Genomic DNA, 72,089 nt, shown 5'->3' with positions numbered 1-72,089 from the left:
GTTATTTTTTCATTTTTACAAACATTACAATTGCTAATATGGTCCGATACCGATGTTTTGCCCTTTTAATGTTCTTTAATTCTTTCTACTAATGGTCGTGAAGTGAATCCAATATATTGGATACTCTTATCATAAGAGCATTTGTACTCATAGACCACGTTTGATTTTAATTCATGGGGTGTCTTATCTTAATTACTAAAGTAATTGCTTACTTTTGTTGTGGTAAAATTTACTTTGAATTCTTCGATGTAGTTGTTTAGAAGCTTTTCTAGTTTCTTTTTATACTCGATACTAGGTTTTCCAATATAAGGTACCTTTACAACATTTTTGAAGTCTGAGTTACTTAGTTTTTGTTTAGTGCAGTCTTTATTAATATCAAGAGATCTTTCAATTATGTCATCAACAAATTTCTTTGGATATCCATTCTTAAAGAACTTTTCTTTTAAGCTTGTGATTTCTTGTTTGTAAATGTTATGCGTAGAAGCTATAACTCTCGCTCTGTTTACAAACCACAGTATTAGAGCTCTTTTCCATTTAATTGGTGCCACTGCACTAAAATTTAAAATGACATCTGTATCAATTTCTTTTTTATGTACCTTTGTTGTTATTTCCTCTCTCTTTAGTTTGATATTAATGTCCAAAAATGGGAGTTCGTTTCCACCTAATTCATATGTGAAGCTGATAGACTTGTGTAGTTTATTTAACTTTTTGTGGAATTTTTCGAATGAGACATCTTTTCGGAAGATACAGAATATGTCGTCGACATATCGAAGGTATAAAACTGGATGTCTTTAAGAATGGATATCCAAAGAAATTTGTTGATGACATAATTGAAAGATCTCTTGATATTAATAAAGACTGCACTAAACAAAAACTAAGTAACTCAGACTTCAAAAATGTTGTAAAGGTACCTTATATTGGAAAACCTAGTATCGAGTATAAAAAGAAACTAGAAAAGCTTCTAAACAACTACATCGAAGAATTCAAAGTAATTTTTACCACAACAAAAGTAAGCAATTACTTTAGTAATAAAGATAAGACACCCCATGAATTAAAATCAAACGTGGTCTATGAGTACAAATGCTCTTATGATAAGAGTATCCAATATATTGGATTCACTTCACGACCATTAGTAGAAAGAATTAAAGAACATTTAAAGGGCAAAACATCGGTATCGGACCATATTAGCAATTGTAATGTTTGTAAAAATGAAAAAATAACTGCTAATAATTTTGGAATTTTGAAAGAATGTAGAAATAAATTTGAGACCCTAATAAGTGAAGCTCTACTAATTAAACGCTATAATCCAATTTTAAATAAACAATTAATTAAACCGGGTATTACCCATACATTAAGAATTTTTGATTAGTTTGATATATATTAGTGTAACAATTTGTTAGTACTTATGTAAAATGTTTTTTTTTTTATTAGAGTTTATAATCTTAATTTAAAAAATTTTTATATAATGTATCACTTAGAAATTTTTTTTGTATACTTAGTTGTTTATCACTAATTTTATTTATTTTTGCACAGTAATTTGTTGATAATGACTTATTGAAAGTCGAAACGTCGTCATGCGAATAAATTTAAAACGTAGAATGTGTTTCTTACTGAATTGGTATTTAAAAACTCCAGTATCCCAACCTGTTTTTTATTATTTGATTTATTATGAATTTTGGTAATAATGTCTTCTAATATTTCGTAGAGGTAATTTAATAAACGACTTCGGGTAAAAATATTAGTTTTAATGTATTAAAAGTCCTTTTAAGTTCAAAATCGACTGTTTAAGACTAAATACTTGCAATAAACATTGTTTATTGTACATTAATTGAGTTATTTCAATTTTTGGTTATAGTTTTCTTTTAATTTTTGTAAAGGTATTTTAATAAACGTCTTTAGTTAAAATATTATTTTTAAAGTATTAAAACTCCTTTCGACGTCAAAATCGAGTTTTAAGAAGAAATGCTTGCAATAAGCATTGTTTTTTGTTTATTATTTGAGTTATTTCGATTTTTAGTCATAATATTCATGTCATACTTCGTACATGTAATATTATAAATATCTTCGGTTAAAAATACTAATATTAAAACTCCTTTTGACGTTTAAATCGGCTGTTTAAGACAAAATACTCGCAATAAACATTGTTTATCTTTTATTATTTGAGTTATTTCGATTTTTGGTAATAATATTATTGTAAAATTTCATAAAAATACGTAAAATAATTCCTTCGGTTAGGAATATTAGTTTTTAAGTAGTGAAACTCTTTTTGACGGCTGTTTAAGACGAAATACTTGCAATAAACATTTTCATCGTACATAATATGAGTTATATCAATTTTTGGTTATAATATTTTTGTAATATTCCGTAGAGCTAATTTAATAAAGGATTTCGGTTAAATATATTAGTTTTAAAGTACTAAAACTCATTCTGACGTCAAAATCGGCTGTTTAATACGAAATACTTGTAGTATACATAGTTTATCGTACATTATTTTAGTTATTTCGATTTTTGTTAATAATATTCCTGTAATTTTTCGTAAAGCTATGTTTATAAACATTTTAGGTTAGTAATCTAACTTTAAACATATTAAAAGTAGCATAGACGTTATAAAATGCTGTTTCTTTTAAATTACTTGTATTAAACCCTTTTTAACGTACACTATTTGAACTATTTTGGTTATTGGTATTAATATTCTTATAATATATCATACAGCTAATTAAATGAACCTATTCGGTTAGCAATATTCGTTTTAAAGTATCAAAACTCCTTTTGACGTCCAAATCGGCTGTTTAAGACTAAATACTTGTAGTAAACTTTGTTTAATGTACATTATTTAAGTTATTTCGATTTTTGGTTATAATTTTCTTGTAATTTTTGTAAAGGTATTATTATAACTTCTATGGTTAGTAATCCAACTTTAAACATATTAAAATTACTATAGTCATCATAAAAGGCTGTATCAAACAAAACACTTGTATTAAACTTATTTTAATGTACATTATTTAAATTATTTTGTGTATTAGTATTAATATTCTTAAAATATATCATACAGCTAATTAAATAAACGTTTTCGTATAAAAATATTAGTTTTAAAGTATTAAAACTACTTTTGACCTCAAAATCAGCTGTTTTATACGAAATACTTAGAATAAAAATTGTGTGTCATACATTATTTGACTTATTATGGTTTTTGGTAATAATGTTCTGGTAATAAATCGTAAAAGCAATTTAATAATCGACTTCGGTTAAAAATATTAGTTTTAAAGTATGAAAACTCCTTTTGACGTCTGAATCGGCTGTTATATACGAAATACTTGCAATAAACATTGTTTATTGTACATTATTAAAGTTATTATAATTTTTGGTACTCATATTCTTGTAATGTATTAAACAACTTATTAAATTAACCTATTCGATTTGGAATATCAGTTTTAAAGTATTAAAATACGTTTTAACGTCAAAATCGGCTGTTGAAGACGAAATACTTACAGTAAACATTTTTATCGTACATTAATTGAGTTATTTCGATTTTTGGTTATAATATTTTTGTAATATTTTGTACAGCTATGTTTATAAACTTCTTTGGTTAGTAATCTAATATCAAACATATTGAAACTACTATAGACGTTATAAAAGGCTGTTTCAAACAAAATACTTGTGTTTCACCCTTTTTAACGTACATCATTTGAATTATTTTGATAATTGGTATTTATATTCTTATAATATATCATACAGCTAATTAAATAAATCTATTCGCTTAGGAATATTAGTTTTAAGTATTAAAACTCCGTTTGACGTCAAAATCGGCTGTTTAAGACGAAATACTTGCAATAAACATTGTCTATCGTACATTATTTGAGTTATTTCGAATTTTGGTTATAATATTCTTCTAATATTTTGTACAGGTAATTTAGTAAATATCTTAGGTTAAAAATACTAGTTTTAAATTTAAAAACTCCTTTTGACGTCAAAATCGGCTTTTTAAGACGAAATATATGCATAAACATTGTTTATCGTACAATACTACAATTATTAAGATTTTTGGTATTAATATTTTGTAATTAATCATACAGCTAAAAAAATAAAATTATTCGGTTGGGAATATTAGTTTTAACGTATTAAAACTCCTTTTGAGTTTAAAATTGGCTGTTTTAGACGAAATACTTGCAATAAACATTATTTATCGTACATTGTTTGAGTTAAATAGATTTTTGGTTATAATATTCTTGTAATTTTTCGTAAAGCTATGTTTATAAACATATTTGGTTAGTAATCTAATTTTAAACTTATTAAAAGTAGCATAGACGTTATAAAATGCTATTTTAATTAAAATACTTGAATTAACCCTTTTTAACGTACACTATTTGAATTATTTTGGTTATTGGTTACAATATTTTTATAATATATCATACAGCTAATTAAATGAACCTATACAGTTAGCAATATTCGTTTTAAAGTATTAAAACACCTTGTGACGTCCAAATCGGCTGTTTAAGACTAATTACCTGCAGTAAACTTTGTTTTTGTACATTATTTGAGTTATTTCGATTTTTGGTTATAATATTCTTGTAATTTTTGTAAAGGTATTTTTATAACTTCTTTGGTTAGTAATCAAATTTTAAACATATTAAAAGTACTATAGTCGTCATAAAAGGCTGTTTCAAACAAAACACTTGTATTAAACTTGTTTTAATGTACATAATTTAATTATTTTTATTATTGGTATTAATATTCTTAAAATATATCATACAGCTAATTAAATAAACGTTTTCGGGTAAAAATATTAGTTTTAAAGTATTAAAACTACTTTTGACCTCAAAATCGGCTGTTTTATACGAAATACTTAGAATAAACATTGTTTATCATTAATTATTTTATTTATTATGATTTTTGGTAACAATATTCTTGTAAATTATCGTTAAAGTAATTTAACAAATGACTTCTTTTAAATATATTAGTTTTAAAATATTAAAACTCCTTTTGACGTCTAAATTAACTGTTAAAGACGAAATACTTGCTATAAACATTGTATATCGTACTTTATTTGACTTATTTCGATATTTGGTATTAATATTATTATAATATTTTGTAAAAGTAATTTAATAATCGACTTCGGTTAAAAATATTAGTTTTAAAGTATGAAAACTCTTTTTGACGTTTAAATCGGCTGTTTAAGACAAAATACTTGCAAAAAACATTGTTTATTGTACATTATTTAAGTTATTTCGAACTTGGTTATAATATTCTTGTAATATTTTGTAAAGGTAATTTAATAAAAATCTTCAGTTAAAAATACTAGTTTTAAAGTATTGAAATTCCTTTTGATGTAAAAATCGGCTTATTAAGACGAAAATCTTGCATTAACATTGTTTATCGTACATTATTACAGTTATTATGATTTTTGTTAATATTATTCTTGTAATATATCACACAGCTAAATGAATAAACTTGTTCGGTTAGGAATATTATTTTAACGTAATAAAACTCCTTTTGGCGTCAAAAACGGCTGTTTAAGACAAAATACTTGCAATAAACATCGTTTATCGTACATTATTAGATTTATTATGATTTTTAGTAATAATATTCATGTAATATTTCGTAAAGCCATTTTAATAAACGTCTTCGCAGAAAAATATTTGTTTTAATGTACATAAAAATTCCACAAAAAGTTAAATAAACTACACAAGTCTATCAGCTTCACATATGAATTAGGTGGAAACGAACTCCCATTTTTGGACATTAATATCAAACTAAAGAGAGAGGAAATAACAACAAAGGTACATAAAAAAGAAATTGATACAGATGTCATTTTAAATTTTAGTGCAGTGGCACCAATTAAATGGAAAAGAGCTCTAATACTGTGGTAAAACTAATATATTTAAAAGAAGTCATTTATTAAATTACATGTACGAAGTATAACAAGAATATTATAACAAATAATCGAAATAACTCAAATAATAAACTTAAAACAATGCTTATTGCAAGTATTTCTTCTTTAACAGTCGATTTTGACGTCGAAAGTAGTTTTAATACTTTAAAACTAATATTTTCAACTGAAAACGTTTATTTAAATTTTTTTACAAAAATTACAAGATTATTATAACCAAAAATTGAAATATATAAAATAATGTACGATAAAATAATGTTTATGCAAATATTTCGTCTTAAACAGTCGATTTTGACGTCAAAAGCAGTTTTTATACTTTTTAACTAGTATTTTTAACCAAAGTTATTTATTAAATTACCTGTACAAAGTCTTAGAAGAATATTATAACCAAAATTCAAAATAACTCAAATAATGTACAATAAACAATGTTTACTGTGAGTATTTCGTCTTAAACAGCCGATTTGACGTCTAAAGATGTTTTAATACTTTAAAACTAATATTCCTAAGCGAATAGCTTATTAAATTAGCTGTACGAAATATCACAATGTTTATGCAAGTATTTCGTCTTAAACAGCCGATTTTGACGTCAAAAGGAGTTTTTATACTTTTTAACTAGTATTTTTAACCAAAGTTATTTATTAAATTACCTGTACAAAATTTTAGAAGAATATTATAACCAAAATTCAAAATAACTCAAATAATGTACAATAAACAATGTTTACTGTGAGTATTTCTTCTTAAACAGCCGATTTGACGTCTAAAGGAGTTTTAATACTTTAAAACTAATATTCCTAAGCGAATAGGTTTATTGAATTAGCTGTACGAAATATCACAATGTTTATGCAAGTATTTCGTCTTAAACAGCCGATTTTGACGTTAAAAGGAGTTTTTATACTTTATAACTAGTATTTTTAACCAAAGTTATTTATTAAATTACCTGTACAAAATTTTAGAAGAATATTATAACCAAAATTCGAAAAAACTTAAATAATGTACAATAAACAATGTTTACTGTGAGTATTTCGTCTTAAACAGCCGATTTGACGTCAAACGGAGTTTTAATACTTTAAAACTAATATTCCTTGCCTAATAGGTTTATTTAATTAGCTGTATGATATATTAGTTGAATAATAATACCGATAATCAAAATAATTTATGTAGTGTACGTTAAAAAAGGTTTAAAACAAGTATTTTGGTTGAAACAGCCTTTTATAAGGTCTATTGTACTTTCAATATGTTAAAAGTTAGATTACTAACTAAAGAAGTTTGTTAACATAGCTGTACAAAAAATTACATGAATATTATAAACTAAAATTGCAATAACTCAAATAACATACGATAAACAATGTTTATTGCAAGTATTTAGTCTTTAACAGCCAATTTAGACGCAAAAATGAGTTTTAATACTTTAAAACTAATATTTTAAGCGAAGTCGTTTATTAAAATACTTTTACGAAATATTACAAGAATATTAATACCAAAAATCATAATATATCAAATTATGTATGATAAACAATGTTTATTCCAAATATTTTGTATTAAACAGCAGATTTTGACGTCAAAAGTAGTTTAAATATTTTAAAACTAATATATTTAGCCGAAAACGTTTATTAAATAAGCTGTACGATAAATTTCAAGAATATATAACTAAAAATCGAAATAACTCAAATAATGTTAGATAAACAATGTTTACTGCAAGTAACTAGTCTTAATCAGCCGATTTTGACGTCAAAAGGGGTTTTAATACTTCAAAACTAATATTTTTAACCAAAGTTGTTTATTAAAATACCTTTTTAATAACCCTTTTGACGATTTTGACGTCAAAAGGAGTTTTAATATTTTAAAACTACTATTCCTAACCGAATGTTTTTTTAATTAGCTGTATGATAAATTAACAGAATATTAATACCAAAAATCAAAATGTTTCAAATAATGTACGTTAAAAAGGGTTAAATACAAGTATTTAATATGAAACAGCCTTTTATTACGAATATAGTACTTTTAATATGTTAAAAGTTAGATTACTAACCAAAGAAATATATAAACATAGCTGTACGAAAAGTTACAAGAATATTATAACCAAAAATCGAAATAACTCAAATAATGTACGATAAACAATGTATGCTGCAAGTAATTAGTCTTAAACAGCCGATTTCGACGTAAAAAGAAGTTTTACTACTTAATAACTAATATTCATAACCAAATAAGTTCTTTTAATTAGCTGTATGATTAATTATAAAAATATTAATACCAATAATCAAACCAATTTCAATAGTGTACGTTAAAAAGGGTTTATTACAAGTATTTTGTTTGAAACAGCCTTTTATAACGTCTAAAGTACTTTTAATATGTTTAAAGTTAGATTACTAAACAAAAAAGTTTATAAACAGCTGTACAAAAAAATACAAGAATATTGTAACCGAAAATCGAAATAACTCAAAAAATGTACGATAAACAATGTTTACTGCAAGTATTTAGTCTTAAACAGCCTATTTTGACGTCAGAAGGAGTTTTAGTGCTTTAAAACTAATATAGTTAACCGAAAACATTTATTACATTAGCTGTACGAAATATCACAAGAATTATTAAAATTGAAGTAACTCAAATTATGTATGATAAACAATGTTTATTACAAATATTTCGTCTTAAACAGCCGTTTTTGACCAGTTTAAAGTCAGATTACTAACCAAAGAAGTTTATTAACATAGCTGTACAAAAAATAACAAGAATATTATATCCAAAAATCTAAATAACTCAAATAATGTCCGATTAACAAAGTTTATTGCAAGTATTTCGTCTTAATTAGCAGTTTTTGACGTCAAAAAAAATTTTATACTTTAAAACTAATATTTCAAAACGAAGAGGTTTATTTATTTATTTTTATGAAATATTACATTAATATAATTACCAAAATCGAAATAACTCAATTAATGAAAGATAAACAATGTTTATTGCAAGTATTTCGTCTTAAACAGCTGGCTTTGAACTCAAAAGTATTAATTATAATATTTTGTAAAAGTAATTTAATAATCGACTTCGGTTAAAAATATTAGTTTTAAAGTATGAAAACTCCTTTTGAGTTCAAAGCCAGCTGTTTAAGACGAAATACTTGCAATAAACATTGTTTATCTTTCATTAATTGAGTTATTTCGATTTTGGTAATTATATTAATGTAATATTTCATAAAAATAAATAAATAAACCTCTTCGTTTTGAAATATTAGTTTTAAAGTATAAAATTTTTTTTGACGTCAAAAACTGCTAATTAAGACGAAATACTTGCAATAAACTTTGTTAATCGGACATTATTTGAGTTATTTAGATTTTTGGATATAATATTCTTGTTATTTTTTGTACAGCTATGTTAATAAACTTCTTTGGTTAGTAATCTGACTTTAAACTGGTCAAAAACGGCTGTTTAAGACGAAATATTTGTAATAAACATTGTTTATCATACATAATTTGAGTTACTTCAATTTTAATAATTCTTGTGATATTTCGTACAGCTAATGTAATAAATGTTTTCGGTTAACTATATTAGTTTTAAAGCACTAAAACTCCTTCTGACGTCAAAATAGGCTGTTTAAGACTAAATACTTGCAGTAAACATTGTTTATCGTACATTTTTTGAGTTATTTCGATTTTCGGTTACAATATTCTTGTATTTTTTTGTACAGCTGTTTATAAACTTTTTTGTTTAGTAATCTAACTTTAAACATATTAAAAGTACTTTAGACGTTATAAAAGGCTGTTTCAAACAAAATACTTGTAATAAACCCTTTTTAACGTACACTATTGAAATTGGTTTGATTATTGGTATTAATATTTTTATAATTAATCATACAGCTAATTAAAAGAACTTATTTGGTTATGAATATTAGTTATTAAGTAGTAAAACTTCTTTTTACGTCGAAATCGGCTGTTTAAGACTAATTACTTGCAGCATACATTGTTTATCGTACATTATTTGAGTTATTTCGATTTTTGGTTATAATATTCTTGTAACTTTTCGTACAGCTATGTTTATATATTTCTTTGGTTAGTAATCTAACTTTTAACATATTAAAAGTACTATATTCGTAATAAAAGGCTGTTTCATATTAAATACTTGTATTTAACCCTTTTTAACGTACATTATTTGAAACATTTTGATTTTTGGTATTAATATTCTGTTAATTTATCATACAGCTAATTAAAAAAACATTCGGTTAGGAATAGTAGTTTTAAAATATTAAAACTCCTTTTGACGTCAAAATCGTCAAAAGGGTTATTAAAAAGGTATTTTAATAAACAACTTTGGTTAAAAATATTAGTTTTGAAGTATTAAAACCCCTTTTGACGTCAAAATCGGCTGATTAAGACTAGTTACTTGCAGTAAACATTGTTTATCTAACATTATTTGAGTTATTTCGATTTTTAGTTATATATTCTTGAAATTTATCGTACAGCTTATTTAATAAACGTTTTCGGCTAAATATATTAGTTTTAAAATATTTAAACTACTTTTGACGTCAAAATCTGCTGTTTAATACAAAATATTTGGAATAAACATTGTTTATCATACATAATTTGATATATTATGATTTTTGGTATTAATATTCTTGTAATATTTCGTAAAAGTATTTTAATAAACGACTTCGCTTAAAATATTAGTTTTAAAGTATTAAAACTCATTTTTGCGTCTAAATTGGCTGTTAAAGACTAAATACTTGCAATAAACATTGTTTATCGTATGTTATTTGAGTTATTGCAATTTTAGTTTATAATATTCATGTAATTTTTTGTACAGCTATGTTAACAAACTTCTTTAGTTAGTAATCTAACTTTTAACATATTGAAAGTACAATAGACCTTATAAAAGGCTGTTTCAACCAAAATACTTGTTTTAAACCTTTTTTAACGTACACTACATAAATTATTTTGATTATCGGTATTATTATTCAACTAATATATCATACAGCTAATTAAATAAACCTATTAGGCAAGGAATATTAGTTTTAAAGTATTAAAACTCCGTTTGACGTCAAATCGGCTGTTTAAGACGAAATACTCACAGTAAACATTGTTTATTGTACATTATTTAAGTTTTTTCGAATTTTGGTTATAATATTCTTCTAAAATTTTGTACAGGTAATTTAATAAATAACTTTGGTTAAAAATACTAGTTATAAAGTATAAAAACTCCTTTTAACGTCAAAATCGGCTGTTTAAGACGAAATACTTGCATAAACATTGTGATATTTCGTACAGCTAATTCAATAAACCTATTCGCTTAGGAATATTAGTTTTAAAGTATTAAAACTCCTTTAGACGTCAAATCGGCTGTTTAAGAAGAAATACTCACAGTAAACATTGTTTATTGTACATTATTTGAGTTATTTTGAATTTTGGTTATAATATTCTTCTAAAATTTTGTACAGGTAATTTAATAAATAACTTTGGTTAAAAATACTAGTTAAAAAGTATAAAAACTCCTTTTGACGTCAAAATCGGCTGTTTAAGACGAAATACTTGCATAAACATTGTGATATTTCGTACAGCTAATTTAATAAGCTATTCGCTTAGGAATATTAGTTTTAAAGTATTAAAACATCTTTAGACGTCAAATCGGCTGTTTAAGACGAAATACTCACAGTAAACATTGTTTATTGTACATTATTTGAGTTATTTTGAATTTTGGTTATAATATTCTTCTAAGACTTTGTACAGGTAATTTAATAAATAACTTTGGTTAAAAATACTAGTTAAAAAGTATAAAAACTGCTTTTGACGTCAAAATCGACTGTTTAAGACGAAATATTTGCATAAACATTATTTTATCGTACATTATTTTATATATTTCAATTTTTGGTTATAATAATCTTGTAATTTTTGTAAAAAAATTTAAATAAACGTTTTCAGTTGAAAATATTAGTTTTAAAGTATTAAAACTACTTTCGACGTCAAAATCGACTGTTAAAGAAGAAATACTTGCAATAAGCATTGTTTTAAGTTTATTATTTGAGTTATTTCGATTATTTGTTATAATATTCTTGTTATACTTCGTACATGTAATTTAATAAATGACTTCTTTTAAATATATTAGTTTTAAAGTATTAAAACTCCTTTTGACGTCTAAATTAACTGTTAAAGACGAAATACTTGCAAAAAACATTGTATATCGTACATTATTTGAGTTTTTTCGATATTTAGTATTAATATTATTGTAATATTTCGTAAAAGTATTTTAATAATCGACTTCGGTTAAAAATATTAGTTTTAAAGTATGAAAACTCTTTTTGACATTTAAATCGGCTGTTTAAGACGAAATACTTGCAATAAACATTGTTTATTGTACATTATTAGAGTTATTTCGAACTTAGTTATAATATTCTTGTAATATTTTCTACAGGTAATTTAATAAACATCTACAGTTAAAAATACTAGTTTTAAAGTTTTTCCTTTTGATGTGAAAATCGGCTGATTAAGACGAAAAACTTGCATTAACATTGTTTATCGTACATTATTTCAGTTATTATGATTTTTGTTATTAATATTATTGTAATATATCATACAGCTAAATGAATAAACTTATTCGGTTAGGAATATTATTTTAACGTAATAAAACTCCTTTTGGCGTCAAAAACGGCTGTTTAAGACAAAATACTTGCAATAAACATCGTTTATCGTATATTATTAGATTTATTATGATTTTTAGTAATAAAAATCATGTAATATTTCATAAAGCCATGTTAATAAACGTCTTCGCATAAAAATATTTGTTTTAATGTACTAAAACTCCTTTTGAGTTCAAAGCCTGCTGTTTAATACGAAATACTTGCAATAAACATTGTTTATCGGACATTATTTGAGTTATTTCGATTTTTGTATATAATAAACTTGTTATTTTTTGTACAGCTATGTTAATAAACTTCTTTGGTTAGTAATCTGACTTTAAACTGGTCAAAAACGGCTGTTTAAGACGAAATACTTGCAAAAAACATTGTTTATCCTACATAATTTGAGTTACTTTAATTTTTGGTTATAATATTCTTGTGATATTTCGTACAGCTAATGTAATAAACGTTTTCGGTTAAATATATTAGTTTTAAAGCACTAAAACTCCTTCTGACGTCAAAATAGGCTGTTTAATACGAAATAATTGCAGTAAACATTGTTTATCGTACTTTATTTGAGTTATTTCGATTTTTCGTTACAATATTCTTGCATTTTTTTGTACAGCTGTTTATCAACTTTTTTGTTTAGTAATCTTACTTTAAACATACCAAAAGTACCATAGACGTTATAGAAGGCTGTTTCATTCAAAATACTTGTTTTAAACCCTTTTTAACGTACACTATTTGAATTATTTTGATTATTGGTATTAATATTCTTATATTATATCATACAGCTAGTTAAATGAACATATTCGGTTAGGAAAATTCGTTATAAAGTGTTAAAACACCTTTTTAAAGTACTATAGACGTAATAATTAGCTGTTTTCAACAAAATAATTGTAATAAACGATTTTTTATTGTACACTATATGAATTTATTTTATTATTGGTATTAATATTCTTGAAATATATCATACAGCTAATAAAATAAACATTTTTGGTTAGGAATATTAGTTTTAAAGTATTAAAACTCCTTTTGACGTCAAAATCAGTTGTTTATGACGTAATTGTTGTAATAAACATTGTTTATCGTACATTATTTGAGTTATTATGATTTTTGGAAATAATATTCTTGTAAAATTTCGTAAAAGTAATTTAATAAACGTCTTCGGGTAAATATATTAGTTTTAAAATATTAAAACTTCTTTTGACTTTAAAATCGGCTGTTTAAGACGAAATACTAGCAGTAAACATTGTTTATCGTACATTATTTAGTTACTTAGATTTTTAGTTATAATATTTAAGTTATTTTTCGTAAATGTAATTAAATAAAACTGTTAATTCAAAAATATAAGTTTTAAAGTATTAAAACTCCTTTCAACGTCAAAATCGGCTGTTAAAGAAGAAATACTTGCAATAAACATTGTATATCGTACATTATTTGAGATCTTTCATTTTTGGTATTAATATTATTGTAATATTTCGTAAAAGTAATTCAATAATCTACTTCGGTTAAAAATATTAGTTTTAAAGTATTACAACTCCTTTTGACGTCTTAATCTGCTGTTAGAGACGAAATATTTGCATTACATATTGTTTATTGTACATTTTTCTAAGTTCTTTTGATTTTTGGTTATTATATTTTTTTTAATTTTTTTTCACAGCTTTATTTATAAACTTTTTTGTTTAGTAATCTAACTTTAAACATATTTAAAGTTCTATAGACGTTATAAAAACCTGTTTCAAACAAAATACTTGTAATAAAACCCTTTCAACAAACATTATTTGAATTATTTTGATTAAAGATATTAATATTCTTATAATATATCTTACAGCTAATTAAATGAACCTACTCGGTTAGAAATATTAGTTTTAAAGTATTAAAACTCCTTTTGACGTCAAAATCGACTGTTTAAGACTAAATACTTGAAGTAAACATTGTTTATCTTACATTATTTGAGTTATTTCGATTTTTGGTTATAATATTCTTGTGATTTTTCGTACAGCTATGTATATAAACTTCTTTTGTTAGTAATCCAACATTAAACATATTAAATGTACTATAGACGTCATAAAAGGCTGTTTCAAATAAAACGCTTGTATTAAACCCTTTTTAACGTACATTATTTAAATTATTTTGATTATTGGTATTAATATTCTTATATCCAAATATTATATTAGAATATTATACAGCTACATAAATAAACGTTTTCGGGTAAAAATAATAGTTTTAAAGAAATAAAACTACTTTTGACGTCAAAATCGGCTGTTTAAGACGAAATACTTGCAGTAAACATTGTTTATCGTACATTATTTGAGTTATTTCTATTTTTAGTTTCAGTATTCTTGTAATCTTCGTACAGCTTATTTAATAAACATTTTCGGTTAAATATATTAGTTTTATAGTACTTCAACTACTTTTGACGTCAAAATCGGCTGTTTTATACGAAATCATTGGAATAAACATTGTTTATCATACATTATTTGATTTATTATGATTTTTTGTGTTAATATTATTGTAATATTTCGTAAAAGTAATATAATTCTCGACTTCGGTTAAAAATATTAGTTTTAAAGTATGAAAACTAATTTGACGTCTAAATCGGCTGTTATAGACGAAATACTTGCAATAAACATTGTTTATATTACATTATTAAACTTATTATAATTTTTTGTACTCATATTATTGTATTTTTTCGTTAAGCTATGTTTATAAACTTCTTAGGTTAGTAATCTTACTTTATCATACTAAAAGTACCATAGACGTTATAAAAGGCTGTTTCATTCAAAATACTTGTTTTAAACCCTTTTTAACGTACACTATTTGCATATGAAAACTCCTTTTGACGTCTAGATCGGCTGTTAAAGACGAAATATTTGCATTACATATTGTTTATTGTACATTTTTTTAAGTTCTTTCGATTTTGGTTATTATATATTTGTAAATTTTTTTCACAGCTATGTTTATAAACTTCTTTAGTTAGTAATCAAACTTTAAACATATTAAAAGTACTATAGACGTTATAAAAGGCTGTTTCAAACAAAATACTTGTATTAAACCCTTTTTAACGTACACTATTTGAATTTTTTTGATTATTAGTATTAATATTCTTATAATATATGATAAAGCTAATTAAATGAATCTATTCGGTTAGGAATATTAGTTTTAAAGTATTAAAACTCGTTTTGACGTCAAAATCGGCTGTTTAACTCGTATAGTTGTAATAAACATTGTTTATCGTACATTATTTGAGTTATTATGATTTTTGGTATTAATATTCATGTAATTTTTCGTAAAGGTAATTTGTTAACGTCTTCGGGTAAAAATATTAGTTTTAAAAAATTGAAACTTCTTTTAAGTTTAAAATCGGCTGTTTAAGAAGAAATACTTGCAATAAACATTGTATATCATACATTATTTGAGTTCTTTCATTTTTGGTATTAATATTATTGTAATATTTCGTAAAAGTAATTTAATAAACTACTTCGGTTAAAAATATTGGTTTTAAAGTATTAAAACTCCTTTTGACGTCTAAATCAGCTGTTTAAGACGAAATGTTTGCAATAAACATTGTTTATATTTTATTTTTTGAGTTTTTTTGATTTTTGGTAATAATATTATTGTAATATTTCATAAAATTAATTGAAATAATTCCTTCAGTTTGGAATATAAGTTTTAAAGTATTAAAACCCTTTATGACGTCAAAAACGGCTGTTTAAGACGAAATACTACAATAAACATTGTTTATTGTACATGATTTGAGTTCTTTCATTTTTGGTATTAATATTATTGTAATATTTCGTAAAAGTAATTTAATAAACTACTTCGGTTAAAAATATTAGTTTTAAAGTATGAAAACTCCTTTTGACGTCTAAATCGGCTGTTAAAGACGAAATATTTGCATTACATATTGTTTATTGTACATTTTTTTAAGTTCTTTCGATTTTTGGTTATTATATTTTTGTAACATTTTCACAGCTAAGTTTATAAACTTCTTTAGTTAGTTATTAAACTTTAAACATATTAAAAGTACTATAGACGTTATAAAAGGCTGTTTCAAACATAATACTTCTATTAAACCCTTTTTAAAGTACATTATTTCAATTATTTTGATTATTTGTATTAATATTTTATAATATATGATAAAGCTAATAATATAAACCTATTCGGTTAGGAATATTAGTTTTAAAGTATTAAAACTCCTTTTGAAGTCAAAATCGGCTGTTTAAGACGAAATACTTGCAGTAAATATTGTTTATTGTACATTTTTTGAGTTATTTTGATTTTTAATTATTACATTCTTGTAATTTTTCGTATAGCTATGTTTATAAACTTCTTTGTTAGTAATCTAACTTAAAACATATTTAAAGTTCTTTAGACGTTTTAAAAACCTGTTTCAAACAAAATACTTGTATTAAACCCTTTTTAACGTACATTATTTCAATTATTTTGATTATTGGTGTTAATATTCTTATAATATATCATACAGCTTTATAAATAAATGTTTTTGGGTAAAAATTATAGTTTTAAAGTAATAAAACTACTTTTGACGTCAAATTCGGCTGTTTAAAACGAAATACTTGCAGTAAACATTGTTTATTGTACATTATTTGAATTATTTCTATTTTTAGTTATAATATTATTGTAATCTTCGTACAGCTTATTTAATAAACGTTTTCGGTTAAATATGTTAGTATTAAAGTACTTCAAATACTTTTGACGTTAAAATCGGCTGTTTTATACGAAATACTTCCAATAAACATTGTTTATTGTACATTATTAAACTTATTATAATTTTTTGTACTCATATTCTTGTAATTTTTCGTAAAGCTATGTTTATAAACTTCTTAGGTTAGTAATCTTACTTTAAACATACTAAAAGTACCATAGACGTTATAAAAGGCTGTTTCATTCAAAATACTTGTTTTAAACACTTTTTAACGTACACTATTTGAATTATTTTGATTATTGGTATTAATATTCTTATATTCTATCATACAGCTAGTTAAATGAACCTATTCGGTTAGGAAAATTTGTTTTAAAGTATTAAAACACATTTTTAAAGTACTATAGACGTAATAATATGCTGTTTTCAACAAAATAATTGAATGATTCCTTTTTCATCGTACACTAATTGAATTATTTTAATTATTGGTATTAATATTCTCGTAATATATCATACAGCTAAGAAAATAAACATATTTAGTTAGGAATATTAGTTTTAAAGTATTAAAATTCCTTTTGACGTCAAAATCGGCTGTTTAAGACGTATAGTTGTAATAAACATTGTTTATCGTACATTATTTGAGTTATTATGATTTTTGGTATTAATATTCATGTAATTTTTCGTAAAGGTAATTTAATAAACGTCTTCGGGTAAAAATATTAGTTTTAAAAAATTGAAACTTCTTTTAAGTTTAAAATCGGCTGTTTAAGAAGAAATACTTGCAATAAACATTGTATATCATACATTATTTGAGTTCTTTCATTTTTGGTATTAATATTATTGTAATATTTCGTAAAAGTAATTTAATAAACTACTTCGGTTAAAAATATTGGTTTTAAAGTATTAAAACTCCTTTTGACGTCTAAATCAGCTGTTTAAGACGAAATGTTTGCAATAAACATTGTTTATATTTTATTTTTTGAGTTTTTTTGATTTTTGGTAATAATATTATTGTAATATTTCATAAAATTAATTGAAATAATTCCTTCAGTTTGGAATATAAGTTTTAAAGTATTAAAACCCTTTATGACGTCAAAAACGGCTGTTTAAGACGAAATACTACAATAAACATTGTTTATTGTACATGATTTGAGTTCTTTCATTTTTGGTATTAATATTATTGTAATATTTCGTAAAAGTAATTTAATAAACTACTTCGGTTAAAAATATTAGTTTTAAAGTATGAAAACTCCTTTTGACGTCTAAATCGGCTGTTAAAGACGAAATATTTGCATTACATATTGTTTATTGTACATTTTTTTAAGTTCTTTCGATTTTTGGTTATTATATTTTTGTAACATTTTCACAGCTAAGTTTATAAACTTCTTTAGTTAGTTATCAAACTTTAAACATATTAAAAGTACTATAGACGTTATAAAAGGCTGTTTCAAACAAAATACTTCTATTAAACCCTTTTTAAAGTACATTATTTCAATTATTTTGATTATTTGTATTAATATTTTATAATATATGATAAAGCTAATTAAATAAACCTATTCGGTTAGGAATATTAGTTTTAAAGTATTAAAACTCCTTTTGAAGTCAAAATCGGCTGTTTAAGACGAAATACTTGCAGTAAATATTGTTTATTGTACATTTTTTGAGTTATTTTGATTTTTAATTATTACATTCTTGTAATTTTTCGTATAGCTATGTTTATAAACTTCTTTGTTAGTAATCTAACTTAAAACATATTTAAAGTTCTTTAGACGTTTTAAAAACCTGTTTCAAACAAAATACTTGTATTAAACCCTTTTTAACGTACATTATTTCAATTATTTTGATTATTGGTGTTAATATTCTTATAATATATCATACAGCTATATAAATAAATGTTTTTGGGTAAAAATTATAGTTTTAAAGTAATAAAACTACTTTTGACGTCAAATTCGGCTGTTTAAAACGAAATACTTGCAGTAAACATTGTTTATTGTACATTATTTGAATTATTTCTATTTTTAGTTATAATATTATTGTAATCTTCGTACAGCTTATTAAATAAACGTTTTCGGTTAAATATGTTAGTATTAAAGTACTTCAAATACTTTTGACGTCAAAATCGGCTGTTTTATACGAAATACTTCCAATAAACATTGTTTATTGTACATTATTAAACTTATTATAAATTTTTGTACTCATATTCTTGTAATTTTTCGTAAAGCGATGTTTATAAACTTCTTAGGTTAGTAATCTTACTTTAAACATACTAAAAGTACCATAGACGTTATAAAAGGCTGTTTCATTCAAAATACTTGTTTTAAACACTTTTTAACGTACACTATTTGAATTATTTTGATTATTGGTATTAATATTCTTATATTCTATCATACAGCTAGTTAAATGAACCTATTCGGTTAGGAAAATTTGTTTTAAAGTATTAAAACACATTTTTAAAGTACTATAGACGTAATAATATGCTGATTTCAACAAAATAATTGAATGATTCCTTTTTCATCGTACACTAATTGAATTATTTTAATTATTGGTATTAATATTCTCGTAATATATCATACAGCTAAGAAAATAAACATATTTAGTTAGGAATATTAGTTTTAAAGTATAAAAATTCCTTTTGACGTCAAAATCGGCTGTTTAAGACGTATGGTTGTAATAAACATAGTTTATCGTACATTATTGAGTTATTATAATTTTTGGTAATAATATTCATGTAATTTTTCGTAAAGGTAATTTAATAAACGTCTTCGGGTAAAAATATTAGTTTAAAAAAATTAAAACTCCTTTTAAGTTTAAAATAGGCTGTTTAAGAAGAAATATTTGTAATAAACATTGTATATCGTACATTATTTGTTTTCTTTCATTTTTGGTATTAATATTATTGTAATATTTCGTAAAAGTAATTCAATAAACTACTTCGGTTAAAAATATTAGTTTTAAAGTATTAAAACTCCTTTTGACGTCTAAATCGGCTGTTTAAGACAAAATGTTTGCAATAAACATTGTTTATATTTTATTTTTTGAGTTTTTCCATTTTTTGTAATAATATAATTGTAATATTTCATAAAATTAATTCAAATAATTCCTTCAGTTTGGAATATAAGTTTTAAAGTATTAAAACTCTATTTGACGTCAAAAACGGCTGTTTAAGAAGAAATACTACAATAAACATTGTTTATCGTACATGATTTGAGTTCTTTTATTTTTGGTATTAATATTATTGTAATATTTCGTAAAAGTAATTTAATAAACTACTTCAGTTAAAAATATTAGTTTTAAAGTATGAAAACTCCTTTTGACGTCTAAATCGGCTGTTAAAGACGAAATATTTGCATTAAATATTGTTTATTGTACATTTTTTAAGTTCTTTCGATTTTTGGTTATTATATTTTTGTAATTTTTTTTCACAGCTATGTTTATAAACTTCTTTAGTTAGTAATCAAACTTTAAACATATTAAAAGTACTATAGACGTTATAAAAGGCTGTTTCAAACAAAATATTTCTATTAAAGCCTTTTTAACGTACATTATTTCAATTTATTTGATTATTTGTTTTAATATTCTTATAATATATGATAAAGCTAATTTAATGAACCTATTCGATTAGGAATATTAGTTTTAAAGTATTAAAACTCCTTTTGACGTCAAAATCGGCTGTTTAAGACGAAAAACTTGCAGTAAATATTGTTTATTGTACATTTTTTAAGTTATTTTGATTTTTGATTATTACATTCTTGTAATTTTTCGTACAGCTATGTTTATAAACTTCTTTGTTAGTAATCTAACTTTAAACATATTTAAAGTTCTATAGACGTTTTAAAATGCTGTTTCATACAAAGTACTTGTGTAAAACCCTTTTAAACGTACACTATTTGATTTATTTTGATTATTCGTATAACTACTCTTATAATATATCATACAGCTAATAAAATGAACCTATTCGGTTAGGAATATTAGTTTTAAGGTATTAAAACTCCTTTTGAGGTCAAAATCGGCTATATAAGACTATAAACATGCAGTAAACATTCTTGATCGTACATTATTTAAGTTATTTCGATTTTTGGTTATAATTTTTATGTAATTTTTCGTACAGCTATGTTTATAAATTTCTTTGGTTAGTAATCCAACTTTAAACATATTAAAAGTACTCTAGACGTCATAAAAGGCTGTTTCAAACAAAACCCTTGTATTAAACCCTTTTTAACGTACATTAATTGAATTATTTTGATTAAAGGTATTAATAGTCTTTTAATCTATCATACAGCTAATTAATTAAACGTGTTCGGGTAAAAATATTAGTTGTAAAACTCCTTTTGACGTCAAAAACGGCTGTTTAAGAACGTATATTACTTGCAATAAATATTGTTTATCGTACATTATTTGATTTATTTCAATTTTCGGTTAAAATATTATCGTAATTTTTTTAAAGGTGTTTCAATAAATTTATTAGGTTGAAAATATTAGTTTTCAAATATTAAAACTCCCTTTGACGCCTTAATCGGCTGTTTAAGACGAAATACTTGCAATAAATATTGTTTATCTTTCATCATGTGAGTTATTTCGATTTTTGGTAATAATATTATTGTAATATTTCATAAAATAAAAGAAAATAAACCTCTTCGATTAGGTATATTAGTTTTAAAGTATTAAAATTCTTTTTGACGTCAAAAACGGCTGTTTAAGACGAAATACTTGCAATGAACATTGTATATCGTACATTTTATGATTTATTATGATTTTTGGTTATAATATTCTCGTGATATTTCGTCAGCTATGTTAATAAACGTATTTGGTTAAATACATTAGTTTTAAAGTACTAAAACTCCTTTTGACGTCAAAATAGGCTGTTTAATACGAAATAATTTGAATAAACATTGTTCATCGTACATTATTTGATTTATTATGATTTTTGGTAGTAATATTCTTGTAATATTTCAATAAATTAAATAAAATAAACCTCTTCGGTTAGGAATATTTGTTTTAAAGTATTAAAACTCTATTTAACGTCAAAATCGGTTGTTTAAGACTAAATATTTGCAATAAACAGTGTTTATAGTACATAATTTGAGTTATTTTCAATTTTGGTTATAATATTTTGTACAAGTACTTTAATATAAACATTATAAAGATAATATTGCAATAAATATTGTTTACGTACATTTTTTGAATTATTTTGATTATTGGTATAAATATTCTTGTAATATTTCATACAGCTAATTAAATAAACCTATTCGGTTATGAATATTAGTTTTAAAGTATTTAAACTCTTTTTGACGTCAAAATTAGCTGTTTAAGACGAAATACTTGTAATAAATAATGTTTATCGTATATTACTTGAGTTATTTTGATTTTTGGTTATAATATTCTTGAAATTTTTCGTAAAGCTATGTTAAGAAAATTTTTTCGTTTAACAATCTAACATTAAACATATTAAAAGTACTATAGACGTTATAAAAGTCTGTTTTAAACAAAATAATTGTATTAAACCCTTTTTTAACGTACACTATTTGAATTATTTTGATTATTGATATTAATATTCTTGTAATATATCATACATCTAATTAGATAAACCTATTCGGTTAGGATTAATAATTTTAAAGTATTAAAACTCTTTTGAGGTCAAAATTGGCTATTTACGATGAAATACTTGCAATAAACATTGTTTATCGTACATTATTTGATTTTGTTTATTTTTTGGTAATAATATTTTTGTAATATTTCATAAAATTAATTAAATAAACGTCTTCGGGTAAAAATATTAGTTTTAAAGTATTAAAACTCCTTTTGACGTCAAAATCGGCTAATTAAGACGAAATACTTGCAATAAACATTGTTTATCATATATTATTTAAGTTATTGCTATTCAAGGCTATAATATTCTTAATTTATTCATGTTTATTTTTTATTATTTGAATTATTTTGTTTATTGGTATTAATATTCTTATAATATATCATACAGCTAATTAAATGAACCTATTCGGTTTTAAAATATTAAAACCTCTATTGACGTCCAAATTATCTTTTTAAGACTAAATACTTGCTGTAAACTTTGTTTATTGTACATTACTTGACTTATTTCGATTTTTAGTTATAATATTCTTGTAATTTTTGTAAAGGTCTTTTTATAACTTCTTTGGTTAGTAATCCAACTTTAAACATATTAAAAGTACTATAGTCGTCATAAAAGGCTGTTTCAAACGAAACACTTGTATTAAACCTTTTTTAATGTACATTATTAAAATTATTTTGATTATTGGTATTAATAATCTTATAATATATCATACAGCTATTTAAATAAACGTTTTCGGGTAAAAATATTAGTTTTAAAGTATTAAAACTCCTTTTGACGTTTAAATTAACCGTTAAAGACGAAATACTTGCAATAAACATTGTATATCGTACATTTTTTGAGTTATTTCGATATTTGGTATTAATATTATGTAATATTTCGTAAAAGTAATTTAAAAATCGACTTCGGTTAAAAATATTAGTTTTAAAATATGAAAACTCTTTTTGACGTTTTGATCGGCTGTTTAAGATGAAATACTCGCAATAAACATTGTTTATTGTACATTATTTGAGTTATTTCAAACTTGGTTATAATATTCTTGTAATATTTTGTACAGATAATTTAATAAAAACCTTCAGTTAAAAATACTCGTTTTAAAGTATTGAAGCTCCTTTTAATGTGAAAATCGGCTGAATAAGACGAAAAACTTGCATTAACATTGTTTATCGTACATTATTCTAGTTATTATGATTTTTGGTATTAATATTCTTGTAATATATCATACAGCATCTAAGTAAACTTATTCGGTTAGGAATTTTATTTTAACGTATTAAAACTCCTTTTGGCGTCAAAAACGGCTGTTTAAGACAAAATACTCGCAATAAACATCGTTTATCGTACATTATAAGATTTATTATGATTTTTTGTCATAATATTCTTGTAATATTTTGTAAAGGTAATTTAATAAACGTCTTCGCATAAAAATATTTGTTTTAATGTACTAAAACTCATTATGAGTTTAAAATCGGCTGTTTAAGACAAAATACTTGCAATAAACATTGTTTACCTTTCATTAATTGAGTTATTTCGATTTTTGGTAATGATATTAGTGTAATATTTCATAAAATTAAATAAAATAAACCTCTTCGGTTGGAAATATTAGTTTTAAAGTATTAGAAGTTTTTTTGACATCAAAAACTGCTATTTAAGACGAAATACTTGCAAAAAACATTTTTAATCGGACATTATTTGAGTTATTTCGATTTTTGGATATAATATTCTAGTTATTTTTTGTACAGCTATGTTAATAAACTTCTTTGGTTAGTAATTTTACTTTAAACATCGTCAAAAACGGCTGTTTAAGACGAAATACTTGCAATAAACATTGTTTATCCTACATAATTTGAGTTACTTAAATTTTTGGTTATCATATTCTTGTGATACTTCGTACAGCTAATTTAATAAAAGTTTTCGGTTAAATATATTAGTTTTAAAGCACTAAAACTCCATCTAACGTCAAAATAGGCTGTTTATAACGAAATAATTGCAGTAAACATTGTTTATCGTACATTATTCGAGTTATTTCGATTTTCGGTTACAATATTCTTGTATTTGTTTGTATAACTATGTTTATAAACTTTTTTGTTTAGTAATCTAACTTTAAACGGATTAAAAGTACTATGGACATTAAAAAAGGCTGTTTTAAACAAAATACTTGTATTAAACTCTTTTTAACGTACACTATTGAAATTGGTTTGATTATTGGTATTAATATTCTTATAATATATCATATAGCTAATTAAAAGAACTTATTCGGTTAGGAATATTAGTTATAAAGTAGAAAAACTTCTTTTGACGTCAAAATCGGCTGTTTAAGACTAATTATTTGCAGTAAACATAGTTTATCGTACATTATTTGAGTTATTTCGATTTTTGGTTATAATATTCTTGTAATTTTTCTTGCAGCTATGTTTATAAACTTCTTTGGTTAGTAATCTAACTTTTAACATATATAAAGTACTATAGCCGTAATAAAATGCTGTTTCATATAAAATACTTGTATTTAACCCTTTTTAACGTACATTATTTGAATTATTTTGATTATTTGTATTAATGTTCTGTTAATACATCATACAGCTAATTAAAAAAATCTATTCGGTTAGGAATATTAGTTTTAAAATATTAAAACTCCTTTTGACGTCAAAATCTTCAAAAGTTTTATAAAAAAGGTATTTTAATAAACAACTTTGGTTAAAAATATTAGTTTTGACGTATTAAAACTCCTTTTGACGTCAAAATCGGCTGATTAAGACTAGTTACTTGCAGTAAACATTGTTCATCTAACATTATTTGAGTTATTTCGATTTTTGGTTATTATATTCTTGAAATTTTTCGTACAGCTTATTTAATAAACGTTTTCGGTTAAATACATTAGTTTTAAAGTACTAAAACTCCTACTAACGTCAAAATAGGCTGTTTAACACGATATACTTGGAGTAAACATTGTTTATCGTACATTATTTGAGTTAAATCGATTTTTGGTTATTATATTCTTTTGATTTTTCGTACAGCTATGTTTATAAACTTATTTTGTTAGTAATCCAACTTTAAACATATTAAAAGTACTATAGACGTTAAAAAAGGCTGTTTTAAACAAAATACTTGTATTAAACCCTTTTTAACGTACAGTATTTAAATTATTTTAATTATTGGTATTAATATTTTTATAATATATAATACAGCTAATTAAATGAACCTATTCGGTTAGGAATATTAGTTTTAAAGTATTAAAACTATTAATAAAGTATTAAAATAAAATCTCCTTTTACCGTCAAAATCGGCTGTTTAAGACTAAATACTTGCAGTAAACATTGTTTATCGTACATTATTTGAGTTCTTTCATTTTTGGTATTATTATTATTGTAATATTTTATAAAAGTAATTTAATAAACTACTTCGGTTAAAAAAATTAGTTTTAAAGTATTAAAACTCCTTTTGACGTCTTAATCTGCTGTTAAAGACGAAATATTTGCATTACATATTGTTTATGGTACATTTTTTTAAGTTCTTTCGATTTTTGGTTTTTAATTTTTTTTCACAGCTATGTTTATAAACTTTTTTGTTTAGTAATCTAACTTTAAACATATTTAAAGTTCTATATACGTTATAAAAACCTGTTACAAACAAAATACTTGTAATAAACCCTTTTCAACGTACATTATTTGAATTATTTTGTTTAAAGATATTAATATTCTTATAATATATCTTACAGCTAATTAAAAGAACCTACTCGGTTAGAAATATTAGTTTTAAAGTATTAAAACTCCTTTTGACGTCAAAATCGACTGTTTAAGACTAAATACTTGAAGTAAACATTGTTTATCTTACATTATTTGAGTTATTTCGATTTTAGGTTATAATATTTTTGTAATTTTTCGTACAGCTATGTATATAAACTTCTTTAGTTAGTAATCCAACTTTAAACATATTAAAAGTACTATAGACGTCATGAAAGGCTGTTTCAAATAAAAGACTTGTATTAAACCCTTTTTAACGTACATTATTTGAATTATTTTGATTATTGGTATAAATATTCTTATAACCAAATATTATATTAGAATATTTAACAGCTATATAAATAAACGTTTTCGGGTAAAAATAATAGTTTTAAAGAAATAAAACTACTTTTGACGTCAAAATCGGCTGTTTAAGACGAAATACTTGCAATAAACATTGTTTATCGTACATTATTTGAGTTATTTCTATTTTTAGTTATAATATTATTGTAATCTTCGTACAGCTTATTTAATAAACGTTTTCGGTTAAATATATTAGTTTTAAAGTACTCCAACTACTTTTGACGTCAAAATCGGCTGTTTTATACGAAATACTTGGAATAAACATTGTTTATCATACATTATTTGATTTATTATGATTTTTTGTATTAATATCATTGTAATATTTTGTAAAAGTAATATAATTCTCGACTTCGGTTAAAAGTATTAGTTTTAAAGTATGAAAACTACTTTGACGTCTAAATCGGCTGTTATAGACGAAATACTTGCAATAAACATTGTTTATGGTACATTATTAAACTTATTATAATTTTTTGTACTCATATTCTTGTAATTTTTCGTAAAGCTATGTTTATAAACTTCTTAGGTTAGTAATCTTAGTTTAAACATACTAAAAGTACCATAGACGTTATAAAAGGCTGTTTCATTCAAAATACTTGTTTTAAACACTTTTTAACGTACACTATTTGAATTATTTTGATTATTGGTATTAATATTCTTATATTATATTATACAGCTAGTTAAATAAACCTATTCGGTTAAGAAAACTCGTTTTAAAGTATTAAAACACATTTTAAAAGTACTATAGACGTGATAATATGCTGTTTTCAACAAATTAATTGAATATTTCCTTTTTCATCGTACACTAATTGAACTATTTTAATTATTGGTATTAATATTCTTGTAATATATCATACAGCTAATCAAATAAACATATTTAGTTAGGAATATTAGTTTTAAAGTATTAAAACTCCTTTTGACGTCAAAATCGGCTGTTTAAGACGTAAAGTTGTAATAAACATTGTTTATCGTACATTATTTGAGTTATTATAATTTTTGGTAATAATATTCATGTAATATTTCGTAAAGGTAATTTATTAAACGTCTTCGGGTAAAAATATTAGTTTTAAAGTATGATGTTTGAGTTTTATGGGCTGTTTAAGATGAAATACTAGCAATAAACATTGTTTTTTGTACATTATTTGAGTTACTTTGATTTTTAGTTATAATATTTAAGTTATTTTTCGTAAAGGTAATTAAATAAATCTGTTGGTTTAAAAATAATAGTTTTAAAGTATTAAAACTCCTTTCAACGTCAAAATCGGCTGTTAAAGAAGAAATATTTACAATATACATTGTATATCGTACATTATTTGAGTTCTTTCATTTTTGGTATCAATATTATTGTAATATTTCGTAAAAGTAATTTAATAAACTACTTCTGTTAAAAATATTAGTTTCAAAGTATTAAAACTCCTTTTGACGTCTAAATAGGCTGTTAAAGACGAAATATTTGCATTACATTTTGTTTGATGTACATTTTTTTAAGTTCTTTCGATTTTTGGTTATTATATTTTTGTAACTTTTTTTCACAGCTATGTTTATAAACTTCTTTAGTTAGTAATCAAACTTTAATCATATTAAAAGTAGTATAGACGTTATAAAAGGTTGTTTCAAACAAAATACTTGTATTAAACCCTTTTTAACGTACACTATTTGAATTATTTTGATTATTAGTATTGATATTTTATAATATATGATAAAGCTAATTAAATGAACCTTTTCGGTTAGGAATATTAGTTTTAAAGTATTAAAACTCCTTTTGACGTCAAAATCGGCTGTTAAAGAAGAAATACTTACAATAAACATTGTATATCGTACATTATTTGAGTTCTTTCATTTTTGGTATTAATTTTATTGTAATATTTCGTAAAAGTAATTTAATAAACTACTTCTGTTAAAAATATTAGTTTCAAAGTATTAAAACTCCTTTTGACGTCTAAATAGGCTGTTAAAGACGAATTATTTGCATTACATTTTGTTTGATGTACATTTTTTTAAGTTCTTTTGATTTTTGGTTATTATATTTTTGTAATTTTTTTTCACAGCTATGTTTATAAACTTCTTTAGTTAGTAATCAAACTTTAAACATATTAAAAGTAGTATAGACGTTATAAAAGGCTGTTTCAAACAAAGTACTTGTATTAAACCCTTTTTAACGTACACTATTTGAATTATTTTGATTATTAGTATTGATATTTTATAATATATAATAAAGCTAATTAAATGAACCTTTTCGGTTAGGAATATTAGTTTTAAAGTATTAAAACTCCTTTTGACGTCAAAATCGGCTGTCTAAGACGAAATACTTGCAGTAAATATTGTTTATTGTACATTTTCTGAGTTATTTTGATTTTTAGTTATTATATTCTTGTAATTTTTCGTACAGCTAGGTTAATAAACTTCTCTGTTAGTAATCTAACTTTAAACATATTTAAAGTTCTAGAGACGTTATAAAAACCTTTTTCAAACAAAATACTTGTATTAAACCCTTTTTAACGTACATTTTTTGAATTATTTTGATTAAAGATATTAATATTCTTATAATATATCTTACAGCTAATTAAATGAACCTACTCGGTTAGAAATATTAGTTTTAAAGTATTAAAACTTCTTTTGACGTCAAAATCGACTGTTTGAGGCTAAATACTTGAAGTAAACATTGTTTATCTTACATTATTTGAGTTATTTCGATTTTAGGTTATAATATTCTTGTAATTTTTCGTACAGCTATGTTTATAAACTTCTTTTGTTAGTAATCCAATTTTAAACATAATAAAAGTACTATAGACGTCATAAAATGCTGTTTCAAATAAAAGACTTGTATTAAACCCTTTTTAACGTACATTATTTGAATTATTTTGATTATTGGTATTAATATTCTTATATTATATCATACAGCTAGTTAAATGAACTTATTCGGTTAGGAAAATTCGTTTAAAAGTATTAAAACACATTTTAAAAGTACTATAGACGTAATAATATGCTGTTTTCAACAAAATAATTGAATAATTATTTTTTCATCGTAAAATAATTGAATTATTTAAATTATTGGTATTAATAATCTTGTAATATATCATACAGCTAATAAAATAAACATATTTAGTTAGGAATATTAGTTTTAAAGTATTAAAACTCCTTTTGACGTCAAAATTGGCTGTTTAAGACGTATAGTTGTAATAAACATTGTTTATCGTACATTATTTGAGTTATTATGATTTTTGGTAATAATATTCATGTAATTTTTCGTAAAGGTAGATTAAGTACGTCTTCGGGTAAAAATATTAATTTTAAAGTATTTAAACTTCTTTTAAGTTTAAAATCGGCTGTTTAAGACGAAATACTAGCAATAAACATTGTTTATCGTACATTATTTGAGTTACTTTGATTATTAGTTTTAATATTTAAGTAATTTTTCGTAAAGGTAATTAAAAAAAACTGTTGTTTAAAATTAATAGTTTTAAAGTATTAAAACTCCTTTCAACGTCAAAATCGGCTGTTAAAGAAGAAATACTTGCAGTAAACATTGTATATCGTACATTATTTGTTTTCTTTCATTTTTGGTATTAATATTATTGTAATATTTCGTAAAAGTAATTCAATAAACTACTTCGGTTAAAAATATTAGTTTTAAAGTATTAAAACTCCTTTTGACGTCTAAATCGGCTGTTTAAGACAAAATGTTTGCAATAAACATTGTTTATATTTTATTTTTTGAGTTTTTCCATTTTTTGTAATAATATAATTGTAATATTTCATAAAATTAATTCAAATAATTCCTTCAGTTTGGAATATAAGTTTTAAAGTATTAAAACTCTATTTGACGTCAAAAACGGCTGTTTAAGAAGAAATACTACAATAAACATTGTTTATCGTACATGATTTGAGTTCTTTTATTTTTGGTATTAATATTATTGTAATATTTCGTAAAAGTAATTTAATAAACTACTTCAGTTAAAAATATTAGTTTTAAAGTATGAAAACTCCTTTTGACGTCTAAATCGGCTGTTAAAGACGAAATATTTGCATTAAATATTGTTTATTGTACATTTTTTAAGTTCTTTCGATTTTTGGTTATTATATTTTTGTAATTTTTTTTCACAGCTATGTTTATAAACTTCTTTAGTTAGTAATCAAACTTTAAACATATTAAAAGTACTATAGACGTTATAAAAGGCTGTTTCAAACAAAATATTTCTATTAAAGCCTTTTTAACGTACATTATTTCAATTTATTTGATTATTTGTTTTAATATTCTTATAATATATGATAAAGCTAATTTAATGAACATATTCGATTAGGAATATTAGTTTTAAAGTATTAAAACTCCTTTTGACGTCAAAATCGGCTGTTTAAGACGAAAAACTTGCAGTAAATATTGTTTATTGTACATTTTTTAAGTTATTTTGATTTTTGATTATTACATTCTTGTAATTTTTCGTACAGCTATGTTTATAAACTTCTTTGTTAGTAATCTAACTTTAAACATATTTAAAGTTCTATAGACGTTTTAAAATGCTGTTTCATACAAAGTACTTGTGTAAAACCCTTTTAAACGTACACTATTTGATTTATTTTGATTATTCGTATAACTACTCTTATAATATATCATACAGCTAATAAAATGAACCTATTCGGTTAGGAATATTAGTTTTAAGGTATTAAAACTCCTTTTGAGGTCAAAATCGGCTATATAAGACTATAAACATGCAGTAAACATTCTTGATCGTACATTATTTAAGTTATTTCGATTTTTGGTTATAATTTTTATGTAATTTTTCGTACAGCTATGTTTATAAATTTCTTTGGTTAGTAATCCAACTTTAAACATATTAAAAGTACTCTAGACGTCATAAAAGGCTGTTTCAAACAAAACCCTTGTATTAAACCCTTTTTAACGTACATTCATTGAATTATTTTGATTAAAGGTATTAATAGTCTTTTAATCTATCATACAGCTAATTAATTAAACGTGTTCGGGTAAAAATATTAGTTGTAAAACTCCTTTTGACGTCAAAAACGGCTGTTTAAGACAAAATACTTGCAATAAACATTGTTTATCGTACATTATTTGATTTATTTCAATTTTCGGTTAAAATATTATCGTAATTTTTTTAAAGGTGTTTCAATAAATTTATTAGGTTGAAAATATTAGTTTTCAAATATTAAAACTCCCTTTGACGCCTTAATCGGCTGTTTAAGACGAAATACTTGCAATAAATATTGTTTATCTTTCATCATGTGAGTTATTTCGATTTTTGGTAATAATATTATTGTAATATTTCATAAAATAAAAGAAAATAAACCTCTTCGATTAGGTATATTAGTTTTAAAGTATTAAAATTCTTTTTGACGTCAAAAACGGCTGTTTAAGACGAAATACTTGCAATGAACATTGTATATCGTACATTTTATGATTTATTATGATTTTTGGTTATAATATTCTCGTGATATTTCGTCAGCTATGTTAATAAACGTATTTGGTTAAATACATTAGTTTTAAAGTACTAAAACTCCTTTTGACGTCAAAATAGGCTGTTTAATACGAAATAATTTGAATAAACATTGTTCATCGTACATTATTTGATTTATTATGATTTTTGGTAGTAATATTCTTGTAATATTTCAATAAATTAAATAAAATAAACCTCTTCGGTTAGGAATATTTGTTTTAAAGTATTAAAACTCTATTTAACGTCAAAATCGGTTGTTTAAGACAAATATTTGCAATAAACAGTGTTTATAGTACATAATTTGAGTTATTTTCAATTTTGGTTATAATATTTTGTACAAGTACTTTAATATAAACATTATAAAGATAATATTGCAATAAATATTGTTTACGTACATTTTTTGAATTATTTTGATTATTGGTATAAATATTCTTGTAATATTTCATACAGCTAATTAAATAAACCTATTCGGTTATGAATATTAGTTTTAAAGTATTTAAACTCTTTTTGACGTCAAAATTAGCTGTTTAAGACGAAATACTTGTAATAAATAATGTTTATCGTATATTACTTGAGTTATTTTGATTTTTGGTTATAATATTCTTGAAATTTTTCGTAAAGCTATGTTAAGAAAATTTTTTCGTTTAACAATCTAACATTAAACATATTAAAAGTACTATAGACGTTATAAAAGTCTGTTTTAAACAAAATAATTGTATTAAACCCTTTTTTAACGTACACTATTTTAATTATTTTGATTACTGATATTAATATTCTTGTAATATATCATACATCTAATTAGATAAACCTATTCGGTTAGGATTAATAATTTTAAAGTATTAAAACTCTTTTGAGGTCAAAATTGGCTATTTAAGATGAAATACTTGCAATAAACATTGTTTATCGTACATTATTTGATTTTGTTTATTTTTTGGTAATAATATTTTTGTAATATTTCATAAAATTAATTAAATAAACGTCTTCGGGTAAAAATATTAGTTTTAAAGTATTAAAACTCCTTTTGACGTCAAAATCGGCTAATTAAGACGAAATACTTGCAATAAACATTGTTTATCATATATTATTTAAGTTATTGCTATTCAAGGCTATAATATTCTTAATTTATTCATGTTTATTTTTTATTATTTGAATTATTTTGTTTATTGGTATTAATATTCTTATAATATATCATACAGCTAATTAAATGAACCTATTCGGTTTTAAAATATTAAAACCTCTATTGACGTCCAAATTATCTTTTTAAGACTAAATACTTGCTGTAAACTTTGTTTATTGTACATTACTTGACTTATTTCGATTTTTAGTTATAATATTCTTGTAATTTTTGTAAAGGTCTTTTTATAACTTCTTTGGTTAGTAATCCAACTTTAAACATATTAAAAGTACTATAGTCGTCATAAAAGGCTGTTTCAAACGAAACACTTGTATTAAACCTTTTTTAATGTACATTATTAAAATTATTTTGATTATTGGTATTAATAATCTTATAATATATCATACAGCTATTTAAATAAACGTTTTCGGGTAAAAATATTAGTTTTAAAGTATTAAAACTCCTTTTGACGTTTAAATTAACCGTTAAAGACGAAATACTTGCAATAAACATTGTATATCGTACATTTTTTGAGTTATTTCGATATTTGGTATTAATATTATGTAATATTTCGTAAAAGTAATTTAAAAATCGACTTCGGTTAAAAATATTAGTTTTAAAATATGAAAACTCTTTTTGACGTTTTGATCGGCTGTTTAAGATGAAATACTCGCAATAAACATTGTTTATTGTACATTATTTGAGTTATTTCAAACTTGGTTATAATATTCTTGTAATATTTTGTACAGATAATTTAATAAAAACCTTCAGTTAAAAATACTCGTTTTAAAGTATTGAAGCTCCTTTTAATGTGAAAATCGGCTGAATAAGACGAAAAACTTGCATTAACATTGTTTATCGTACATTATTCTAGTTATTATGATTTTTGGTATTAATATTCTTGTAATATATCATACAGCATCTAAGTAAACTTATTCGGTTAGGAATTTTATTTTAACGTATTAAAACTCCTTTTGGCGTCAAAAACGGCTGTTTAAGACAAAATACTCGCAATAAACATCGTTTATCGTACATTATAAGATTTATTATGATTTTTTGTCATAATATTCTTGTAATATTTTGTAAAGGTAATTTAATAAACGTCTTCGCATAAAAATATTTGTTTTAATGTACTAAAACTCATTTTGAGTTTAAAATCGGCTGTTTAAGACAAAATACTTGCAATAAACATTGTTTACCTTTCATTAATTGAGTTATTTCGATTTTTGGTAATGATATTAGTGTAATATTTCATAAAATTAAATAAAATAAACCTCTTCGGTTGGAAATATTAGTTTTAAAGTATTAGAAGTTTTTTTGACATCAAAAACTGCTATTTAAGACGAAATACTTGCAAAAAACATTTTTAATCGGACATTATTTGAGTTATTTCGATTTTTGGATATAATATTCTAGTTATTTTTTGTACAGCTATGTTAATAAACTTCTTTGGTTAGTAATTTTACTTTAAACATCGTCAAAAACGGCTGTTTAAGACGAAATACTTAAAATAAACATTGTTTATCCTACATAATTTGAGTTACTTAAATTTTTGGTTATCATATTCTTGTGATACTTCGTACAGCTAATTTAATAAAAGTTTTCGGTTAAATATATTAGTTTTAAAGCACTAAAACTCCATCTAACGTCAAAATAGGCTGTTTATAACGAAATAATTGCAGTAAACATTGTTTATCGTACATTATTCGAGTTATTTCGATTTTCGGTTACAATATTCTTGTATTTGTTTGTATAACTATGTTTATAAACTTTTTTGTTTAGTAATCTAACTTTAAACGTATTAAAAGTACTATGGACATTAAAAAAGGCTGTTTTAAACAAAATACTTGTATTAAACTCTTTTTAACGTACACTATTGAAATTGGTTTGATTATTGGTATTAATATTCTTATAATATATCATATAGCTAATTAAAAGAACTTATTCGGTTAGGAATATTAGTTATAAAGTAGAAAAACTTCTTTTGACGTCAAAATCGGCTGTTTAAGACTAATTATTTGCAGTAAACATTGTTTATCGTACATTATTTGAGTTATTTCGATTTTTGGTTATAATATTCTTGTAATTTTTCTTGCAGCTATGTTTATAAACTTCTTTGGTTAGTAATCTAACTTTTAACATATATAAAGTACTATAGCCGTAATAAAATGCTGTTTCATATAAAATACTTGTATTTAACCCTTTTTAACGTACATTATTTGAATTATTTTGATTATTTGTATTAATGTTCTGTTAATACATCATACAGCTAATTAAAAAAATCTATTCGGTTAGGAATATTAGTTTTAAAATATTAAAACTCCTTTTGACGTCAAAATCTTCAAAAGTTTTATAAAAAAGGTATTTTAATAAACAACTTTGGTTAAAAATATTAGTTTTGACGTATTAAAACTCCTTTTGACGTCAAAATCGGCTGATTAAGACTAGTTACTTGCAGTAAACATTGTTCATCTAACATTATTTGAGTTATTTCGATTTTTGGTTATTATATTCTTGAAATTTTTCGTACAGCTTATTTAATAAACGTTTTCGGTTAAATACATTAGTTTTAAAGTACTAAAACTCCTACTAACGTCAAAATAGGCTGTTTAACACGATATACTTGGAGTAAACATTGTTTATCGTACATTATTTGAGTTAAATCGATTTTTGGTTATTATATTCTTTTGATTTTTCGTACAGCTATGTTTATAAACTTATTTTGTTAGTAATCCAACTTTAAACATATTAAAAGTACTATAGACGTTAAAAAAGGCTGTTTTAAACAAAATACTTGTATTAAACCCTTTTTAACGTACAGTATTTAAATTATTTTAATTATTGGTATTAATATTTTTATAATATATAATACAGCTAATTAAATGAACCTATTCGGTTAGGAATATTAGTTTTAAAGTATTAAAACTATTAATAAAGTATTAAAATAAAATCTCCTTTTACCGTCAAAATCGGCTGTTTAAGACTAAATACTTGCAGTAAACATTGTTTATCGTACATTATTTGAGTTCTTTCATTTTTGGTATTATTATTATTGTAATATTTTATAAAAGTAATTTAATAAACTACTTCGGTTAAAAAAATTAGTTTTAAAGTATTAAAACTCCTTTTGACGTCTTAATCTGCTGTTAAAGACGAAATATTTGCATTACATATTGTTTATTGTACATTTTTTTAAGTTCTTTCGATTTTTGGTTTTTAATTTTTTTTCACAGCTATGTTTATAAACTTTTTTGTTTAGTAATCTAACTTTAAACATATTTAAAGTTCTATATACGTTATAAAAACCTGTTACAAACAAAATACTTGTAATAAACCCTTTTCAACGTACATTATTTGAATTATTTTGTTTAAAGATATTAATATTCTTATAATATATCTTACAGCTAATTAAAAGAACCTACTCGGTTAGAAATATTAGTTTTAAAGTATTAAAACTCCTTTTGACGTCAAAATCGACTGTTTAAGACTAAATACTTGAAGTAAACATTGTTTATCTTACATTATTTGAGTTATTTCGATTTTAGGTTATAATATTTTTGTAATTTTTCGTACAGCTATGTATATAAACTTCTTTAGTTAGTAATCCAACTTTAAACATATTAAAAGTACTATAGACGTCATGAAAGGCTGTTTCAAATAAAAGACTTGTATTAAACCCTTTTTAACGTACATTATTTGAATTATTTTGATTATTGGTATAAATATTCTTATAACCAAATATTATATTAGAATATTTAACAGCTATATAAATAAACGTTTTCGGGTAAAAATAATAGTTTTAAAGAAATAAAACTACTTTTGACGTCAAAATCGGCTGTTTAAGACGAAATACTTGCAATAAACATTGTTTATCGTACATTATTTGAGTTATTTCTATTTTTAGTTATAATATTATTGTAATCTTCGTACAGCTTATTTAATAAACGTTTTCGGTTAAATATATTAGTTTTAAAGTACTCCAACTACTTTTGACGTCAAAATCGGCTGTTTTATACGAAATACTTGGAATAAACATTGTTTATCATACATTATTTGATTTATTATGATTTTTTGTATTAATATCATTGTAATATTTTGTAAAAGTAATATAATTCTCGACTTCGGTTAAAAGTATTAGTTTTAAAGTATGAAAACTACTTTGACGTCTAAATCGGCTGTTATAGACGAAATACTTGCAATAAACATTGTTTATGGTACATTATTAAACTTATTATAATTTTTTGTACTCATATTCTTGTAATTTTTCGTAAAGCTATGTTTATAAACTTCTTAGGTTAGTAATCTTAGTTTAAACATACTAAAAGTACCATAGACGTTATAAAAGGCTGTTTCATTCAAAATACTTGTTTTAAACACTTTTTAACGTACACTATTTGAATTATTTTGATTATTGGTATTAATATTCTTATATTATATTATACAGCTAGTTAAATAAACCTATTCGGTTAAGAAAACTCGTTTTAAAGTATTAAAACACATTTTAAAAGTACTATAGACGTGATAATATGCTGTTTTCAACAAATTAATTGAATATTTCCTTTTTCATCGTACACTAATTGAACTATTTTAATTATTGGTATTAATATTCTTGTAATATATCATACAGCTAATCAAATAAACATATTTAGTTAGGAATATTAGTTTTAAAGTATTAAAACTCCTTTTGACGTCAAAATCGGCTGTTTAAGACGTAAAGTTGTAATAAACATTGTTTATCGTACATTATTTGAGTTATTATAATTTTTGGTAATAATATTCATGTAATATTTCGTAAAGGTAATTTATTAAACGTCTTCGGGTAAAAATATTAGTTTTAAAGTATGATGTTTGAGTTTTATGGGCTGTTTAAGATGAAATACTAGCAATAAACATTGTTTTTTGTACATTATTTGAGTTACTTTGATTTTTAGTTATAATATTTAAGTTATTTTTCGTAAAGGTAATTAAATAAATCTGTTGGTTTAAAAATAATAGTTTTAAAGTATTAAAACTCCTTTCAACGTCAAAATCGGCTGTTAAAGAAGAAATATTTACAATATACATTGTATATCGTACATTATTTGAGTTCTTTCATTTTTGGTATCAATATTATTGTAATATTTCGTAAAAGTAATTTAATAAACTACTTCTGTTAAAAATATTAGTTTCAAAGTATTAAAACTCCTTTTGACGTCTAAATAGGCTGTTAAAGACGAAATATTTGCATTACATTTTGTTTGATGTACATTTTTTTAAGTTCTTTCGATTTTTGGTTATTATATTTTTGTAACTTTTTTTCACAGCTATGTTTATAAACTTCTTTAGTTAGTAATCAAACTTTAATCATATTAAAAGTAGTATAGACGTTATAAAAGGTTGTTTCAAACAAAATACTTGTATTAAACCCTTTTTAACGTACACTATTTGAATTATTTTGATTATTAGTATTGATATTTTATAATATATGATAAAGCTAATTAAATGAACCTTTTCGGTTAGGAATATTAGTTTTAAAGTATTAAAACTCCTTTTGACGTCAAAATCGGCTGTTAAAGAAGAAATACTTACAATAAACATTGTATATCGTACATTATTTGAGTTCTTTCATTTTTGGTATTAATTTTATTGTAATATTTCGTAAAAGTAATTTAATAAACTACTTCTGTTAAAAATATTAGTTTCAAAGTATTAAAACTCCTTTTGACGTCTAAATAGGCTGTTAAAGACGAATTATTTGCATTACATTTTGTTTGATGTACATTTTTTTAAGTTCTTTTGATTTTTGGTTATTATATTTTTGTAATTTTTTTTCACAGCTATGTTTATAAACTTCTTTAGTTAGTAATCAAACTTTAAACATATTAAAAGTAGTATAGACGTTATAAAAGGCTGTTTCAAACAAAGTACTTGTATTAAACCCTTTTTAACGTACACTATTTGAATTATTTTGATTATTAGTATTGATATTTTATAATATATAATAAAGCTAATTAAATGAACCTTTTCGGTTAGGAATATTAGTTTTAAAGTATTAAAACTCCTTTTGACGTCAAAATCGGCTGTCTAAGACGAAATACTTGCAGTAAATATTGTTTATTGTACATTTTCTGAGTTATTTTGATTTTTAGTTATTATATTCTTGTAATTTTTGGTACAGCTAGGTTAATAAACTTCTCTGTTAGTAATCTAACTTTAAACATATTTAAAGTTCTAGAGACGTTATAAAAACCTTTTTCAAACAAAATACTTGTATTAAACCCTTTTTACCGTACATTTTTTGAATTATTTTGATTAAAGATATTAATATTCTTATAATATATCTTACAGCTAATTAAATGAACCTACTCGGTTAGAAATATTAGTTTTAAAGTATTAAAACTTCTTTTGACGTCAAAATCGACTGTTTGAGGCTAAATACTTGAAGTAAACATTGTTTATCTTACATTATTTGAGTTATTTCGATTTTAGGTTATAATATTCTTGTAATTTTTCGTACAGCTATGTTTATAAACTTCTTTTGTTAGTAATCCAATTTTAAACATAATAAAAGTACTATAGACGTCATAAAATGCTGTTTCAAATAAAAGACTTGTATTAAACCCTTTTTAACGTACATTATTTGAATTATTTTGATTATTGGTATTAATATTCTTATATTATATCATACAGCTAGTTAAATGAACTTATTCGGTTAGGAAAATTCGTTTAAAAGTATTAAAACACATTTTAAAAGTACTATAGACGTAATAATATGCTGTTTTCAACAAAATTATTGAATAATTCTTTTTTCATCGTAAAATAATTGAATTATTTAAATTATTGGTATTAATAATCTTGTAATATATCATACAGCTAATAAAATAAACATATTTAGTTAGGAATATTAGTTTTAAAGTATTAAAACTCCTTTTGACGTCAAAATTGGCTGTTTAAGACGTATAGTTGTAATAAACATTGTTTATCGTACATTATTTGAGTTATTATGATTTTTGGTAATAATATTCATGTAATTTTTCGTAAAGGTAATTAAAAAAAACTGTTGTTTAAAATTAATAGTTTTAAAGTATTAAAACTCCTTTCAACGTCAAAATCGGCTGTTAAAGAAGAAATACTTGCAGTAAACATTGTATATCGTACATTATTTGAGTTCTTTCAATTTTTGTATTAATATTATTGTAAAATTTCGTAAAAGTAATTTAATAAACTACTTCGGTTAAAAATATTAGTTTTAAAGTATGAAAACTCCTTTTGACGTCTAAATCGGCTGTTAAAGACGAAATATTTGCATTACATATTGTTTATTGTACATTTTTTTAAGTTCTTTCGATTTTTGGTTATTATATTTTTGTAATTTTTTTACACAGCTATGTTTATAAACTTCTTTAGTTAGTAATCAAACTTTAAACATATTAAAAGTACTATAGACGTTATAAAAGGCTGTTTCAAACAAAATACTTGTATTAAACCCTTTTTAACGTACACTATTTGAATTATTTTGATTATTAGTATTAATATTCTTATAATATATGATAAAGCTAATTAAATGAACCTCTTCGGTTAGGAATATTAGTTTTAAAGTATTAAAACTCCTTTAGACGTCAAAATCGGCTGTTTAAGACGAAATACTTGCAGTAAATATTGTTTATTGTACATTTTTTGAGTTATTTTGATTTTTGATTATTATATTCTTGTAATTTTTCGTACAGCTATGTTTATAAACTTCTTTGTTAGTAATCCAACTTTAAACATATTAAAAGTACTATAGACGTCATAAAAGTCTGTTTCAAATAAAACACTTTTATTAAACCCTTTTTAAGGTTACATTATTTGAATTATTTTGATTATGAGTATTAATATTCTTATAATATATCATACAGCTATATAAATAAACGTTTTCGGGTAAAAATTATAGTTTTAAAGTAATAAAACTACTTTTGACGTCAAAATCGGCTGTTTAAGACGAATTACTTGCAGTAAACATTGTTTATTGTACATTATTTGAGTTATATCTATTTTTAGTTATAAAATTCTTGTAATCTTCGTACAGCTTATTTAATAAAAGTTTCGGTTAAATATATTAGTTTTAAAGTACTTCAACTACTTTTGACGTCAAAATTGGCTGTTTTATACGAAATACTTGGAATAAACATTGTTTATCATACATTATTTGATTTATTATGATTTTTTGTATTAATATCATTGTAATATTTCGTAAAAGTAATATAATTTTCGACTTCGGTTAAAAATATTAGTTTTAAAGTATGAAAACTCCTTTTGACGTCTAAATCGACTGTTAAAGAAGAAATACTTACAATAAACATTGTATATCGTACATTATTTGAGTTCTTTCATTTTTGGTATTAATATTATTGTAATATTTCGTAAAAGTAATTTAATAAACTACTACGATTAAAAATATTAGTTTCAAAGTATTAAAACTCCTTTTGACGTCTAAATAGGCTGTTAAAGACGAAATATTTGCATTACATTTTGTTTATTGTACATTTTTTTAAGTTCTTTCGATTTTTGGTTATAATTTTTTTGTAATTTTTTTTCAAAGCTATGTTTATAAACTTCTTTAGTTAGTAATCAAACTTTAAACATATTAAAAGTACTATAGACGTTATAAAAGGCTGTTTCAAACAAAATACTTGTATTAAACCCTTTTTAACGTACACTATTTGAATTTTTTTGATTATTAGTATTGATATTTTATAATATATGATAAAGCTAATTAAATGAACCTTTTCGGTTAGGAATATTAGTTTTAAAGTATTAAAAACTCCTTTTGACGTCAAAATCGGCTGTCTAAGACGAAATACTTGCAGTAAATATTGTTTATTGTACATTTTTTGAGTTATTTTGATTTTTGATTATTCTATTCTTGTAATTTTTCGTACAGCTATGTTTATAAACTTCTTTGTTAGTAATCTAACTTTAAACATATTTAAAGTTCTAGAGACGTTATAAAAACCTTTTTCAAACAAAATACTTGTATTAAACCCTTTTTAACGTACATTATTTGAATTATTTTGATTAAAGATATTAATATTTTTATAATATATCTTACAGCTAATTAAAGGAACCTACTCGGTTAGAAATATTAATTTTAAAGTATTAAAACTCCTTTTGACGTCAAAATCGACTGTTTGACGCTAAATACTTGAAGTAAACATTGTTTATCTTACATTATTTGAGTTATTTCGATTTTTGGTTATAATATTCTTGTAATTTTTCGTACAGCTATGTTTATAAACTTCTTGTGTTAGTAATCCAATTTTAAACATATTAAAAGTACTATAGACGTAATAAAATGCTGTTTCAAATAAAACACTTGTATTAAACCCTTTTTAACGTACATTATTTGAATTATTTTGATTATTGGTATTAATATTCTTTTAATATATCATACAGCTATATAAATAAACGTTTTCGGGTAAAAATTATAGTTTTAAAGTAATAAAACTACTTTTGACTTCAAAATCGGCTGTTTAAGACGAAATACTTGTAGTAAACATTGTTTATTGTACATTATTTGAGTTATATCTATTTTTAGTTATAATATTCTTGTAATCTTCGTACAGCTTATTAAATAAACGTTTTCGGTTAAATATATTAGTTTTAAAGTACTTCAACTACTTTTGACGTCAAAATCGGCTGTTTTATACGAAATACTTGGAATAAACAATGTTTATCATACATTATTTGAATTATTATGATTTTTTGTATTAATATCATTGTAATATTTCGTAAAAGTAAAATAATTCTCGACTTCGGTTGAAAATATTAGTTTTAAAGTATGAAAACTCCTTTTGACGTCTAAATAGGCTGTTATAGACGAAATACTTGCAATAAACATTGTTTATGGTACATTATTAAACTTATTATAATTTTTTGTACTCATATTCTTGTGATTTTTCGTAAAGATATGTTTATAAACTTCATAGGTTAGTAATTTTACTTTAAACATACTAAAAGTACCATAGACGTTATAAAAGGCTGTTTCATCAAAATACATGTTTTAAACCCCTTTTTAACGTACACTATTTGAATTATTTTGATTATTGGTATTAATATTCCTATATTCTATTATACAGCTAGTTATATGAATTTATTCGGTTAGGAAAATTCGTTTTAAAGTATTAAAACACATTTTAAAAGTACTATAGACGTAATAATATTCTGTTTTTAACAAAATAATTGAATAAATCCTTTTTCGTCGTACACTTATTGAATTATTTTAACTATTGGTATTAATATTCTTGTGATATATCATACAGCTAATAAAATAAACATATTTAGTTAGGAATATTAGTTTTAAGGTATTAAAACTCCTTTTGACGTCAAAATCGGCTGTTTAAGACGTATAGTTGTAATAAACATTGTTTATCGTACATTATATGAGTTATTATGATTTTTTGTAATAATATTCATGTAATTTTTCGTAAAGGTAGATTAAGTACGTCTTCGGGTAAAAATATTAATTTAAAAGTATTTAAACTTCTTTTAAGTTTAAAATCGGCTGTTTAAGACGAAATACTAGCAATAAACATTGTTTATCGTACATTATTTGAGTTACTTAGATTATTAGTTATAATATTTAAGTAATTTTTCGTAAAGGTAATTAAATAAATCTGTTCGTTTAAAATTAATAGTTTTAAAGTATTAAAACTCCTTTCAACGTCAAAATCGGCTGTTTAAGAAGAAATACTTGCAGTAAACATTGTATATCGTACATTATTTGAGTTCTTTCAATTTTTGTATTAATATTATTGTAAAATTTCGTAAAAGTAATTTAATAAACTACTTCGGTTAAAAATATTAGTTTCAAAGTATTAAAACTCCTTTTGACGTCTAAATAGGCTGTTAAAGACGAAATATTTGCATTACATTTTGTTTATTGTACATTTTTTTAAGTTCTTTCGATTTTTGGTTATACTTTTTTTGTAATTTTTTTTCAAAGCTATGTTTATAAACTTCTTTAGTTAGTAATCAAACTTTAAACATATTAAAAGTACTATAGACGTTATAAAAGGCTGTTTCAAACAAAATACTTGTATTAAACCCTTTTTAACGTACACTATTTGAATTTTTTTGATTATTAGTATTGATATTTTATAATATATGATAAAGCTAATTAAATGAACCTTTTCGGTTAGGAATATTAGTTTTAAAGTATTAAAAACTCCTTTTGACGTCAAAATCGGCTGTCTAAGACGAAATACTTGCAGTAAATATTGTTTATTGTACATTTTTTGAGTTATTTTGATTTTTGATTATTCTATTCTTGTAATTTTTCGTACAGCTATGTTTATAAACTTCTTTGTTAGTAATCTAACTTTAAACATATTTAAAGTTCTAGAGACGTTATAAAAACCTTTTTCAAACAAAATACTTGTATTAAACCCTTTTTAACGTACATTATTTGAATTATTTTGATTAAAGATATTAATATTTTTATAATATATCTTACAGCTAATTAAATGAACCTACTCGGTTAGAAATATTAGTTTTAAAGTATTAAAACTCCTTTTGACGTCAAAATCGACTGTTTGACGCTAAATACTTGAAGTAAACATTGTTTATCTTACATTATTTGAGTTATTTCGATTTTTGGTTATAATATTCTTGTAATTTTTCGTACAGCTATGTTTATAAACTTCTTGTGTTAGTAATCCAATTTTAAACATATTAAAAGTACTATAGACGTAATAAAATGCTGTTTCAAATAAAACACTTGTATTAAACCCTTTTTAACGTACATTATTTGAATTATTTTGATTAGTGGTATTAATATTCTTTTAATATATCATACAGCTATATAAATAAACGTTTTCGGGTAAAAATTATAGTTTTAAAGTAATAAAACTACTTTTGACTTCAAAATCGGCTGTTTAAGACGAAATAATTGTAGTAAACATTGTTTATTGTACATTATTTGAGTTTTATCTATTTTTAGTTATAATATTCTTGTAATCTTCGTACAGCTTATTAAATAAACGTTTTCGGTTAAATATATTAGTTTTAAAGTACTTCAACTACTTTTGACGTCAAAATCGGCTGTTTTATACGAAATACTTGGAATAAACATTGTTTATCATACATTATTTGATTTATTATGATTTTTTGTATTAATATCATTGTAATATTTCGTAAAAGTAATATAATTCTCGACTTCGGTTGAAAATATTAGTTTTAAAGTATGAAAACTCCTTTTGACGTCTAAATAGGCTGTTATAGACGAAATACTTGCAATAAACATTGTTTATGGTACATTATTAAACTTATTATAATTTTTTGTACTCATATTCTTGTAATTTTTCGTAAAGATATGTTTATAAACTTCATAGGTTAGTAATTTTACTTTAAACATACTAAAAGTACCATAGACGTTATAAAAGGCTGTTTCATCAAAATACATGTTTTAAACCCCTTTTTAACGTACACTATTTGAATTATTTTGATTATTGGTATTAATATTCCTATATTCTATTATACAGCTAGTTATATGAATTTATTCGGTTAGGAAAATTCGTTTTAAAGTATTAAACCACATTTTAAAAGTAGTATAGACGTAATAATATTCTGTTTTTAACAAAATAATTGAATAAATCCTTTTTCGTCGTACACTTATTGAATTATTTTAACTATTGGTATTAATATTCTTGTGATATATCATACAGCTAATAAAATAAACATATTTAGTTAGGAATATTAGTTTTAAGGTATTAAAACTCCTTTTGACGTCAAAATCGGCTGTTTAAGACGTATAGTTGTAATAAACATTGTTTATCGTACATTATTTGAGTTATTATGATTTTTGGTAATAATATTCATGTAATTTTTCGTAAAGGTAGATTAAGTACGTCTTCGGGTAAAAATATTAATTTAAAAGTATTTAAACTTCTTTTAAGTTTAAAATCGGCTGTTTAAGACGAAATACTAGCAATAAACATTGTTTATCGTACATTATTTGAGTTACTTTGATTATTAGTTATAATATTTAAGTAATTTTTCGTAAAGGTAATTAAATAAATCTGTTCGTTTAAAATTAATAGTTTTAAAGTATTAAAACTCCTTTCAACGTCAAAATCGGCTGTTAAAGAAGAAATACTTGCAGTAAACATTGTATATCGTACATTATTTGAGTTCTTTCAATTTTTGTATTAATATTATTGTAAAATTTCGTAAAAGTAATTTAATAAACTACTTCGGTTAAAAATATTAGTTTTAAAGTATGAAAACTCCTTTTGACGTCTAAATCGGCTGTTAAAGACGAAATATTTGCATTACATATTGTTTATTGTACATTTTTTTAAGTTCTTTCGATTTTTGGTTATTATATTTTTGTAATTTTTTTACACAGCTATGTTTATAAACTTCTTTAGTTAGTAATCAAACTTTAAACATATTAAAAGTACTATAGACGTTATAAAAGGCTGTTTTTAAACAAAATACTTGTATTAAACCCTTTTTAACGTACACTATTTAAATTATTTTGATTATTAGTATTAATATTCTTATAATATATGATAAAGCTTATTAAATGAACCTATTCGGTTAGGAATATTAGTTTTAAAGTATTAAAACTCCTTTTGACGTCAAAATCGGCTGTTTAAGACGAAATACTTGCAGTAAATATTGTTTATTGTACATTTTTTGAGTTATTTTGATTTTTGATTATTATATTCTTGTAATTTTTCGTACAGCTATGTTTATAAACTTCTTTGTTAGTAATCTAACTTTAAACATATTTAAAGTTCTATAGACGCTATAAAAACCTGTTTTAAACAAAATACTTGTATTAAACCCTTTTTAACGTACATTATTTGAATTATTTTGATTAAAGATATTAAAATTCTTATAATATATATTACAGCTAATTAAATGAACCTATTCGGTTAAAAATATTAGTTTTAAAGTATTAAAATTCCTTTTGACGTCAAAATCGGCTGTTTAAGACTAAATACTTGCATTAAACATTGTTTATCTTACATTATTTGAGTTAATTAGATTTTTGGTTATAATATTCTTGTAATTTTTCGTACAGCTATGTTTATAAACTTCTTTTGTTAGTAATCTAATTTTAAACATATTAAAAGTACTATAGACGTCATAAAATGCTGTTTCAAATAAAACACTTGTATTAAACCCTTTTTAACGTACATTATTTGAATTATTTTGATTATTGGTATTACTATTCTTTTAATATATCATACAGCTATATAAATAAACGTTTTCGGGTAAAAATTATAGTTTTAAAGTAATAAAACTAGTTTTGACTTCAAAATCGGCTGTTTAAGACGAAATACTTGTAGTAAACATTGTTTATTGTACATTATTTGAGTTATATCTATTTTTAGTTATAATATTCTTGTAATCTTCGTACAGCTTATTAAATAAACGTTTTCGGTTAAATATATTAGTTTTAAAGTACTTCAACTACTTTTGACGTCAAAATCGGCTGTTTTATACGAAATACTTGGAATAAACATTGTTTATCATACATTATTTGATTTATTATGATTTTTTGTATTAATATCATTGTAATATTTCGTAAAAGTAATATAATTTTCGACTTCGGTTAAAAATATTAGTTTTAAAGTATGAAAACTCCTTTTGACGTCTAAATCGACTGTTAAAGAAGAAATACTTACAATAAACATTGTATATCGTACATTATTTGAGTTCTTTCATTTTTGGTATTAATATTATTGTAATATTTCGTAAAAGTAATTTAATAAACTACTTCGGTTAAAAATATTAGTTTCAAAGTATTAAAACTCCTTTTGACGTCTAAATAGGCTGTTAAAGACGAAATATTTGCATTACATTTTGTTTATTGTACATTTTTTTAAGTTCTTTCGATTTTTGGTTATAATATTTTTGTAATTTTTTTTCAAAGCTATGTTTATAAACTTCTTTAGTTAGTAATCAAACTTTAAACATATTAAAAGTACTATAGACGTTATAAAAGGCTGTTTCAAACAAAATACTTGTATTAAACCCTTTTTAACGTACACTATTTGAATTTTTTTGATTATTAGTATTGATATTTTATAATATATGATAAAGCTAATTAAATGAACCTTTTCGGTTAGGAATATTAGTTTTAAAGTATTAAAAACTCCTTTTGACGTCAAAATCGGCTGTCTAAGACGAAATACTTGCAGTAAATATTGTTTATTGTACATTTTTTGAGTTATTTTGATTTTTGATTATTCTATTCTTGTAATTTTTCGTACAGCTATGTTTATAAACTTCTTTGTTAGTAATCTAACTTTAAACATATTTAAAGTTCTAGAGACGTTATAAAAACCTTTTTCAAACAAAATACTTGTATTAAACCCTTTTTAACGTACATTATTTGAATTATTTTGATTAAACATATTAATATTTTTATAATATATCTTACAGCTAATTAAATGAACCTACTCGGTTAGAAATATTAGTTTTAAAGTATTAAAACTCCTTTTGACGTCAAAATCGACTGTTTGACGCTAAATACTTGAAGTAAACATTGTTTATCTTACATTATTTGAGTTATTTCGATTTTTGGTTATAATATTCTTGTAATTTTTCGTACAGCTATGTTTATAAACTTCTTGTGTTAGTAATCCAATTTTAAACATATTAAAAGTACTATAGACGTAATAAAATGCTGTTTCAAATAAAACACTTGTATTAAACCCTTTTTAACGTACATTATTTGAATTATTTTGATTATTGGTATTAATATTCTTTTAATATATCATACAGCTATATAAATAAACGTTTTCGGGTAAAAATTATAGTTTTAAAGTAATAAAACTACTTTTGACTTCAAAATCGGCTGTTTAAGACGAAATACTTGTAGTAAACATTGTTTATTGTACATTATTTGAGTTATATCTATTTTTAGTTATAATATTCTTGTAATCTTCGTACAGCTTATTAAATAAACGTTTTCCGTTAAATATATTAGTTTTAAAGTACTTCAACTACTTTTGACGTCAAAATCGGCTGTTTTATACGAAATACTTGGAATAAACATTGTTTATCATACATTATTTGATTTATTATGATTTTTTGTATTAATATCATTGTAATATTTCGTAAAACTAATATAATTCTCGACTTCGGTTGAAAATATTAGTTTTAAAGTATGAAAACTCCTTTTGACGTCTAAATAGGCTGTTATAGACGAAATACTTGCAATAAACATTGTTTATGGTACATTATTAAACTTATTATAATTTTTTGTACTCATATTCTTGTAATTTTTCGTAAAGATATGTTTATAAACTTCATAGGTTAGTAATTTTACTTTAAACATACTAAAAGTACCATAGACGTTATAAAAGGCTGTTTCATCAAAATACATGTTTTAAACCCCTTTTTAACGTACACTATTTGAATTATTTTGATTATTGGTATTAATATTCCTATATTCTATTATACAGCTAGTTATATGAATTTATTCGGTTAGGAAAATTCGTTTTAAAGTATTAAACCACATTTTAAAAGTACTATAGACGTAATAATATTCTGTTTTTAACAAAATAATTGAATAATTCCTTTTTCGTCGTACACTTATTGAATTATTTTAATTATTGGTATTAATATTTTTGTGATATATCATACAGCTAATAAAATAAACATATTTAGTTAGGAATATTAGTTTTAAGGTATTAAAACTCCTTTTGACGTCAAAATCGGCTGTTTAAGACGTATAGTTGTAATAAACATTGTTTATCGTACATTATTTGAGTTATTATGATTTTTGGTAATAATATTCATGTAATTTTTCGTAAAGGTAATTTAATAAACGTCTTCTGGTAAAAATATTAGTTTTAAAAAAATTAAAACTTCTTTTAAGTTTAAAATCGGCTGTTTAAGACGAAATATTAGCAATAAACATTGTTTATCGTACATTATTTGAGTTACTTTGATTTTTAGTTATAATATTTAAGTTATTTTTCGAAAAGGTAATTAAATAAATTTTTCGTTTAAAAATATTAGTTTTAAAGTATTAAAACTCCTTTCAACGTCAAAATCGGCTGTTAAAGATGAAATACTTGCAATAAACATTGTATATCGTACATTATTTGAGTTCGTTCATTTTTGGTACTAATATTATTGTAATATTTCGTAAAAGTAATTTAATAAACTACTTCGGTTAAAAATATTAGTTTTAAAGTATTTAAACTCCTTTTGGCGTCTAAATCGGCTGTTAAAGACGAAATATTTGCATTACATATTGTTAATTGTACATTTTTCCAAGTTCTTTCGATTTTTGGTTATTATATTTTTGTAATTTTTTGTACAGCTATGTTTATAAACTTCTTTTGTCAGTAATCCAACTTTAAACTTATTAAAAGTACTATAGACGTCATAAAAGGCTGTTTATCATATTCTATCATACAGCTAGTTAAATGAACCTATTCGGTTAGGACTATTAGTATTTAAAGTATTAAAACTCCTTTTAACGTCAAAATCGGCTGTTTAAGAAGTTTAATTACTTGCAGTAAACATTGTTAATCGTACATTATTTGAGTTATTTCGATTTATGGTTTTAATATTTTTGTAATGTATCATACAACTAATAAAATTAACCTATTCGGTATCGAATATTAGTTTTAAAGTATTATAATAATTTTTGACGTCAAAATCGGCTGTTGAAGACGAAATACTTGCAGTAAACATTGTTTATCTTACATTAATTAGGTTGTTTCGATTTTTGGTTATATTATTCTTGTAATTTTTTGTACAGCTATGTTTATGAACTTCTTTGGTTAGTAATATAATATTAAACATATTAAAACTACTATAGACGTAATAAAAGGCTGCTCGAAACAAAATACTTGTGTTAAACCCTTTTTAACGTTCATTATTTGAAATATTTTGATTATTGGTATTTATATTCTTATAATTTATCATACAGCTAATAAAATGAGCCTCTTCGGTTAGGAATATTAGTTTTAAAATATTAAAACTCCTTTTGACGTCAAAATCGGCTGTTTAAGACGAAATACTAGCAATAAACATTGTTTATCGTACATTATTTAAATTACTATGATTTTTAGTTATAATATTTAAGTTGTTTTTCGTAAAGGTAATTAAATAAGTCTGTTCGTTTAAAAATAACAGTTTTAAGTATTAAAACTCCTTTCACTGTCAAAATCGGCTGTTAAAGAAGAAATACTTGCAATAAACATTGTATATCGTACATTATTTGAGTTCTTTCATTTTTGGTATTAATATTATTGTAATATTTCGTAAAAGTAATTTAATAAACTACTTCGATTAAAAATATTAGTTTTAAAGTATTAAAACTCCTTTTGACGTCTAAATCGGCTGTTAAAGACGAAATATTTGCATTACATATTGTTTAGTTTACATTTTTTTAAGTTCTTTCGATTTTTGGTTATTATATTTTCGTAATTTTTTTTCACTGCTATGTTTTTAAACTTCTTTAGTTAGTAATCAAACTTTAAACATATTAAAAGTACTATAGACGTTATAAAAGGCTGTTTCAAACAAAATACTTGTATTAAACCCTTTTTAACGTACACTATTTGAATTATTTTGATTATTGGTAATAATATTCTTATAATATAACATACAGCAAATTGAATGAACCTATTCGGTTAGGAATATTAGTTTTAAAGTATTAAAACTCCTTTTGACGTTAAAATTGGCTGTTTAAGACTAAATACTTGCAGTGTACATTGTTTATCGTACATTATTTGAGTTATTTTGATTTTTGGTTATAATATTCTTGTAATTTTTCTTCTAGCTTATTTAATAAACATTTTCGGGTTTTTCGGGTTAAAACTACTTTTGCCGTCAAAATCGGTTGTTTAATACGAAATACTTAGAATAAACATTGTTTATCATACATTATTTGATTTCTTATTATTTTTGGTAGTAATATTCTTGACATATTTCGTAAAAGTAATTTAATAACGTCTTCGGTTAAAAATATTAGTTTTAAAGTATGAAAACTCCTTTTGACGTCTATATCGGCTGTTATAGACGACATACTTGCAATAAACATTCTTTATTGTAAATTATTAAAGTTATAATATTTTTTGGTACTTATATTCTTGTAATGTATCATACAGCTAATTAGATTAACCTATTCGGTATGGAATATTAGTTATAAAGTATTAAAATACTTTTGACATCAAAATCGGCTGTTGAAGACGAAATACTTGCATAAACATTGTTTATCGTACAATATTACAGTTATTATGAGTTTTGGTATTAATAAGTTTTAAATAATCATACAACTAATTAAATAAACCTATTCGGTTGAGAATATTAGTTTCAACGTATTAAAACTCCTTTTAACGTCAAAAACAGCTGTTTAAGACAAAATACTTGCAGTAAACATTGTTTTTTGTGCATTATTTGATTTATTATGATTTTTGGTAATAATGTCTTCTAATATTTCGTAGAGGTAATTTAATAAACGACTTCGGGTAAAAATATTAGTTTTAATGTATTACAACTCCTTTTGAGTTCAAAATCTTTATTGTTTAACAATGTTTAAGACGAAATACTTGCAATAAACATTGTTTATTGTACATTAATTGAGTTATTTCAATTTTTGGTTATAGTTTTCTTTTAATTTTTGTAAAGGTATTTTAATAAACGTCTTTAGTTAAAATATTAGTTTTAAAGTATTAAAACTCCTTTCGACGTCAAAATCGAGTTTTAAGAAAAAATACTTGCAATAAGCTATGTTTTTTGTTTATTATTTGAGTTATTTCGATTTTTAGTCATAATATTCATGTCATACTTCGTACATGTAATTTTATAAATATCTTCGGTTAAAAATACTAATATTAAAACTCCTTTTGACGTCTAAATCGGCTGTTTAAGACAAAATACTCGCAATAAACATTGTTTATCTTTTATTATTTAAGTTATTTCGATTTTTGGTAATAATATTTTTGTAAAATTTCATAAAATTAAATAAAATGATTCCTTCGGTTAGGAATATTAGTTTTTAAGTAGTGAAACTCTTTTTTACGGCTGTTTAAGACGAAATACTTGCAATAAACATTTTTATCGTACATAATATGAGTTATATCATTTTTTGGTTATAATATTTTTGTAATATTCGGTAGAGCTAATTTAATAAAAGATTTCGGTTAAATATATTAGTTTTAAAGTATTAAAACTCCTTCTGACGTCAAAATCGGCTGTTTAATACGAAATACTTGTAGTAAACATAGTTTATCGTACATTATTTTAGTTATTTCGATTTTTGTTAATAATATTCCTGTAATTTTTCGTAAAGCTATGTTTATAAACATTTTAGGTTAGTAATCTAACTTTAAACATATTAAAAGTAGCATAGACGTTATAAAATGCTGTTTCTTTGAAATTACTTGTATTAAACCCTTTTTAACGTACACTATTTGAATTATTTTGGTTATTGGTATTAATATTCTTATAATATATCATACAGCTAATTAAATGAACCTATTCGGTTAGCAATATTCGTTTTAAAGTATTAAAACTCTTTTTGATGTCCAAATCGGCTGTTTAAGACTAATTACTTGTAGTAAACTTTGTTAAGTACATTATTTAAGTTATTTCGATTTTTGGTTATAATTTTCTTGTAATTTTTGTAAATGTATTTTTATAACTTCTATGGTTAGTAATCCAACTTTAAACATATTAAAATTACTATAGTCGTCATAAAAGCCTGTATCAAACAAAACACTTGTATTAAAAAATTTTTAATGTACATTGTTTAAATTATTTTGGATATTAGTATTAATATTCTTAAAATATATCATACAGCTAATTAAATAAACGTTTTCGGGTAAAAATATTAGTTTTAAAGTATTAAAACTACTTTTGACCTCAAAATCGGCTGTTTTATACGAAATACTTAGAATAAAAATTGTGTGTCATACATTATTTGACTTGTTATGATTTTTGGTAATAATGTTCTTGTAATAAATCGTAAAAGCAATTTAATAATCGACTTCGGTTAAAAATATTAGTTTTAAAGTATGAAAACTCCTTTTGACGTCTAAATCGGCTGTTATATACGAAATACTTGCAATAAACATTGTTTATTGTACATTATTAAAGTTATTATAATTTTTGGTACTCATATTCTTGTAGTGTATTAAACAACTAATTAAATTAACCTATTCGGTATGGAATATCAGTTTTAAAGTATTAAAATACTTTTTGACGTCAAAATCGGCTGTTGAAGACGAAATACTTACAGTAAACATTTTTTATCGTACATTAATTGAGTTGTTTCGATTTTTGGTTATAATATTTTTGTCATTTTTTGTACAGTTATGTTTATAAACTTCTTTGGTTAGTAATCTAATATCAAACATATTTAAACTACTATAGACGTTATAAAAGGCTGTTTTAAACAAAATACTTGTGTTAAACCGTTTTTAACGTACATCATTTGAATTATTTTGATAATTGGTATTTATAATCTTATAATATATCATACAGCTAATTAAATAAATCTATTCGCTTAGGAATATTAGTTTTAAGTATTAAAACTCCGTTTGACGTCATAATCGGCTGTTAAGACGAAATACTTGCAATAAACATTGTTTATCGTACATTATTTGAGTTATTTCAAATTTTGGTTATAATATTCTTCTAATATTTTGTACAGGTAATTTAGTAAATATCTTAGGTTAAAAATACTAGTTTTAAATTTAAAAACTCCTTTTAACGTCAAAATCGGCTTTTTAAGACGAAATATATGCATAAACATTGTTTATCGTACAATACTACAATTATTATGATTTTTGGTATTAATAATTTGTAATTAATCATACAGCTAATAAAATAAAATTATTCGGTTGGGAATATTAGTTTCAACGTATTAAAACTTCTTTTGAGTTTAAAATTGGCTGTTTTAGACGAAATACTTGAAATAAACATTATTTATCGTACATTGTTTGAGTTAATTAGATTTTTGGTTATAATATTCTTGTAATTTTTCGTAAAGCTATGTTTATAAACATTTTTGGTTAGTAATCTAATTTTAAACATATTAAAAGTAGCATAGACGTTATAAAATGCTGTTTTAATTAAAATACTTGAATTAACCCTTTTTAACGTACACTATTTGAATTATTATGGTTATTGGTTACAATATTCTTATAATATATCATAAAGCTAATTAAATGAACCTATTCAGTTAGCATTATTCGTTTTAAAGTATTAAAACACCTTATGACGTCAAAATCGGCTGTTTAAGACTAAATACTTGCTGTAAACTTTGTTTTTGTACATTATTTGAGTTATTTCAATTTTTGGTTATAATATTCTTGTAATTTTTGTAAAGGTATTTTTATAACTTCTTTGGTTAGTAATCAAATTTTTAACATATTAAAAGTACTATAGTCGTCATAAAAGGCTGTTTTAAACAAAACACTTGTATTAAACTTTTTTTAATGTACATTATTTAATTATTTTGATTATTAGTATTAATATTCTTAAAATATATCATACAACTAATTAAATAAACGTTTTCGGGTAAAAATATTAGTTTTAAAGTATTAAAACTACTTTAACCTCAAAATCGGCTGTTTTATACATTATTTTATTTATTATGATTTTTGGTAATAATATTCTTGTAAAATATCGTTAAAGTAATTTAACAAATGACTTCTTTTAAATATATTAGTTTTAAAATATTAAAACTCCTTTTGACGTCTAAATTAACTGTTAAAGACGAAATACTTGATATAAACATTGTATATCGTACATTATTTGACTTATTTCGATATTTGGTATTATTATTATTGTAATATTTCATAAAAGTAATTTAATAATCGACTTCGGTTAAAAATATTAGTTTTAAAGTATGAAAACTCTTTTTGACGTTTAAATCGGCTGTTTAAGACAAAATACTTGCAATAAACATTTAATACATAATATTACATAATATTCTTGTAATTTTTCGTACAGCTAAATTAATAAACGTTTTCGGTTAAATATATTAGTTTTAAAGTACTTAAACTACTTTTCACGTCAAAATCGGCTGTTTAATACGAATTATTTGGATTAAACATTGTTTATCATAAATAATTTGAATTATTAAGATTTTTAATATTAATATTCTTGTAATATTTCGTAAAAGTAATTTAATAAACGACTTCGGTTAAAATATTAGTTTTAAAGTATTAAAACTCCATTTTACGTCTAAATTGTCTGTTAAAGACTAAATACTTGCAATAAACATTGTTTATACTTTGTTATTTGAGTTATTGCGATTTTAGTTTATAATATTCATGTAACTTTTTGTACAGCTATGTTAATAAACTTCTTTAGTTAGTAATCTAACTTTAAACATATTGAAACTACTATAGACGTTATAAAAGGCTGTTTCAACCAAAATACTTGTTTTAAACCTTTTTGAACGTACCCTTTATAAATTATTTTGATTATTGGTATTAATATTCAACTAATATATCATATAGCTAATTATATAAACCTATTCGGTAAGGAATATTAGATTTAAAGTATTAAAAATTCGTTGACGTCAAATCGGCTGTCTAAGACGAATTACTTACATAAACATTATTTTAACGTACATTATTTGAGTTATTTCAATTTTTGGTTATAATATTCTTGTAATTTTTGTAAAGGTATTTTAATAAACGTCTTAAGTTGAAAATACTAGTTTTAAAGTATTAAAACTCCTTTCGACGTCAAAATCGACTGTTAAAGAAGAAATACTTGCAATAAGCATTGTTTTAAGTCTATTATTTAAGTTATATCGATTATTTGTTATAATATTCTTGACATACTTCGTACATATAATTTAATAATTGTCTTCGGTTAAAAATACTAGTATTAAAACTCCTTTTGACGTCTAAATCGGCTGTTTAACACGAACTGTGTGCAATAAACATTGTTTATATTTTATTTTTTGAGTATTTTCGATTTTTGGTAATAATATTATTGTAATATTTCATAAAATTATTTAAAATAATTCCTTCTGTTTGGAATCTAAATTTTAAAGTATTAAAACTCTTTTTGACGTCAAAAACGGCTGTTTAAGACGAAATACTTGCGATAAACATTGTTTATCGTACATGATTTGAGTTATTTCGGTTTTTGGTTATAATATTCTTGTGATATTTCGTACATCTAATTTAATAAACGTTTTCGGTTAAATATATTAGATTTAAAGTACTAAAACTCCTGCTGACGTCTAAATAGGCTGTTTAATACGAAATACTTGCAGTTAACATTGTTTATCGTAAATTTTTTGAGTTAAATCGATTTTTGGTTATAATATTCTGGTGATTTTTCGTACAGTTATGTTTATAAACTTCTTTGGTTAGTAATCTAACTTTAAACATATTAAAAGTACTATAGACGTTTTAAAAGGCTGTTTCAAACAAAATACTTGTATTAAACCCTTTATAAGTATTTGAATTATTTTGATTATTGGTATGAATATTCTCATTATATATCATACAGCTAATTAAATGAACCTATTCGGTTAGGAATATTAGTATTTAAAGTTATAAAACTCCTTTTAACGTCAAAATCGGCTGTTTAAGAAGTTTAATTACTTGCAGTATCATTGTTTATCCTACATTATTTGAGTTATTTCGATTTTTGGTTATAATATTCTTGTAATGTATCATACAACTAATGAAATTAACCTTTCGGTATCGAATATTAGTTTTAAGGTAGTATAATAATTTTTGACGTCAAAATCGGCTGTTGAAGACGAAATACTTGCATGAAACATTGTTTATCTTACATTAATTGAGTTATTTCGATTTTATGTTATATTATTCTTGTAATTTTTTGTACAGCTACGTTTATAAACTTCTTTGGTTAGTAATCTAATATTAACCATATTAAAACTACTATAGACGTAATAAAAGGCTGTTAGAAACAAAATACTTGTGTTAAACCCTTTTTAACGTACATTATTTGAATTATTTTGATTATTAATATTTATATTCTCATAATATATCATACAGCTAATTAAATAAACCTATTCGGTTAGGAATATTAGTTTTAAAGTATTAAAACTCCTTTTAACGTCAAAATCGGCTGTTTAAGACTAAATACTTGCAGTAAACTTTGTTTATTGTATATTATTTGAGTTATTTCGATTTTTGGTTATAATATTCTTGTAATTTTTGTAAAGGTATTTTTATAACTTCTTTGGTTAGTAATCTAACTTTAAACATATTAAAAGTACTATAGTCGTCAAAAAAGGCTTTTTCAAACAAAACACTTGTATTAAACCTTTTTTAATGTACATTATTTAAATTATTTTGATTATTGGTATTAATAATCTTATAATATATCATACAGCTGATTAAATGAACGTTTTCGGGTAAATATATTAGTTTTAAAGTATTAAAACTACTTTTGACCTCAAAATCGGCTGTTTTATACGAAATACTTAAAATAAACATTGTTAATCATACATTATTTGATTTATTATGATTTTTGGTAATAATATCTTTGTAATATATCGTAAAAGTAGTTTAATAAATGACTTCTTTTAAATATATTAGTTTTAAAGTATTAAAACTCCTTTTGACGTCTAAATTAACTGTTAAAGACGAAATACTTGCTATAAACATTGTATATCGTATATTATTTAAGTTATTTCGATATTTAGTATTAATATTATTGTAATATTTCGTAAAAGTATTTTAATAATTGACTTCGGTTAAAAATATTAGTTTTAAAGTATTAAAACTCCTTTTGACGTTTAAATCGGCTGTTTAAGACGAAATACTTGCAATAAACATTGTTTATTGTAAATTATTAGAGTTATTTCAAACTTGGTTATAATATTCTTGTAATATTTTGTACAGGTAATTTAATAAAAATCTACAGTTAAAAATACTAGTTTTAAAGTTTTTCCTTTTGATGTGAAAATCGGCTGATTAAGGCGAAAAACTTGCATTATCATGGTTTATCGTACATTATTACAGTGATATATGATTTTCGTTATTAATATTCTTGTAATATATCATACAGCTAAATGAATTAACTTATTCGGTTAGGAATATTACTTTAACGTAATAAAAATCCTTTTGGCGTCAAAAACGGCTGTTGAAGACAAAATACTTGCAATAAACATCGTTTATCGTACATTATTAGATTTATTATTATTTTTAGTAATAAAAATCATGTAATATTTCGTAAAGCCATTTTAATAAACGTCTTCGCATAAAAATATTTGTTTTAATGTACTAAAACTCCATTTGAATTCAAAGCCTGCTGTTTAAGACGAAATACTTGCAATAAACATTGTTTATTTGACATTATTTGAGTTATTGCGATTTTTGTATACAATATACTTGTTATTTTTTGTACAGCTATGTTAATAAACTTCTTTGGTTAGTAATCTGACTTTAAACTGGTCAAAAACGGCTGTTTAAGACGATATACTTGCAAAAAACATTGTTTATCCTACATAATTTGAGTTACTTTAATTTTTAGTTATAATATTCTTGTGATATTTCGTACAGCTAATGTAATAAACGTTTTCGGTTAATGTATTAGTTTTAAAGCACTAAAACTCCTTCTGACGTCAAAATAGGTTGTTTAATACGAAATACTTGCAGTAAACATTGTTTATCGTACATTATTTCAGTTATTTCGATTTTCCGTTACAATATTCTTGTATTTTTTTGTCAGCTGTTTATAAACTTTTTTGTTTAGTAATCTTACTTTAAACATACCAAAAGTACCATAGACGTTATAGAGGCTGTTTCATTCAAAATACTTGTTTTAAACCCATTTTAACGTACACTATTTGAATTATTTTGATTATTGGTATTAATATTCTTTTATTATATCATACAGCTAGTTAAATGAACATATTCGGTTAGGAAAATTCGTTATAAAGTGTTAAAACACCTTTTAAAAGTACTATAGACGTAATAATTAGCTGTTTTCAACAAAATAATTGTAATAAACGATTTTTTATTGTACACTAATTGAATTAATTTTATTATTGGTATTAATATTCTTGTAATATATCATACAGCTAATAAAATAAACATATTTAGTTAGGAATATTAGTTTTAAAGTATTGAAACTCCTTTTGACGTCAAAATCAGCTGTTTATGACGTAATGGTTGTAATAAACATTGTTTATCTTACATTATTTGAGTTATTATGATTTTTTTGAAATAATATTCTTGTAAAATTTCGTAAAAGTAATTTAATAAACGTCTTCGGGTAAATATATTAGTTTTAAAATATTAAAACTTCTTTTGACTTTAAAATCGGCTGTTTAAGACGAAAAACTAGCAATAAACATTGTTTATCGTACATTATTTAAGTTACTTAGATTTTTATTTATAATATTTAAGTTATTTTTCGTAAAGGTATTTAAATAAAACTGTTAATTCAAAAATATTAGTTTTAAAGTATTAAAACTCCTTTCAACGTCAAAATCGGCTGTTAAAGAAGAAATACTTTTGACGTCAAAAATATTTGCATTACACATTGTTTATTGTACATTTTTTGAGATCTTTTGATTTTTGGTTATTATATTCTTGTAATTTTTCGTACAGCTATGTTTATAAACTTCTTTGGTTAGTAATCCACTTTTTAATATAAAAAATGTACTATCGACGTCATAAAAGGCTTTTTTAAACAAAAAACTTGTATTAAACCATTTTTAACATACATCAGTTGAATAATTTTACAGCTAATTAAATGATTCTTTCAGTTAGGATTATTTGTTTTAATGCATTAAAGTAATTTTAGACGTCAATATCGTTGTTTAAGACAAAATACTTGGAATAAACATTGTTTATTATACATTATTTCATTTATTATGATTTTTAGTAATAATATTCTTGTAATATTTTGTAAAAATAATTTAATAAACGACTTCGGCAATAAATATTAGTTTTAAAGTAGTAAAACTCCTTCTGACGTCAAAATAGGCTGTGTAATGCAAAATACTTGCAGTAAATATTGTTTATTGTACATTGTTTGAGTTATTTCGATTTTCTGTTATAATATTCTTGTTATTTTAGTACATCTATGTTTATAAACTTCTTTGTTTAGTAATTTAATTTTAAACATATTAAAAGTACTATAGACGTTATAAAAGGCTGTTTCATTCAAAATACTTGTTTTAAACCCTTTTTAACGTACGCTATTTGAATTATTTTCATTATTGGTATTAATATTCTTATATTCTATCATACAGCTAGTTAAATGAACCTATTCGGTTAGGAAAATTCGTTTAAAAGTATTAAAACACATTTTAAAAGTACTATAGACGTAATAATATGCTGTTTTCAACAAAATAATTGAATAATTCCTTTTTCATCGTTAACTAATTGAATTATTTGAATTATTGGTATTAATATTCTTGTAATATATCATACAGCTAATAAAATAAACATATTTAGTTAGGAATATTAGTTTTAAAGTATTAAAACTCCTTTTGACGTCAAAATCGGCTGTCTAAGACGTATAGTTGTAATAAACATTGTTTATCGTACATTATTTGAGTTATTATGATTTTTGGTAATAATATTCATGTAATTTTTCGTAAAGATAATTAAATAAATCTGTTCGTTTAAAAATAATAGTTTTAAAGTATTAAAACTCCTTTCAACGTCAAAATCGGCTGTTAAAGAAGAAATACTTGCAATAAACATTGTATATCGTACATTATTTGATTTCTTTCATTTTTGGTATTAATATTATTGTAATACTTCGTAAATGTAATTTATTAAACTAATTCGGTTAAAAATATTAGTTTTAAAGTATGAAAACTCCTTTTGACGTCTAAATCGGCTGTTAAAGACGAAATATTTGCATTACATATTTTTTATTGTACATTTTTTTAAGGTCTTTCGATTTTTGGTTATTATATTTTTGTAATTTTTTTTCACAGCTATGTTTATAAACTTCTTTAGTTAGTAATTAAACTTTAAACATATTAAAAGTACTGTAGACGTTATAAAAGGCTGTTTCAAACAAAATACTTGTATTAAACCCTTTTTAACATACACTATTTGAATTTTTTTGATTATTAGTATTAATATTCTTATAATATATGATAAAGCTAATTAAATGAACCTATTCGGTTAGGAATATTAGTTTTAAAGTATTAAAACTCAATTTGACGTCAGAATCGGCTGTTTAAGACGAAATACTTGCAGTAAATATTGTTTATTGTACGTTTTTTGAGTTATTTTGATTTTTGATTATTATAATTTTGTAATTTTTCGTACAGCTATGTTTATAAACTTCTTTTTTAGTCATCTAACTTTAAACATATTCAAAGTTCTATAGACGTTATAAAAACCTGTTATAAACAAAATACTTGTATTAAACCCTTTTTAACGTACATTATTTGAATTATTTTGATTAAAGATATTAAGATTCTTATAATATATCTTACAGCTAATTAAATGAACCTACTCGGTTAAAAATATTAGTTTTAAAGTATTAAAACTCCTTTTGACGTCAAAATCGGCTGTTTAAGACTAAATACTTGCAGTAAACATTGTTTATCTTACATTATTTGAGTTATTTCGATTTTTGATTATAATATTCTTGTAATTTTTCGTACAGCTATGTTTATAAACTTCTTTTGTCAGTAATCCAACTTTAAACTTATTAAAAGTACTATAGACGTCATAAAAGGCTGTTTCAAAAAAAACACTTGAACTAAACCCTTTTTTAACGTACATTATTTGAATTATTTTGATTATTGGTGTTAATATTCTTTTAATATATCATACAGTTAAATAAATAAACGTTTTCGGGTAAAAATAATAGTTTTAAAGTAATAAAACTACTTTGACGTCAAAATCGGCTGTTTAAGACGAAATACTTGCAGTAAACATTGTTTATTGTACATTATTTAAGTTATTTCTATTTTTACTTATAATATTATAGTAATCTTCGTAGAGCTTATTTAATAAACGTTTTCGGTTGAATATATTAGTATTAAAGTACTTCAACTACTTTTGACGTCAAAATTGGCTGTTTTATACGAAATACTTCCAATAAACATTTTTTATTGTACTTTATTAAACTTATTATATTTTTTTGTACTCATATTCTTGTAATTTTTCGTAAAGCTATGTTTATAAACTTCTTAGGTTAGTAATCTTACTTTAAACATACTAAAAGTACCATAGACGTTTAAAAAGGCTGTTTCATTCAAAATACTTGTTTTAAACACTTTTTAACGTACACTATTTGAATTATTTTGATTATTGGTATTAATATTCTTATATTCTATCATACAGCTAGTTAAATGAACCTATTCGTTTAGAAAAATTTGTTTTAAAGTATTAAAACACATTTTTAAAGTACTATAGACGTAATAATATGCTGTTTTAACCAAATAAATGAATGATTCCTTTTTCATCGTACACTAATTGAATTATTTTAATTATTGGTATTAATATTCTTGTAATATATCATACAGCTAAGAAAATAAACATATTTAGTTAGGAATATTAGTTTTAAAGTATTAAAACTCCTTTTGACGTCAAAATCGACTGTTTAAGACTAAATACTTGAAGTAAACATTTTTTATCATACATTATTTGTGTTATTTCTATTTTTAGTTATAATATTCTTGTAATCTTCGTACAGCTTATTTAATAAACATTTTCGGTTAAATATATTAGTTTTAAAGTACTTCAACTAATTTTGACGTCAAAATCGGCTGTTTTATACGAAATACTTGGAATAAACATTGTTTATCATACATTATTTGATTTATTATGATTTTTTGTATTAATATTATTGTAATATTTCGTAAAAGTAATATAATTCTCGACTTCGATTAAAAATATTAGTTTTAAAGTATGAAAACTACTTTGACGTCTCAATCGGCTGTTATAGACGAAATACTTGCAATAAACATTGTTTATGGTACATTATTAAACTTATTATAATTTGTTGTACTCATATTCTTGTATTTTTTCGTAAAGCTATGTTTATAAACTTCTTAGGTTAGTAATCTTACTTTATCATACTAAAAGTACCATAGACGTTATAAAAGACTGTTTCATTCAAAATACTTGTTTTAAACCCTTTTTAACGTACACTATTTGAATTATTTTGATTATTGGTATTAATATTCTTATATTATATCATACAGCTAGTTAAATGAACCTATTCGGTTAGGAAAATTCGTTTAAAAGTATTAAAAAACATTTTAAAAGTACTATAGACGTAATAATATGCTGTTTTCAACAAAATAATTGAATAATTCCTTTTTCATCGTACACTAATTGAATTATTTAAATTATTGGTATTAATATTTTTGTAATATATTATACAGCTAATAAAATAAACATATTTAGTTAGGAATATTAGTTTTAAAGTATTAAAACTCCTCTTGACGTCAAAATCGGCTGTCTAAGACGTATAGTTGTAATAAACATTATTTATCGTACATTATTTGAGTTATTATGATTTTTGGTAATAATATTCATGTAATTTTTCGTAAAGGTAATGTAATAAACGTCTTCTGGTAAAAATATTAGTTTTAAAAAATTAAAACTTCTTTTAAGTTTAAAATCGGCTGTTTAAGACGAAATACCAGCAATAAACATTGTTTATCGTACATTTTTTGAAATACTTTGATTTTTAGTTTTAATATTTAAGTAATTTTTCGTAAAGGTAATTAAATAAATTTGTTCGTTTAAAAATAATAGTTTTAAAGTATTAAAACTCCTTTCACTGTCAAAATCGGCTGTTAAAGAAGAAATACTTGCAATAAACATTGTATATCGTACATTATTTGAGTTCTTTCATTTTTGGTATTAATATTATTGTAATACTTCGTAAAAGTAATTTAATAAACTACTTCGGTTAAAAATATTAGTTTTAAAGTATGAAAACTCCTTTTGACGTCTAAATCTGCTGTTAAAGACGAAATATTTGCATTACATATTGTTTATTGTACATTTTTTTAAGTTCTTTCGATTTTTTGTTATTATATTGTTATAATTTTTTTTCACAGCTATGTTTATAAACTTCTTTAGTTAGTAATCAAACTTTAAACATATTAAAAGTACAATAGACGTTATAAAAGGCTGTTTAAAACAAAATACTTGTATTAAATCCTTTTTAACGTACACTATTTGAATTTTTTTGATTATTAGTATTAATATTCTTATAATATATGATAAAGCTAATTAAATGAACCTATTCGGTTAGGAATATTAGTTTTAAAGTATTAAAACTCCCTTTGACGTCAAAATCGGCTGTTTAAGACTAAATACTTGCAGTAAACATTGTTTATCTTACATTATTCGAGTTATTTCGATTTTTGGTTATAATATTCTTGTATTTTTCGTACAGCTATGTTTATAAACTTCTTTTGTCAGTAATCCAACTTTAAACATATTAAAAGTACTATAGACGTCGTAAAAGGCTGTTTCAAATAAAACACTTGTATTAAACCTTTTTTAACGTACATTATTTGAATTATTTTGCTTATTGGTATTAATATTCTTATAATATATCATACAGCTATATAAATAAACGTTTTTAAGTAAAAATTATAGTTTTAAAGTAATAAAACTACTTTTGACGTCAAAATCGGCTATTTAAGACGAAATACTTGCAGTAAACATTGTTTATTGTACATTATTTGTGTTATTTCTATTTTTAGTTATAATATTCTTGTAATCTTCGTACAGCTTATTTAATAAACGTTTTCGGTTAAATATATTAGTTTTAAAGTACTTCAATTACTTTTGACGTCAAAATCGGCTGTTTTATACGAAATACTTGGAATAAACATTGTTTGTCATACATTATTTGATTTATTATGATTTTTTGTATTAATATCATTGTAATATTTCGTAAAAGTAATATAATGCTCGACTTCGGTTAAAAATATTAGTTTTAAAGTATGAAAACTCCTTTTGACGTCTAAATCGGCTGTTATAGACGAAATACTTGCAATAAACATTGTTTATGGTACATTATTAAACTTATTATAATTTTTTGTACTCATATTCTTTTAATTTTTCGTAAAGATATGTTTATAAACTTCTTAGGTTAGTAATCTTACTTTAAACATACTAAAAGTACCATAGACGTTATAAAGGCCGTTTCATTCAAAATACTTGTTATAAACCCTTTTTAACGTACACTATTTGAATTATTTTGATTATTGGTATTAATATTCTTATATTCTATCATACAGCTAGTTATATGAACCTATTCGGTTAGCAAAATTTGTTTTAAAGTATTAAACCACATTTTAAAAGTACTATAGACGTAATAGTATGCTGTTTTCAACAAAATAACTAAATAATTCCTTTTTCATCGTACACTTATTGAATTATTTTAATTATTGGTATTAATATTCTTGTAATATATCATACAGCTAATAAAATAAACATATTTAGTTAGAAATATTAGTTTTAAAGTATTAAAACTCCTTTTGACGTCAAAATCGGCTGTTTCAGACGTATAGTTGTAATAAATATTGTTTATCGTTTATAATATTCCTGTAATTTTTCGTAAAGGTAATTTAATAAACGTCTTCGGGTAAAAATATTAGTTTTAAAAAATTAAAACTTCTTTTAAGTTTAAAATCGGCTGTTTAAGACGAAATACTAGCAAAAAACATTGTTTATCGTACATTATTTGAGTTACTTTGATTTTTAGTTATATATTTAAGTTATTTTTCGTAAAGGTAATTAATTAATTTTTTCTTTTAAAAATATTAGTTTTAAAGTATTAAAACTCCTTTCAACGTCAAAATCGGCTGTTAAAGAAGAAATACTTGCAATAAACATTGTATATCGTACATTATTTGAGTTCTTTCATTTTTAATATTAATATTATTGTTATTTTTCGTAAAAGTAATTTAATAAACTACTTCGGTTAAAAATATTAGTTTTAAAGTATTAAAACTCCTTTTGACGTCTAAATCGGCTGTTAAAGACGAAATATTTGCATTACATATTGTTTATGTACATTTTTCCAAGTTCTTTCGATTTTTGGTTATTATATTTTTGTAATTTTTTGTACAGTTTTGTTTATAACTTTCTTTAGTTAGTAATCAAACTTTAAACATATTAAAAGTACTATAGACGTCATAAAAGGCTGTTTCAAATACAACACTTGTATTAAACCCTTTTTTAACGTACATTATTTGAATTATTTTGATTATTGGTGTTAATATTCTTTTAATATATCATACAGCTAAATCAATAAACGTTTTCGGTTAAAAATAATAGTTTTAAAGTAATAAAACTACTTTGACGTCAAAATTGGCTGTTTAAGACGAAATACTTGCAGTAAACATTGTTTATTGTACATTATTTAAGTTATTTCTATTTTTAGTTATAATATTATTGTAATCTTCATACAGCTTATTTAGTAAACGTTTTTGGTTAAATATATTAGTATTAAAGTACTTCAACTACTTTTGACGTCAAAATCGGCTGTTTTATACGAAATACTTCCAATAAAAATTGTTTATTGTACATTATTAAACTTATTATAATTTTTTGTACTCATATTCTTGTAATTTTTCGTAAAGCTATGTTTATAAACTTCTTAGGTTAGTAATCTTACTTCAAACATACTAAAAGTACCATAGACGTTTTAAAAGGCTGTTTCATTCAAAATATTTGTTTTAAACACTTTTTAACGTACACTATTTGAATTTTTTTGATTATTAGTATTAATATTCTTTCACAGCTATGTTTATTAACTTCTTTAGTTAGTAATCAAACTTTTAACATATTAAAAGTACTATAGACGTTATAAAAGGCTGTTTAAAACAAAATACTTCTATTAAACCCTTTTTAACGTACATTATTTCAATTATTATGATTATTTGTTTTAATATTCTTATAATATATGATAAAGCTAATTAAATGAACCTATTCGGTTAGGAATATTAGTTTTAAAGTATTAAAACTCCTTTTGACGTCAAAATCGGCTGTTTAAGACGAAATACTTGCAGTAAAAATTGTTTATTGTACATTTTTTGAGTTATTTTGATTTTTGATTATTATATTCTTGTAAATTTTCGTACAGCTATGTTTATAAACTTCTTTTTTAGTAATCTAACTTTAAACATATTTAAAGTTCTATAGACGTCATAAAAGGCTGTTTCAAATAAAACACTTGTATTAAACCCTTTTTAACGTACATTATTTGAATTATTTTGATTATTGGTATTAATATTCTTATAATATATCATACAGCTATATAAATAAACGTTTTCGGGTAAAAATTATAGTTTTAAAGTAATAAAACTACTTTTGACGTCAAAATCGGCTGTTTAAGACGAAATACTTGCAGTAAACAATGTTTATTGTACATTATTTGAGTTATTTCTATTTTTAGTTATAAAATTCTTGTAATCTTCGTACAGCTTATTTAATAAACGTTTTCGGTTAAATATATTAGTTTTAAAGTACTTCAATTACTTTTGACGTCAAAATCGGCTGTTTTATACGAAATTCTTGGAATAAACATTGTTTATAATACATTATTCGATTTATTATGATTTTTTGTATTAATATCATTGTAATATTTCGTAAAAGTAATATAATGCTCGACTTCGGTTAAAAATATTAGTTTTAAAGTATGAAAACTCCTTTTGACGTTTAAATCGGCTGTTATAGACGAAATACTTGCAATAAACATTGTTTATGGTACATTATTAAACTTATTATAATTTTTTGTACTCATATTCTTTTAATTTTTCGTAAAGATATGTTTAAAAACTTCTTAGGTTAGTAATCTTACTTTAAACATACTAAAAGTACCATAGACGTTATAAAAGGCTGTTTCATTCAAAATACTTGTTATAAACCCTTTTTAACGTACACTATTTGAATTATTTTGATTATTGGTATTAATATTCTTATATTCTATCATACAGCTAGTTATATGAACCTATTCGGTTAGGAAAATTTGTTTTAAAGTATTAAACCACATTTTAAAAGTACTATAGATGTAATAATATGCTGTTTTCAACAAAATAATTAAATAATTCCTTTTTCATCGTACATTTCTGAATTATTTTAATTATTGGTATTAATATTCTTGTAATATATCATACAGCTAATAAAATAAACATATTTAGTTAGGAATATTAGTTTTAAAGTATTAAAACTCCTTTTGACGTCAAAATCGGCTGTTTAAGACGTATAGTTGTAATAAATATTGTTTGTCGTACATTATTTGAGTTATTATGATTTTTGGTAATAATATTCATGTAATTTTTCGTAAAGGTAATTTAATAAACGTCTTCGGGTAAAAATATTAGTTTTAAAAAATTAAAACTTCTTTCAAGTTTAAAATCGGCTGTTTAAGACGAAATAATAATGATAAACATCGTTTATCCTACATTATTTAAGTCACTTTGATTTTTAGTTATAATATTTAAGTTATTTTTCGTAAAAGTAATTAAATATATCTGTTCGTTTAAAATTATTAGTTTTAAAGTATTAAAACTCCTTTCAATGTCAAAATCGGCTGTTAAAGAAGAAATACTTGCAATAAACATTGTATATCGTACATTATTTGAGTTCTTTCATTTTTAATATTAATATTATTGTAATATTTCGTAAAACTAATTTAATAAACTACTTCGGTTAAAAATATTAGTTTTAAAGTATTAAAACTCCTTTTGACGTCAAAATCGGCTGTTTAAGACGTATAGTTTTAATAAACATTGTTTATCGTACATTATTTGAGTTATTATGATTTTTGGTAATAATATTCATGTAATTTTTCGTAAAGGTAATTTAATAAACGTCTTCGGGTAAAAATATTAGTTTTAAAAAATTAAAACTTCGTTTAAGTTTAAAATCGGCTGTTTAAGAAGAAATACTTGTTATAAACATTGTATATCGTACATTATTTGAGTTCTTTCATTTTTGGTATTAATATTATTGTAATATTTCGTAGAAGTAATTTAATAAACTACTTCGGTTAAAAATATTAGTTTTAAAGTATTAAAACTCCTTTTGACGTCTAATTCGGCTGTTTAAGACGAAATGTTTGCAATAAACATTGTTTATATTTTATTTTTTGAGTTTTTTCGAATTTTTGTAATAATATTATTGTAATATTTCATGAAATTAATTGAAATAATTCCTTCGGTTTGGAATATAAGTTTTAAAGTATTAATACTCTTTTTGACGTCAAAAACGGCTGTTTAAGACGAAATACTACAATAAACATTGTTTATCGTACATGATTTGAGTTCTTTTATTTTTGGTATTAATATTATTGTAATATTTCGTAAAAGTAATTTAATAAACTACTTCGGTTAAAAATATTAGTTTTAAAGTATGAAAACTCCTTTTGACGTCTAAATCGGCTGTTCAAGACGAAATATTTGCATTACATATTGTTTATTGTACATATTTTTAAGTTCTTTCGATTTTTGGTTATTATATTTTTCTAATTTTTTTTCACAGCTATGTTTATAAACTTCTTTAGTTAGTAATCAAACTTTAAACATATTAAAAGTACTATAGACGTTATAAAAGGCTGTTTCAAAGAAAATAATTCTATTAAAGCCTTTTTAACGTACATTATTTCAATTATTTTGATTATTTGTTTTAATATTCTTATAATATATGATAAAGCTAATTAAATGAACTTTTTCGATTAGGAATATTAGTTTTAAAGTATTAAAACTCCTTTTGACGTCAAAATCGGCTGTTTAAGACGAAATACTTGCAGTAAATATTGTTTATTGTACATTTTTTGAGTTATTTTGATTTTTGATTATTACATTCTTGTAATTTTTCGTACAGCTATGTTTATAAACTTCTTTGTTAGTAATCTTACTTTAAACATATTTAAAGTTCATAGACGTTTTAAAATGCTGTTTCATACAAAGTACTTGTGTAAAACCCTTTTAAACGTACACTATTTGATTTATTTTGATTATTCGTATAAATACTCTTATAATATATCATACAGCTAATAAAATGAACCTATTCGGTTAGGAATATTAGTTTTAAGGTATTAAAACTCCTTTTGAGATCAAAATCGGCTGTATAAGACTAAAACATGCAGTAAACATTCTTGATCGTACATTATTTAAGTTATTTCGATTTTTGGTTATAATTTTTATGTAATTTTTCGTACAGCTATGTTTATAAATTTCTTTGGTTAATAATCCAACTTTAAACATATTAAAAGTACTCTAGACGTCATAAAAGGCTGTTGCAAACAAAACCCTTGTATTAAACCATTTTTAACGCACATTAACTGAATTATTTTGAATAAAGGTATTAATAGTCTTTAATCTATCATACAGCTAATTAATTAAACGTGTTCGCGAAAAAATATTAGTTGTAAAACTCCTTTTGACGTCAAAAACGGCTGTTTAAGACAAAATACTTGCAATTAACATTGTTTATCGTACATTATTTGATTTATTATATATTTTGGTAATAAGATTATTGTAATATTTCGTATAGGTAATTTAATAAACGTCTTCTGGTAAAAATATTAGTTTAAATCTATTAAAATTCCTTTTGAGTTCAAAATCGGCTGATTAAGACGAAATACTTGCAATAAACATTGTTTATCGTACATTATTTGACTTATTTTAATTTTCGGTTAAAATATTATCGTACTTTTTTTAAAGGTGTTTTAATAAATTTATTAGGTTGAAAATATTAGTATTCAAATATTAAAACTCCATTTGACGCCTTAATCGGCTGTTTAAGACGAAATAC

The sequence above is a fragment of the Thalia democratica genome, chromosome 1 (genome assembly GCF_965202585.1).
Source record: "Thalia democratica chromosome 1, ktThaDemo2.hap1.1, whole genome shotgun sequence".
NCBI classification, from domain to species: domain Eukaryota; kingdom Metazoa; phylum Chordata; class Thaliacea; order Salpida; family Salpidae; genus Thalia; species Thalia democratica.
The sequence above is the reverse complement of the archived record's forward strand: the minus strand, read 5'-3'. Positions refer to the sequence as shown.